This window comes from Vombatus ursinus, unplaced genomic scaffold (genome assembly GCF_900497805.2).
Source record: "Vombatus ursinus unplaced genomic scaffold, bare-nosed wombat genome assembly UNPS02014798.1, whole genome shotgun sequence".
Classification (NCBI taxonomy): Eukaryota; Metazoa; Chordata; class Mammalia; order Diprotodontia; family Vombatidae; genus Vombatus; species Vombatus ursinus.
In genome coordinates, this window is record NW_020954576.1 from 36998804 (window position 1) to 37070892 (window position 72089).

General features: G+C 36.9%; 1 pseudogene; it reads right to left on the reverse strand.

Annotated features, from left to right (window-relative positions):
* Positions 1–5466: 5466 nt before the first annotated feature.
* LOC114049982 lies at positions 5467–6219 on the reverse strand (annotated as a pseudogene).
* Positions 6220–72089: the final 65870 nt, after the last annotated feature.

Genomic DNA, 72089 nt, shown 5'->3' on the forward strand with positions numbered 1-72089 from the left:
GACCATTAACAAAGAGCCGGAAATTTCATAAATGCTTTCATAAACAGAATTGAATTTAAATGTTGCGGTTCAAGAAAGAGATTAATTCCCAAGCTTCCAGGCACTAATTAGAGCCAAAACAAAGAGGACAATAAAACCACCATCAAATAGAGCTAAAATATAAATATGATTTTTTAAACCAGTCCTGTTATTTCGTAAGTATAAGTAACTCCTGGTGGACATTATTATTTATACCCTCAATTTTCTTACCTACAAAATTAAAAAGTTTGAACTAGAATAGTTGTTAAGATTCATTTTAGATTTAAGTTTTCTTTTACTTATTATATACTTTATTACTTCAAGGATCTCTGATTTCAGTGATATATTCATTCCCTTCATTCACACATATTAGACTGCCCTTTCCTTTCCCCACTCATCCCCTGTCCCCTATGCACCTTAGTAGATAGTCTTCATAAGTTGCTGTGGGAAAAAATAAAATTTACTACCCACTGACCAATCTCCAGGTGAAAATATTTTTGCAGGGCTGGTGTTCAAATGAAAGACATATAGTTCGATATTGGACCTGAACTCAAAGTCCTTCCGATTGGTAAGACCTGTAAGAGCTATCCGTTGACATTGTTTTTGAAAACCCAGGTTCACCTCCGTAAGATAAAAAGGCACCAGAATAGGGGATCAAAATGTTTAAAACTAAATATTACAAGGAAAGGAACAAAACTAGTGAAAGGAGGGTGGGGAGCAGGAAAAAGATTAAAGGGAGATAGAGTTAGGGACTGGACCTTTAATTTTATTGGTAGTGAGCTCTCAGGTAAGGAAACTCTTTCTACCAGTATAGATTGGCACCTTCAATATAATTTATAGTCTTAGAGAGAGATTCCTAGAGCCCTGAGTAATTTGCCTAGAATCATACAGTCATTATATATCCAATGTGGAACTTGAACCCAGGTCTTCCTGACTTCAAGTTCAACTCTGCAACCATTCTACCATGCTTAAAGTAAGATTTTAAAAAAGCTAATTTGGCTAAAATAAAACTAAAGGAAAGGCATATGACCATCTCAAAATGACTAAAAAAATAACAGGGTCTGAAGTTAGCTAGATGGTCATTATAACCCATGAAAGTGGACTTTGCAAATGGTGACATATTTGCACATGTACAGACAGTCACCTCTAGCCTGAGGTTCAGGAGAGCTGTGTTCGAATCCTGGCTATGCCACTGATTAGCTTCATGGTCATAAATCTTCCAAAAGCATTTAACTACACTGTATGGTCAGTAGAATGAGGGGAAATTGGACTATATGTTTTATAGGCCTTTTTCCAAGTCTGTGATTCTATCATGCTATGACCACATTTGACCATGAGTTTGAGAAATATTCATCCAAATAATCCCAACTCAAGTGTTTGCAGTTCTTCAGGCCCTGTATTGTAATATATCTCACTGCTAATGTAATTTATGTACTAAGTCCACTTAGATACTATCTGAAGTGTCTCTCAGTTGCAATGGTTTTGCCCAAACTTACCCATGAAACATGTGTATATATGTATATATATATATAATTTTTTGTCATTTAACAAATTGAGTTTCTTTCCCAACCCTCCCTCTCCCATTTTTGCTTTTTTTTTTTCTCTTAGGACTGAAATAACAGAATGAGTGAAAAAAAACAAATAAAATTGCTTTGGAGAGTTCTGGTTTCTCAGCTAGGGGCTCCAAGCAAATGAGCTATTGACCTTTATTTTGTACCATTAGTAATCATTTTAAAACACTCTGATTCTTTCTATAATCAGGGCAGAATATGATAGTCAATGTTCCTGGAGTTTCAATATGAATGGATGGTCAGGTTTTACAGAGATTGGACCCTTCTAAAGACACAAAAGCTTAAAGACACATGAAAACATTAGGCATTTTAGGTACATATTTTCACTCTTGATAACTACCATTTCTTTCAAATTTACTTTATATCCACAGGTCCTAGTTTCTAGGGACCTTGGTGAGGAAGCAGCATGAGGCAATGGGAAATGTACTAGGTCCAGCTTCAGAGGACCTTGATTTATATCCAGTTTAGGTAGCTTACTGTCTGTGTGACCTTAAATGAGTCATGTAACTGCTTAACTTCTCAATTTCTTCCTATATAAAATGGGAGGGCTGGACTCTAGGACCTAAAGATCCCTTCAAACCTTAAATATGCACTCCTTTGCCTGTTGCATTTCATCTCAGCACCTAACACCATATTTTTCACAAAGTAATTACCCAAGAATATTTGTTGAGCTGAAATATTTTAAAACTGATTGACTTACAATGACTAAAAATACATTATTGCTAAATACTGCTCTAATTTTTGACATATGTACATGGTCTCCCTCCAAAACAGTGTCATTCCAATGAAGCGTCATGGTATGGAGATAATCCCGTTTTTGTTTTTTAACCAAGCCTGCTATTTTAATGGTGTAGGCAATCCCCTTTACCAATGTATATCAGCAATGGTACTGAAACCAACAATTTTAGTGGGTTAACTGGGGATCCCTGAGAGGGTAGGCTGGGTCACTTGTTTAGGGCCATGAGTTCTTAAAGCCAATGCCAGTGTAGTCCAAGTTATGATAGGTTTTGCTAAACTGGGAAGGCTTGGAGTACAATTTGAGTAACAAGTTACGTGTGTTCAAGGACTAGTCTAGCAAAGAGGATCTTTTTGAAAAGTTTAACTTTTGGATGATGAATTTTGGGCTATGGTGACCCAAAAAGCAAATAGAAATAACCAAATGGATCTCCACCCTTTGCATCCCATTTCAACTTTCACAATGCTGCTGGTGGAATGGAAGGCAATGAGGCAGAAGATGCTAAGAATCATATAGTTTTTATGCTATATAAAATGTTAATTTAATGATGGCACTAATAATATGAGAATTTTGGCGAATAACTGGAAAGTTACTCTAGGAATGAATGAACTGAACTATGTCAAAATTAACACTCACAATGAATTCACCTATAAAACAATAAATAAACTCTAGCTAAACTAAAAGACGGTTTGTAAGATCTCCTTGAAGCAAAAGAATGAATTGACAGGGGGGAGAGGTTCATTATGCACTACATGAAGTAAGTAAATATTCTATCTGGGGACACTAGGCCTAGTACCCAGAGAAAAGCTAACTACTTACTCCTCTCAGAGATTTAGGAGTAAACCTGAAGACCTGTGTTTTTGTCATTCACAAGTCACCAGTGGTGTGCTTCTCACTAACAATCAGTCAATTTGCTTTTTACCAAATTCATATATTAATGTGGGACAGCAACAACAGTCATTCACAAAAACATTTTCTCCAAAAGTGTGTGGCACATTGTCACACAAATACCCACAGAATCCATGTAAAGATTGGGCATAAACATAAAGTACAAAGGTAATAAGGCACATGTGTAAAGCATGCCCGTGGCAAAGGGATAGCCGACAATTCATGGTTACGGGAAGTCTTTTTCTCCCTTCCTAGAGTCCTCATTAAGGTTCCATTTGTAGGTCTCTATTGGAGGCTGAAAGTAGTGCCTTTTGAGACTTGATAGCTTGCACTTCTCTCCACCATGAGGCATCACACTCATAAAGTCATTGTTGTCCTCCTTAGACAATATTTCCGTTGTCACTGGCCACTGCCACTCTAGCGGTCCATACTATTGCTGTCAATTCAGCTCTTCACACTGATGGTACCTTTCAATCCCCTGAATTACAAGATATCCTAGACATTTTTATTTCTGAAATATTAATTTAGTAAGATTAGAAAAAATAAAACAAAGAGATAGAGACTGCCATGTGCTCAAAGCCACCATGCCTGGATGAAGACAGATTGCCAGGCCTTTTCCATACAATTTGAGACCAGTTTTAAGTAGTTCTGTCTCTTAGTAGCTGCAAAGGAAAAGAGAAAAGAGAGTGGGCCACTTTTGTATACCCATCCAGCTGTGACTCAACAACCCCTGAGTTATTAGTTCTTTCAGCTTTTTAGTCAATTAAAAGCATTTTTGTCATAACAGTACTAGTCTCAGTCAGACAAGGCTGAAAACAGACAGGTTCCACGTGGTGCCTTGGGCTGAAACCAGGCAGCGAATGTCTGTGAATACCTCCCCCTCCCCACTACTACTCCATAAATCTATTCACTCTTATTACATAAGAAACATAATTTTGGGGGACCATCTAGATCATCTTGTCTAGTTGTTCTCCTAAGATTTACAGGCAAAAACACCATAGGGAAGATAATTATAGCTTATGCACCAATATCTGTTATAAGGAATGAAGTAGAGAAATTCTGTTAAGAACTTGGAAAAAAATACGACAAAACAATGCAATTAATACCTTGGTAACTTATTACTGGTCCCCCCCCAAAAAAAGATGCAAAGGAAAGGATGACAAAAAGTATGTTGAAAAATGTGCTTCAGGCTTCAGAAATGAAAGTGGACAAAAAATTGTAGGTTAGGAAACTATAACAAGTGTGTGTATGAGGAACATTTCCCCAACCAGAAGGCACTAGATCTGGTGAGCGTGGAACAGCATTGCAAAAAAAATGATAGAGATTCTATTTTAATAGTCAGGTAATTACTTGTTAAGGATGTAAGGTTGAAGTCAGACTTGTTCAGTGCTACAAAGGACAGAGTATGGTTTTGTCTTTCTTTGTCCCCAGCATTTTGAGTAATACTTGGCATAGTATAAGCCTTTAATAAAAGTTTGCTTACTGACGGATTGACAGTTGATCAACTGGTTAGAACAAAGATCTTTAAATGATAAAAGATAAAGAAAATATTGTACATTATTATAACAGTTGCAGACTAATCTATTCAAGCAAAGTGTTTGACTCTGTGTGGTAGGTATCATTTTGATTGTCTCAAAAAGCTCAAATTCTGTACTAACTCTATTTACCTTCTATGTGGTAAACATAGAGTATATGTCTTAAATTCTGCTCTTCTGCTTAAGTTCCTATTTCTCAGAGTTTCAACTCCTAGCTTTCCCAGTAGAGACAGGAAAGGTCCATACTGTTTGCCCCAAACTCATGCTTCCTCCCTTTCTGCAGATGCCCTCGGCAAGGACTAGGAGGAAGGATTCCATTTTGAAATAGTGATTAAGTCCTATGCTCAGGGTCACAGACTTGGCTGTACTCCTCCATGCTGTGAGAACTAGCCTTACTGAAAAAAATTAAGCTGTGTCAGTAGTTTTCCGCATAACCCCTGAGGAGTTTGAAAACCTCCCCCCTGATGGGAAGACTGTGAGTCACTCAAGGCTTGCTGGTGCTTCAAGCTACTAGAGTGCATTTCCATTTAGTTATAGCTATGGGGCTCAGTTCAAATAATCAAAAATCTGGGCTCTGAGGAAAAAAATACCAGGACTTCTAGTGAATCAAAGTCACTGCCTTTGGGGGTTGCTAGCTCCTTGTTAAGTCCCACGTGTAATCATTTTCTTTTTAAACAGTAATCCAGATTTTCCTTTTATTTAGCTGGGGGGGGGGGGGGGGGGGGGGGGGGGGGGGGGGGTTGCGGAAGGGAAATTGAGGTTTCCATTGGGCTCCCGGTCTCAGATCAATGCTGGCAGAGGAAGAGGATTCCCGCTAGAAAGGTTCCCTTGCCTTTACTAGACTTGAAGCCCACCCAGAAAATGAGGAAAAGTGCAATGTAGTCCGGGGCAGTGCAGGCTGAGGTCTGTTTCAGTGCAGGGTGTCCCAGGTGCTTCCTAAGTCAGTCAGGTATCCAGGTAGATTCTACATGCATCTCCTAGTGCACAGTCCTCTCCTTCTGGAGATGGTAATTGTAGGGGAAGAAGCGGACCCGCAGGCTGATGTCCCGGGATGTCTTCAGAATCCCCACAGATTCAATATCTTGGAAATCCACTTTATTCACAGCTAGGACCTGGTCTCCTTCCTGTAGTCCAGCCCGATGGGCATCTGAATCAGGAATCACCTTGCAGATGAAGATGCCCAGCTGAGAGGCCTTCCCCCACGGATGTTACATCCCAACTGGGCTCCTGGGGGCTTCTTCAGTGTGATAGTCCGAGGCAGGTAGTCTGGGTGGTAGACCCTCTCACGAAGAGGAATCCAGGCAGGGGGATTCTCAGAGGACGGCAGGAAGAGCACCGGGTAATCATCATGAGGAATCTGGCCTTCCATTTCTGGAGAGGGGCTGGACTGGGGCTCCGGCGCCACCGCCAGCTTGGACTTTCGGGCGCCCTTGCCGGTGACTGAGAGCCGCAAAGCGAAAGCAAAGAGGACCCCGGCAGGCGGAGAGCTCGGGAGAGTTCAGCCCAGCCGCGGTGTCTCCCTGGGCGGGGCGGGGTGCCGAGACTTGTAATCATTTTCAGCGACTATTTATTGGAACCCAATAAAGCCGCAGTTAGCTTGTCCACCTGAGAAAAGTAAAGACATTGATTCTTACTATAATTTCTTGGAAAAAGATTAATCAACATAAAACAGTCACCAAGTAAGGAGCCCCCAAAAGCCTTAAAACCACTTCAAACAGCGAACACTACATCTCCTTGCCAAGTAGAGAGATGTAATAGCCAATAGCAGTACAAGTTAAGAGTACAATCTTTGGAGGGGCAGCTAGGTGGCGCAGTGAATAGAACTCTGGCCTTGGGGTCAGGAGGACCTGAGTTCAAATCCAGCCTCAGACATTTAACACTTACTAGCTGTGTGACCCTGGGCAAGTCACTTAACCCCGATCACCTCACCATAAAGCAAAAAAAAAAAAAGTACAATCTTATTTGTGAAACATCACAGAAGATGGCAAGATGTTATGAATTTTACTCTAACAAGACAGCATAGGCAGTGTTGATAAAAATGAGCTTTCAGAAAGCTTGATGCAAGACCCAGGTGAACCTAATCATACCAAGAGAATTTACATGAAATTGGAAGGAGGACATCAAATGAACAGGACAAAGGAATAAAGCTATTGGTTTTTCTTTAAGTGAACTGTTTTCACCACTATTGGCAGTAGTCACCATATGTGCAAATGACCCAAAGAGCAATGGAAACACATATGTGAAAACACAAATAGGTTATCATAGCATATTGCCAATGATGACTCAGGCATGAAAAGCAATGTAAATAATATATTATCAGGACACATATGTTTATAAATTCCTTTATTGGCCATGTAATAAGAGTAAAGGAAGTAGTGCATAGCTCAAATGCTACTGTGCAATAATCCAGTAAGGTCTCTTGAACATTGAGTAGATCCACTGTGGAGAATTTATGGTATGATGCATGCCTCAGCATAGGATGAGAGGGCAAGGATGGGTTAGAATCTATATCAATGGTGTAAGTATGCATGTCGTTGCAATTATGAATCCGTCATTTATTAAATGAATATGATTAGGCAAATCTTATTGTAGAGGTCTCTGGGCCTAATTGTTTTAAAAATAGTTTTAAATTATGTCATTTATTTTTTCTCCACAGTCATTTTCCACTAATTTGAAACCCCTCCCCCAATGAACTTTGTCTTCTAACAAAGAAAAGCAGTTAAGAAGAACTGACCCAAATCATGACCACAACTGACAGACATATTCCACAGTCATAGTCTACCACTTCTCTATTAAAAGGAAGAACTTGTGTTAAAACATCTATTCTAAAGGCAAACACACACAGACATGGCCCATATAAAGGCATATACGTGTGTGTATATGTATGCATCTATAAGAATCAAGAGACAACTGGTTTCATTTCATGAGGAGGTAACAACGGGGTTCAATGGATACAGCGGTGAGCCCAGAGTAAAGACCTCAGACACTTACTACCTGTGTGATCTTAATTAAGCAAGTTACTTAACCTCAGTTTCCTCAACTGTAAATGGGGATAAAAGCAGCACCTACCTCTCAGAATTGTTGTGAGGATCAAAGGAGATACTATTTGTAAAGCACTTAGCACAATGCCTGACACATAGTAGGTATTATAGAAATACTAACTTTTGCCAAAGAATAAATTTTACCACACCTTTGAATGAATTTATCAACTGATGGTCCTTTATTTAGTAGTATATCAACCAGAGGAAAAGAATAGCTCTTTAGAAGCTGATTTTCTTTTTCAAGAAGAAAGACACATTTGTTCTTTTTGTTGTTTGCCAACTGAGCCTTAAGCATATTTCAAATAACTCTTGATCCTTCATTAATCTTATAATCTCTCCAGGGCACAGGGTCTGCAAGGCTGAAAATGAGCTGATTAAAGGTTTCTGATCTCAGAACAAAAGGGGGAAAAGGCATGGGATGCAGGAAAACTGTGTTTGGAAGCTTCTGAAGAGGCCTGCTACACCAGGAGGTGAGATACATTCCAAATTTGATGGAGAAGGAATTATAGGATAAAGAACCAAATGTTTTAGAGGATCTTTGCAATTAATTTTCCAGGGAGGCAGCTTTAGAAAGCAGATTTGATATGGCATGTTGTGACAATAGTCTCTCTCCTCTCCTCTTTTCTTTTTTGTCCCCTTTTCCCTTTCCTTTTCCCTTTTCTTTCCCTTCCCTTTCCTTCTCTTCTCTTTCCTTTTCTTTCCCTTATCCTCTTTACCCCTCTTCCTTCCTTCCTTCCCCTCACTCTCTCCCTTTTTCCTTCCTTCATCCACAAAAAAAAGCTCCAAGAAACTCTTGTTTTGCTTGAGAATTTTACAAAAATCTATCTGCTTACAAACTCCTTAGATATTTTTAGGGAAACAGAAGGGAGATGTTTCAGGGATGGCTATCATTTATATAGAGCTTTAAGCACTTTCCATATATTACCTTATTTGATTTTCATCACAACCCTATGAGATTGGTGCTATTATTATCCACATTTTACAAATGAAGAAACTACACTTAAGAGAAAATAAATGTCTTGGCCAAGGTCACACAGCCAGCCAGTTTCTAATTCAGGTTTTCATGCCCCCACGTCTAGCACTCTTGCAGCTACTTGCTTGGCTGCTCCAGGCTGTTGTCTCACCTCCTTAAAAAATAGCAACACCACCCATTACTATTTTGATTGGTGACTTCCTCAACTGGCCCACTACCTTTACCTCCCTTCCCTTCCAGTTCTGAAACCACTACCAAATCAACTCTGCCATTGTTCCTGGAAGGAATATGTCAATCTGCTCCCCTATGACCACACTTATCATCCCAGTAACTCTTCTGACCAAAGTGCCCCTCCTTGGCCAGCACTCCTCTATGTGTGCTGTCTTCCTCAGAAGTTCCTGGGGTGAGGGGTGGGGACAAGGATTCTTTTTCCTCTCGTTTTTTTATCCCCAGTACTTAGCACAGTACCTGACAGAAAGTAAGTCTTAAAAAGTGCCTTTTCCTTCATTCATTCGCCTCCATGACTGATGAGAATCAGTTTTCAATGTATGAATTAATGTCTGTATTTCTTTGATACTACAGATAATTTCATCAGAGGCACAGAGAAGATAATTTAAAGCTCTCATCACAGAAGAGCAGCTGCTGGACTACAAGTTTCCTATAAATCAAATACCTGATTCCCTCTGGACAATATCAGGGATCCGCAAATTTAGGAGTGCCTGAGCTATTTTTATTATTATCCCTTTGCCCAAGTGTGATTGTAACGCCAAATACAATGTCCCAATACAGTATTGAGGGGGTATGGGCCCAAGCCAAGACCTTTGCTCCTCACCCCCAAAAGAATTTGGGTCCCATTTGTCTATGGGCCCCCCAAAACCCTTAAAATTTCCTTGAACTCACTTGGTCAAAGAAGTCACAAGCGGTTACCTGAGGCTATAATCCACTCAACTGGCCTTTCCTTATCCTGTCTAGGCCCAATCCCCCAACTCTTTGTTATCCTAATTAAGCCTAACCCTCCATTGTCTATCCCAGGATGACCCTATTTACCCTCCCAGACACTCCCATGGGGATTCACCCAGGACCCATCCCCCCAGTTACCCTAGCTTCAAGATCCTCTCTAAACTCCTCCCCCAGTCACCCCAGCTTCAAGATCCTCCTCCCACCCCCTCCTCAGGTCACTCCAAACTACTTAGCTGTATATAGGATCTATTCTGGCCACCATTTAGGGGCTGAGACTTCCTCATGCCCACTCATCCTTACGAGCTTCACAAATGTTCAGATACCTTAAGAGTCTGGCCCATATGGTTCATTTTTAATAAACCTTGTCTTTGGCTGAAATAAGACTTGGATCAAAATCTTTCGGGCAGGATCTGTGTGTCATGATTCCAGCATCCCTAAAATCTAAACCTCAATAGTATCACTGTATAACCTGTATAGCCATTGTGCCTAGCATTTTTGGAGTTCCTTTTCTAATGGCAGAGATATGTTGCTATGAATCACCCACACTCTCAGAACCACTGAATCTTAGAGTAGAAAGGGATCTCAGAAGCCATCTCCTTCAACCTCAGGTCTTCAGAAATCTTCTCTACTTCATAGCTGACAAGCGTTCATTCATCATCAGGCTAGAGCACTCCAGGGAGTGGGGAACATATCTCCTTGTTATCTGGTCACATAATTAGGGGCCCACTCTATAATCTTGGAATGGAAGAAGTTGGTGTTGATTGTTTGCTGGGTCAAGATATCTGCCCAGAAGAACGCCCTCTTGGTCTCTTTTTTGACTTTAATCAATGGGGTCATATGATATACACTTTTGTTCATAGTAGCATTGGACAAAGTGCTACAGGTTTTGTACGAAATCTGACAAGTTCCAAATGACATCCCACAATTAAAGGATAATAGTGATGATATAAATGCTAGCTGCTGGTGGTGGTGCTGCTGCTACTACCACAAGTAATAATAGCACCTATCTCCCAGGGTTATTAGGAGGTTAAAAAATTCAGAATGACTGGGTTACGCGCCCATCATTCAGTTTCAGAAGCCGAGACCTTTGCCCCTTTTCACTGAAAGGAATTTGGCTCCCATTTGCTGAAAACCCTTAAACTTTTAGATTCCTTATAAACTGCCTTAATTTCCCTTTGAAAGTAAACTTCCTCCTTCCAGTTCTCTTCATTATCTATTCTCATTGTCTATTCAATAGACCTTCCAAACGGAATTCTCACCTAGACCCTTTTTTTCACACACACCCCCCTCCTCTGGCCACCCAAAGTTATTTTAAGTGTATAAAAGACCCACTGTAACCCCCATTTAGATGCTGAGAATTTCTTATGCCCAAAAGGCTGAGACTCTCATGCCCCCTTGTCCCTACGGGTGTTATTAATGTTCGGGTTCCTTGGGAGTATAGCCTATATGTTTTATCTCTAATAAACTTTTTCTCTGGCTAGAAGAAGATTTGAGTTGAATTCTTTCAGGCAGAGCCTGGTTCCACGATCTTGGGGTGCCTCTGTGCATCTAGGAGTACCCCAAACCTCTAGACCTCTTCACTGAGCTCATACTTGGAAGGAAATAATCATAAACTTTCTAACCTCTATCCTCACTAAGTTATTTTAAAATTAATCTATAGCACCTACCTCCCAGGATTATTGTGGGGATAAAATGAGATGATATTTGTAAAGTAGCATTAGCATTGTATTTTAATAATAACTAGTATTTATATGGGGCAGCTAGGTACCGCAAAGGATAGAGTATCAAGCCTGGAGTTAGGAAGACTCATCTTCCTGAGTTCAAATCCAACCTCAGATACTTACTACCTGTATGACCTAGGCAAATCATTTAACCCTTTTTGCCCAGGTTCCTCATCTATAAAATGAGCTGGAGAAGTAAATGGCAAACTACTCTAGTATCTTTGCAAAAAAACAAAACAAAACAAAACAAAACCCAAATAGGATCATGAAGAGTCAGACATGACTAAAAATGACTGAACAATAATAACAAAGCATTTATGTAGTATTTTTAGGCCTGAAAAGTGTTTTACAAATATTATCTCATTTTATGCTCCCAACAGCCTTGGGAGGTCTCAGCAATGCAAGGATCTAAGACATCTCCAAAAGTCTGATGATGCAAAATGCTATCCACATCCAAAGAAAGAACTATGGAGTTTGAATGCAGATCCAAGCATACTATTTGTCATTTTTTTCTTCTGTTTTGTTTTGTTTTCTCTTTCTTGTGGTTCCTCCTATTGGTTCTAATTCTTCCTTACAACATGACTAATGTGAAAAGATGTTTAAAAGGAATGTATATGTAAAGCCTATATAAGAATGCATGCCATCTTGGAGAGGGAGGGGGAGAAAAATTTTAAACTCAAAAGCTTATGGAAGTGATTGTTGATAAATCAAAATAAATTAATTTAAAAAAAACCATGGGTGGTAGGAAAACTGAAAATGAAAAAGGCTAAATGACTTACCCAACCTCACTCATCTACTATGTAGATGAGGCAGAATTTAACCCAGGTTTGTCTACCTTGAAATCTAGCATTCTATCCACTGTGCCACTTGGTTAGTTTCCTCTTAATATGGAGGCTATGACAGCCAAGGAATACAAATTTCTCCAACTTGGAAAAGTGAACAGAGAGGCAGCAAAGAGTAAGGAAAAAAATATTGAACTAGAATGTAGAATACTTGGGGTTTACAGTCTAGTGGATAGAATATCGGAGTAAGTTTCAGGAAAACTCAGATTTGAATCTTGCTTTCAACCTTAATAGCTGTGTGATCCTAGATACATAATTTAACCATTCAGTCTCAGTTTTCTCATCTGTGAAATGGGTGGGAGAGATACACTTTATGACTTCTAAGGTCTCTTTTAGCTCAAAGTCTATTATCCCATATTTCTCTGATACCTACTTTCCTGCTGTATAACTGTGGTCAAGACAACTTTATTTCTCTAAGCCTCAGTGTCCTTATCAGTAAAATAGCACTTGCTGTAGTGCCTACTTCAAAGTGTATTGCCAGTTTTTAAATGAGATAGTATATATGAAGTGCTTTACAAATCTCAAAGCACTAAAAATGTAAGTTATTAGTATTATACTAGAAAAGACAAGACAAAGAATCTGCAAAAGCCATTGCTATTTTAAGGAATCCTCTCTTTCATATGTATATATGTATTTATGTGTGTGTGTGTGTGTGTGTGTATACACATACATACATACATATACACATATATACATATACATAGTATTTGTGATTTTATACATGTATTTTAGACAAAGTTATAAGAAATTATTGACTATGATTATTACTCAAAAACTCCAATGAATCTGTGATCTCATCCATTTTTATATTCCCTGTAATGCAGATTACAACCTATCCTGCCATGCCTGCCTATCCTGTTACACTCTTGTCTAGGTCTAGATGATTATTATTAGTAATAATAATGCATGATAATGTGGAAGTAGAATGATGTCCTCTTGGTGGTAGTGATATCAGACTTTTAAAACAGTGTGATTGATTCAGCTACACATCATCTGAACTACAGGGAGACTCATTCAAAATCAAGAGGATAATCAAATCTCTTCATTTCACTTCTGGGCCAAAGTTTCCTCATCTGTAAAATCAGAGTTCAGACTACATGATCTCAAAGGTCCTTTCTACAGGAAGATCCCATGACTGTCTATTGATATACCCTCATCAAATTAATTTAATGCCTTCAAAAAGAAATAGAAAGGAGATACACATAGATAGAAAAGAAATGAAATTGTAATAATTTCAATGTTCTTATATAAATATATGTCATTTCCCCCAGCAGAATGTAAGTACTTGAGGATGTTGCCTTCTTTGGACTGATAGCTTGGGAACAAGTCATAAAGATAGGGCTTCATAGAGATAGGGCCAGGAAGGAATTCAGAGTTCATCTAGTCCAATATGAAGTATCTCAGAGGTCATCTAGTCCAACTCCCTCATTTTACAGATCAGTAAACTGAGGTTCAGGAATGAAGAGAAGTGATTTAATTACTCTTCTGATTCTGAAAGAAATTTCAAATTTAGAGCTAACTTGGCCATGACTTCTGAAAGTATTGACAGGAATGTTGGACAGCAAGAAACAGATATATGTAGATTTGGACAAATATTCTCCAGTGGTCCCCAGAGACCCTTGGAGAGTTTTGTCCTGGCCTTAGGGTTGAAAAGACTTGTGGGAACAAGAAGTAGAAGAGAAAAGGATAAGACTGAGGAGAGGAGGGTCACCATAAAAAGAAAAGTCAGGTATTTAGGATTTACAAAAGCCCTGGCAATTAATTGTGTTCCAAGAATTGTAACCTTCTCCTGTCTAAGGTTCAGAGCTCTTTCAGTAGCAGGGGGAAAAATAGTATATCCAGAGCTCAAGATAGTCCAGAAATTGCTACTGTTGGTTTGATCTGAGTTTATCCTGTGTCTTTAGAAAAATGATGGTTGAAGAGTTTCTTAGGGCTTTCTAGTAGAAAACATGCGTGCCTTCACTTGCACCTGCCCTAAACTCTGTATCCTCACCAGTTCTCAGAGACTGGATGGAAGGGATACACTAATCTTAGCTCCTTTTCACTTCCATCTTTAGACTGTGGGAGGATTGGAAACTAAGAGAAAAATCCTGGAAGGAAGGAGATCAAAAGGATGAGAGTTTGCTTATCCTTATATAATCCTTATTTCATACCACCAGAGAAAGATTTATGACTGGGGTGGGGGGAGTTAAGGAGCTGGGCATTAAGAAAGATTATCATTTACTTCAGAAATAAAGGAGACAATCTTCAGCTCAAGTTAGTGCAATTGCTACACAAAAGGCCAGGGAGTGGAGTGGTAAAGAATGAGGTGATGGTAACCATTTCTTCCCTCTTCCCTGAAAGCTTCATTAGATTTAATAGGGAAAGTTACACCTCTGAAGGGGAATGGTTGTTAGGGAAGCCCCATCTCATGGGAAGAAAAAGGCAGCATGTTGTATAAACGATTTCAGAAGGTCCTTGGCTAATGGCATGACTGTCAACCTAACTGATAAACACTAACTGGTGGTTATTCCAACATAATACTTTTGATTCTAGTCATTTGACAAGTTAAGTAAGTGCCCAAGATAGAGATTGAGTGTTGTAGAATGGCTTTGATCTTGCCCTGTCAAGACCCATAAAATATTAATACATCTCTATTCCAGTTTTATTTCTTTCTGTTTGGTTTTGTTTGGTTGTGAGAAAGCTAGTTATTCTGTTATCAATCAACATTTTGGATAAATGTCCTTAAGGGTTCTAGAATTTGCTAGGTCAAAGTCTTGTTTGCTATTGCATCATCAGAATGGGGATCCTTATTTCACTGCAATGGCTCTTTTCCACTGTACTATGTGGGCAGTTGGTGGCACCGTGAATTTGGCCTCAGACACTTGCTAGCTGTATGACACAGGGCAAGTCACTTAACTTTGTTTGCCTCAGTTTCCTCATCAGAAAAAAAAAATATGAACTGGAGAGGAAAATGGCAAACCATTCCAGTATCTTTGCCAAGAAAACCCCAAATAGGGTCATGAAGAGTCATACATGATTGAAACAACTGAACAGTAACAAAATTATTTTTCTTTAGTGGGATTGTGAACTACTGATTCTAAGTAAAGTGAATCCCAACCATAGAAGATAGGTCAGGCACCTGGCCCATATAAAGTAGAAAAGATTCCTATTTAGGTACCTACTGGATTAGATAACTTTTGAGGTCCCTTCTAACTCTAAGATTCTATGGTTCTGAGGGTGTGAATGGCTCATGGTAAACTCATATCTACAACCAGAAAAATAGCTCAAAATGTAAACAATCCATTGAATCATTTGCATCCTGTATAGTTTCAACATACTCAGCCCACAATTTCTGCATACCTTTGATACTAATGTAAGTAGCATTTTTCACCATCAACTTTGTCACAGCTGATTCCTCACCCTGTATTAATTTTAGAACCCTAACGTATTATTCCCAGGATTTGTATAATGCTATGGAACAGTCCACTAGCAGGATGCAACAATCCCCAGAGTGCTGAAGGGGATTAAAATGTAATTGGGAAACATTTAACAAAATAAATAAAAATAGAATAGAATATAGGTAACGTTAATACGTAGTTCTCTACACCAATGTACAGCCCTCTGGGATCCTTATGTTTGGTTTAATGGCCACTGTGGCTCCAAAGAAGATGATATTGGTGGGAAATAAAATTTTCTTGCTCCTTTGGCATACCTGGAAAAGAAAATTCCATTGGTATAGCTAGAAAAATAAACTTCAATGAAACTATGTTTTCCCAACTCCAAAATCTCCTTGCTCCAGTGAGAGATCCTCTAATAGAAAAGAATAAAAAAAAAAACCCATAATAGTTGTTTGATGGTCCAAGGCACTTTGTTTTTCCTCTGAAGGAAAGTTCTGACCAGCTCTCAGAAGACATAAAATTATACAGAATGAAATCACTATGTTGAATGTCAGTCTCTGAAAGGAAATTCTAAAATGGTTCTTTTTCATGTAGAGAATAGCAATTTGGGACTTGAGACTGGGGGGTCATGTGAGGTAAGCAAGAGAATGGCTTTTACTTCTGTACCTTTGGGGATGTGGGGGCTATAAGGTGGTGGGGGTGGGTGTTGTATTACTGCCAACTTGATATTTTTTAAATAATGGAAACAAAAGAATTTTTAAAGTCTCTCTTTCCTCTGGCAGAACCCACAGAAGGGGTGTGTAGGTGGATGTTGATTTCCCTTTTTTACTTGGTGATAAATTCAGTTGGGTTTGAATTAGCCAAGACTACAGATCAATTCAGCATCAATCAGTCAAACTAGTAACATGGCATTGGGTTGACTCCCAAATCTTGCTTTCTTATGCTTTTACTTATTAGCTGGTTTTGTTGTTACTGAACCTATGATTCAGAATTTGTGATAAGATTCCTGGTTTGATTTCTCCATTTAGAGCATCCAGGCTAAAAAGATAAGGAAAAGGATAAGTTTTAAAAAGGAGTATGAAAATGAGCAAGAACACTAGACAGGAAGACAGAAGAGACCTGGGTTTGAATCCTATCTCTGACACTGTAACAGATGTGTTTTTTTCATCGTTCCTGAACCTTAGTTTCCTCATCTGTAAAATAGGGATAATAATAAAAAAATAGCGATAATAATACCTGTACAACTTAGTTCACAGAGCTGTTGTGAGGATAACATAACATAATAGTATATGGAAGGTACTACACAAATATCAGCTATTATTAAAGAGATATGGTGAATCACTAGAACCATTTGTGGCAAGGTATTTACAAAAATGTCACGGATATGGTAGGCAAGGGATTGGAAAAGGGCAAAGTTAGGCCAAAAATAACAGATAGCACAGGAATAAAGAAGGACCAAACTAAAAATGACAAACTTGTCCCTAATCAATAAATGGGCAAAGGGAATTAACAGGCAATTTTAAGAGATGAAATATAAGCTATCAATAGCCATAGGTCAAAAATGTTCCAAATCATTAATAATTAGAGCAAGGCAAATTAAGGAAATTCTGAGTTTTGACCTCATTCCCAACAGATTAGCAAAGTTGACACAAAAAAAGGGAAAATGACAAATGCTGGAGGGGCTGAGAGAAAACAGGTACGTTAATGCCCTGTTGGCAGAGCTATGTACTGGTTCAGTCATTCTGGATACCATTTTGGAATGCTTGCTGAGTTACTAAACTGTATATACACTTTGGCTGAGTAATAACATTACTAGGTCTATACTGCAAGGAGATCAATAAAAGAAAAAAGATCCATATGTACAAAAATATTTTTAACAGCTCTTTTTGTGGTGGCAAAGAACTGGAAACTAATGGGTGGTCCAGTAAGATGATGATGATTATGGTGATGATGATGATGATGATAATTAGCATGTATATAGTATATATGTATATATATATATACATTTATACACACATATATACACATATATACATACACACACACACACACACACACACACACATATATATATATAGATAGCATGTTAAGGATATAACAGATATAACATGTAAGCACTTTGCAAATTTTACCTTGTTTGATTCTCACAATAACCCTGGTAGGTAGGTACTATTATTGTACTCATTTTACAAATGTGGCAAACAGAGGTTAAACAACTTGCCCAGGGTCACACAGCTAGCAAGCATCTGTGACTGAATTGGAATTTAGGTCTCCCTGTCTCCTGGTCCAGTGTTCAATACACTGCATCACCTACCTGCCTCTGACATACTGTTGTCCAATAAGAAATGATAAAGGAGACAATTTCAGAGAAACCTGAGAAGAATTCTATGACTGATGTAGAAGAGTAAAGTGAGCAGAACCAAGAACACAATTTATGTAATAACAATAATATTGTAATGACAACTTTGAAAGACTTAAGGACTCTGATCAATGCAGTGACCAACCACAATTCCAAAAGACTCATGATGAAAAATATTAGAGGGGCAGAGCCCAGATGGCAGAGTAAAAGCAGTGACTTGCTTGAGCTCTCCCCCAAACACCTCCAAATACCTGTAAAAAATGGCTCTAAATAAACTCTAAAGCAGCAGAACCCACAAAAAGACAGAGTGAAACAAATTTCCAACCCAAGACAACCTGGATGATTGATCAGAAAGGTATATCGTGATGCGCTGGGAGAGGAGCACAGTTCAGCGTGGCTGTGCAAGCCTCAGTGCACCTGCCTCAGAGGACTGAATCATGGGCAGCTGTCATGGTTTTCAGACTTCTCAACCCATGAATGCCAAAGACAACTTAGAAGGTCAGTAGGAAGGGTCTGTGTCTGTGGTGAGCAAGGGAGGCACAGTCCCAGACCCAGTCCCCAAACTCGGTCCTGGGGTGGCAGGGCTTCAGGAGCTTCTGGCCCATAGACTGAGGGAGAATTGAGTGACTAATCAGAGGGGGATTGAAGGGATCTCTTTGCTGGTGCAGGATTCTCTTGCTTTGCCTGTACTTGGATCTGGGTCACAGTTCTGGGTGGTGGTCCTGAGGCAAGGAGGAGCACTGGCTTGGTGGAGCTTGTAGTGGTGGTGGAGAGGAAATCCTCCTCACAGTTCCAAGACAGAAAAGAGTGCTTGTGGTCACTCATAGACCAGAGCACAGGTCAGGAAAGGACACCTCACCCTTGATCATGGTACCTTGGAAGAACTGAAAATTTACAGGTCCCTAGAAATATCACTGAAAACAGTTTCACAAAATCCCCAAAACTTGGGACAGTACATTCTCCACACTGGAAGCAGACTCCTACCTTAACAAAGAGTTTATAACTCAAGTAATTGACTGGGATCATGAGTAAGCAGAGCAAAAAGAGTCAGACCATAGAATCTTACTTTGGTGACAAAGAAGATCAAAACATACAACCGGAAAAAGAAGCTTCTTCAAAGCTCCTATATCCAAAGCCTCCAAGAAAAATATGAATTGGTCCCAGGCCACTGAAGAGTTCAAAAAGGATTTTGAGAAGCAAGTAAGAGAAGTAGAGGAAAAACTGAGAGTGATGCAAGAAAAACATGAAAAACCAGTCAACAGCTTGCTAAAGGAGACCCAAAAAAATACTGAAGAAAATAACACCTTAAAAATAGCTTAACCCAAATGGCAAAAGAGGTCCAAAAAACCAATGAGGAGAAGAATGCCTTCAAAAGCGAAATTGGCCAAATGGAAAAGGAAGTCCAAAAGCTTACTGAAGAAAATAAGTCCTTAAAAATTAGAATGGAGCAATTGGACGCTAGTGACGTTGTGAGATATCAAAACACTGTAAAACAAGTTCAAAAGAATGAAAAAATAAAAACAATGTGAACTATCTCATTGGAAAAAAAAAAACTACTGACCTGGAAAATAGATCCAGGAGAGATAATTTAAAAATCATTGGACTATCTGAAAGCCATGATCAAAAAAAGAGCTTAGACATCATCTTTCAAGAAATGATCAAGGAAAACTGCCCTGATATTTTAGAACCAGAGGGCAAAATAGAAATTGAAAGAATGAAAAATACTACCCATACCCTGATAGAAAAATGATGTCTAAGTGTGAAGATTGAGACAAATATTTATTTGGACTTGGAAATTCAGGAATTTATTTTGCTTCAATATGTATATGTACATATATATATATATACACATACACACACATATAATGTACATATATATGCATGTATATACACACACATATACACACATATGCATATATATGTGTGTGTGTATAAATATATATATATATCTTGCAAGGGTTTTCTTTTTCTTTCCATTTCAATGTGCTAGGGAGAAGGGAGAAAAGTAGATTTTTATTAATTGAAAAAAATTGTTTTAAAAACAGCAAACCTGAGAATTTAAAACTCAAAAGCTTATGGAAGTGAATGTTGAAAACTAAAAATAAATTAATTAATTAATTAATTTAAAGAAAAACCCAGCAAACCTGGTCTATGGTGATGGAATCCAATAAATACCATAACAATTTGTAACGTTTCAAAATGGTAAATATGATTATAATATTTTTAGAAGAAGTATGCATGTTCTTTTTATCCTATTATGTAATCACAGAACATCAGAGTTACCATCTAAATGATAGTCATCTTGTTCAGTTCATACCCAAAATATGTTCATATATAACATTCCAAACAAATGGTCATCTAGCCTCCATTTGAACACTTAGTATATAGAAACAACATAATGTAGTTGAAAGAATGCTTTATATGAAGTCATTCATTCATTCATTCAATAAGGATTTATTAAGCATTTATTATATGCCAGGCCTTGTGTTAAGTACTAGAGACTACAAAGACAAAACAAAACAGTTTCTGCCCTCACGGACTTTATTTTCTATTGGATGGATGCAGCTTGCACACACAGAAGTAGATACAACATATACATACATAATAAATAAAAGGTAATTTTTTTTAGAGGAGGGACCCTTAAAACTTGAGAGTATCAGGATAGAATTCAGAGGAAGTGCCATATGACCTGAGCTTTGAAGGCACCTAGAGAACTCTCAGAGGCAGCAGTGACAGGGGAATTCATTCTGGGAATTAGGAGTAGTCTATATAAAAGCATAGGGATGGGAAATGGAATATCATGAAGACTAGGGTGGCTAGATTATAGAATGCATTCTACATTAGCTAGGCACCTACATGGCATAATGGATAGAGAGCTGGATTCAACCTAAGGAAGGCCTGGGTTCAAATCATGGTTAAGTAATTTGCTAGCTGGTAAGTTTAGGCAAATTGCTTAACTTCTCTCAACCTGGAGATAATAACAGCATCTATATTACAAAGTTGGTGTGAAGATCAAACAAGAATATATGTCAATTTTGCAAACTTTAAGTACTATGTAAATGTTAGTTAGCTATTAGTTACACAAAGGGAGTAATATGAAGTAAGCCTACTCAAACCCTTGTTCTATTATTTATTACCTGTGTGACTGAACAAATTGTTTTTTGATGAGTCTCAGTTTCTTCATTCATAAAAAGGGGATTTCCTTTCAGTTCAAAATCCCATGTTCCTAAATTACTTTGTACCCCTATGTTTGCTTAATAAACATTTATTGACCAACTTACTATTGGACCATGGATTGTTATGGCATAGAGAAGCATGACTCTGCTCAAGGCTGCTCTAATGTACCTCTATTATTTTTTTTTAAACTTAGTTGAAGTATTGTTCAAACGGAGGCAATTTCCATTGCTGGCCTCTTTATAGGAAAGATGGAAGGATGTCCTAGGAAAAATAACTACAAATAACACTAAGGAAATGTAGTTGTATATACTTCCATTTTATAAATATTGTTTCTACAGTGGGTCTTAGTTGGATACAATAATTTTCACTTTGGGGTGATCCATGAATCCAAAACTTCAGAACATGACCAAAGTCGTCCCTCCATGAAAGCAGGGCACCAAACAGTGTGACAGATATAACAGGGAGCTGATAGCAAACAGCAGTGCCAGACAGACACTCCTGGTAGGAAGTAATCAGGAATTAGGAAGGAGAGAAGGAAATATTCTTGGAGTTCTTGAAGCTGCAGGACAACCACAGCTGGTCAATTTAGTCTATTCAATGGAACAAGTAATTCATTCAAGGAAAAAAAAAAATCTGTTAAACCATTTATTTTATTTCACTGGGGATTAGCTGACCTCAAAGCCTCAAGGGTATATATTCTAAGGAGAGATTCTTAGCCTAGCATCTGTGAACTTGTTTTTTTTTTTTGAATATTTTTATAATTGTATTTAAACATAATTATTTTCCTTTGTGATCCTATGTATTTTATTTTATGCATTTAAAAGCATGATTTTGAAAAGGTTCATGACACTTCAAAGGTTAAGAAACCTTACTCTAATAAGTAATCAGAAGTAGCAACAGGCGATGCATATAGCAAGGACCACTGCAAACTTTAGGGTAGTTTCTATAAATGTGTATATGTAGTCAGCCACTAGTCAGGCTTTTCAGTTGAACCTGCTGTACTTGGAGGTGAATAATGAGAAATACTAGAGATCTGATTCAAGCTAGCATTTCAAGGTCTACTTCAGGGAAATTCAAACCCTTAGGAGTTCTGAGGCCTCCTGAAGACTCCCAGAGTCACCTGGATCAGCAGGATGAATTTAGTGTAAGTGCACTAAATCCCTAGGGCCATTGCTAATAGTCAGACTTGTCGCAATACAAAGGTATAGTTATGTCTCAGCTTTCCATAGTCTGGTCCTGTCTAAACTTTAGTAGATTAAAACTCATACCCAAATTAAATTAGATTAAAATAGCACTAAGACTTCTGAGATACCCTATAGAAGTTTTAAATTAAAACATCTCCTTGTTGAAATGTCTGGCTGGTCCAGATCAATTTAACCAGCAACCAATAATAGGAAACTATGTTTCTTTCCACCTATTGTGCCAAAACATTTCTTTAGCCTAAAGGACAGCACAAACTCAGAGTTTCCCGTAATCAACTAACAAGTATTTATTAGATGAAAACCCAAGGCATGCCAAGGCAATTTTCCATACACCAAACCCTGCACTTGGAAAGTTATAAATACTTTATGCTGTAAAGATGTCTAAAACTGACAAAAACATAGGAAACTAAGAACTATTTGGCCCTCAACCCTTTCTGGTAGCCACTATGACAAATGGGGAAGTCTGAAGCATTGTCCTTGCACTCAGGGAGTTTACAATTCAGTTGAGAAGAATAAGCTAATACAACTGAAACATCAATAAACTTTTAGGAGAAAATAGTTGGTTGCTAAATTTTGTGACACAAATTGGAGATATTTTAAAGAAATGAAAATTCTCATGAAAACTAAAGGTTACATATTACACATAGTAAGGGTAGAGGATAGAGCACTGGACCTGCATTCAGGAAAACCTGACTTCAAATTTGGCCTCAGATACTAGCTGTGTGATCCTGGGCAAGTCACTTAAGCTCTTTATGTGTCAGTTTCCTCTTTCATAAAGTGGAGATAATAACATCTACTTCCTAGGGTTGTTGTGAGGATAAAATATGGTAATAGTTTTAAAGCATTTTGTAAACCTTAAAGTTCTATGTAAATACTAGCAGTTACTATTACTGGTATTGTTATTATTAATTATTATTTTAAGTCTAACAGCCCTATTTCCTCTAGTCTTCTATTGACTGATTGCAGACCTGGTAGCATGAAGATAGCCATAACAAAGAGATAAATTGAATTCTACCTCTGAAACATAATGTTGCATGACCCTGGGCAAATACCTTAAACTTTTATTGCCTCCAGGAAATTCTCTAAGACAATAAGTTGCAGAATAGATGTTGATCTACATTGGCAGAAGGAGTTTTCTCACTGGAAACTTCATATTCCAATAAACTCACAGGTCTATATTTAAAAAAAAAATCCTCCAAAACCTAAAGTAGTTTTTGTACATGGATTGTTAGAGTTTACCTAGATTTCAACAAAGTATTTGATAAAATCTCTTGTGGGAGAAGATGGAGAAAGATCTAGGCTAGCAAAATTAAATGCATTTTTAATAGGTTGGCTGAGTCACATGACCAACAAGATACAGAACTAAATATTTTCTCCAGTTCTCCAGCTTCCCTGGGGTACACTGCCTGATCCCCAGGCTTGTGTTCTGGTATTCAGTTAGCAAATTTCTAATTCCATACTCTGACCTCATACCAATATCTCCTATCAACAAGATACAGACCTCAAATCAGTCCACTTACTTGTGGAGAAGTGGGGAATACAAGAAGGCAGGACTATGCTCTACCTGTAGTGGCTTCACTCAGCCAGAGAACTAGTGAATGGCAAGAACTCAGGGAAGGAGTCAGCATTCAGGGATGAAGTGAGTCTGAAGGAAAAAATGACTAGCATCTTACTGGGTCCAGTTCTATCATCTGAGAAGTTACTTGGAGTAGGGTCTGAGGTCAGTGAAAAATGGACTCCCTAATGTAGGAAAAGGCTAAGACAATTATAAATTCCAGTCCTCGGGGGTAAACCCACTATGAAAGGAGAAGGAGTCAGAAAGTTAATAACAATGGAATGGAAGGGGAAAAAAAGACTAAAACCACCAAAGATTGCAAGAGGAAGAAAATTTAGTTTAAAAACTTGAAACATTAGCAGGTATATCAATAGAGAATATAGAAACATAAGTGAAGATGACTGTTATCTAAAAGTAAGTAAATACTGTAAGACAAATGAAATTGAACCAGTATCTGAAGAAATGCAGAAGACTATGTATTCCCAAGAGACCGTGGAACTCCAAAAAGATGTTCCCAAAAGGTTCAAGAGACAAATCAGAATCTTGATAGTAATTAAAGGGGAAAAGGCAGAATTTTTTTTTTAATTTTTAGGCATTTGGGGTTGAGTGACTTGCCCAGGGTCACATAGCTAGTAAGTAGCAAGTGTTTAGTCTGAAGCCGGATTTGGACTCAGGTCCTCCTGACTTCAGGGCTGGTGCTCTATCTACTACACCACCTAGCTGCCCCAAAAAGGCAGAATTTTTAACTTAATTTAACAGAATAGGGGAAAAAAACCTCAGTCCATGATGGTGAGTTTCTTTAAAGAAGTGAAAAAGGGAACAGTTGTTTGGGAATATTAATACACTGGAGTGGAGAACAATCTGGAGAAAAAGAAACAAAGAAGAGTAACATTGAAAGAAAGCTTGATCTCTATATAATTAAAACACATTGCTTTTAAAGACAGGATGCATATACTACAATGCAAAGAATAATGCAAGAAAACTACTTAGAACTTTTGAATACAGAAAACAAGGCACACATTAAAGGATACACATATATCCTCTATAAAACAAACACACAAAATCCTAAGCTTCGAACTTCAAAATAGTTAAATTTATTAATTTCAAGGAAAAAATGACAAATTTTGCAGGCAACCAAGAGAAATATCTTCAAATATAAAGGAAAGGAAATTGAAATAATACAAGACTCTTTGGCACCCATCAGAAACCACAGAAGGAAATGAAATAATATATTCTGAAAAATAAAGGAACCCAAGATACAACCCAAAATGCATACCTGAGCCTAATCTCATGAAAAATACAGTTGTTCAATAAAAGAGATTCATTTGAAGTATTACTATTTAAAAGAAAACAAAACAAAATGTGAACAGAGTATTTAATTTTCAAATACCTCAAGTGACAGAAATAAAAGAAAGAGAAATAAACGACTACCAAGGAAAGCACAAGAAACAAAATACTCAATAAATTACCTAATCTCTAGAGATTATTTAAAGAATAAAACTAGAAAGAGAAATCCATCTATGGAATTTAAAAAAATAACATCAGAGATACCATTGATAGTTTTTTCTTTCCTAAAAGTACACAAAGAGATAAAGATGAAAGCAGAACTTAAGAAGCAGGGAAAATGATGGTGATAGACCATCCCTAAAACACTGGGGACTTTAAACTTCCCACTCCCCATACCCTACCCCAAGAAGTAGAAGATGAGTAAAGAATATGATGCACCCTAATCAATCCAAGATAAAAAACAAAGGAAAAATAATTCCTGTTGTCTTTCTGAAAGACAAGAGGCTACAGGAGAATGGGTGAAATGGAAAAGGGGTATTAAAAAAGCCAAACTGAAAGGGAGAGATTTCAACTGAGTATTTGGAGTGAGTCCTAATAACAAGTACTCCCATGAAGAGAGAGATATTCTGCAATGGAAGACGGAGATCTTACAATAAGTCTAACATGTAAAAATTTTGTGCTTAAGGAGACTACCCACTTTCTCTTGGAGAGTATTGTGCCTACACCAACAACACCCAGCATCAGAAGAAGGGGAATCAGAGCTGTTGTAGTCAACTGACATTCAAAATGGTGAAAAGGTGTGGACCTAGAGAGAAGAATGCATGGCAAGTTGGAAAGAAAATGATCATGAGTTGGGCAGAAGACAGAATTGGACCACACAATCTTAACTTAACACAAACTTAACTCTCATAATTTTAAATATGAATGGATAAAATAATACAATATACCAAAATAGAGTAACAGATTAAACAGGAAAACAAACCCCAGTAAACTGTTGTTTAAAAAAAAAACACATTTAAAAAGCAAAGACATATATAGAATAAAAACGAAAGGTTGGGAAAGAACTTTGTATCAGATGAATCAAAAAAGCAGGAAGTGCAATTGTGCTATAAGTAAAAGAAGTAAAGAAAAATTTGCAATATAGAGACAAACAAGGAAATTACATTATGTTAAAATGAACCATAGAGGAAAAAAAAACCAAGACAGTAACACAATAACTGTAAGAAACTTCAATATGTCTATCTTTTAGATTTGGACAATGTAGAAACTTGAGCAGAATCTAATAATAAGAAAATTTAATAGGGGAAAATATAATGTTCTGCACAAACAAAAAAAAAACACCTTCAACTTTATGTAAAGGGTGAGGGAGATAGGCTTACACAGAAATTACCTTCAAAAAAAATCTGAGAATTTTAATGTACTGAAAGCTCAACATGAGTCATCAATATGATGTGATAGCTAAAAAACTAACAAAAACTAACAAAAAGGAATAATGTCCAAGAAAAGGAAGAGATCCATCATATTCTTCTTCAGTGAGGACAAAACAAGGAATCATGAAAGAAACTAATATATCTGGATAGGCAACAACTAGAGTATTATGTTTGGTCCTGGGCTCTACATTTTAGGGAGAAAAAAGACTGCTCCACATCTTGAAAAGGGTGATCAGGATGGTGAGGCAACTAGAAAATATTCTTTATTCAGGTGAATAAAACTGGGAATTTTTAACCCCCTCAAAAGGAAAAGGCTTAGAAAAGATGTAGCTATCTTCAATAATTTGAAGAGCTGTCATTTGGAAGAAGATATAGAGAGGAAAACTAGACATAGTCTGGCATGTGACCTAGATTTTGGGAAAGCAGATTTCAAAAGGTTCAGAGGAAGGTTAGGTATGGCTAAAATTCTGTACAGTATGTCAGTCTAGGAAGGATCTGAAATGTTCAAAAATGAAATTCTGAAGATAAAAAGGAGATGACACTAATAAGGAAGAAAAATAGTTCTCTGAGGAGATTGATATGGATGCACAAGCATCTCACCAACCAACTTTGATTTTTAAAAGAAATGTACCAAAGACAGAAGCAAAGACATGTAAAAGAGGATGGATATGAGATTGATGTGGTAATATAAAAATAATGTCAGGATTACCAAGCTTAGAATGATTTTAGATTCATGATAAAGCCTTTTTGAAAAAGGTATCTTTGAGGAGATTTACTAGGGAAAAGACAAAGTTCAAAGAAGGAATGGGATTGCTTTTTAGGGGGGATGGGACAATGATATCTGACAACAATAAAAAAAAGCAGAACTGCTGAATTCTTGGTTTTTTTTTTATTTTCTCTGCCAAGAAGATTGAATTTTGAACAAGAAAGAACAAAAATGGCTTACAAAGAGTTAATGTTCCAGTTGAATATGGAGACAGTATTCCTTTGACGAAATAAAATCTCCTAGTCCAGATAAAAAAATAGGCTCATGTACTAAGATAATCAGTATATGTGATTGTTAAGCGCTGTCAGTAATATTTGGAAGATCATAGAGAATGAGATATCACAGCACTAGAAAAGATCAAATGCTATCTGGTGTCCAAAAAAGAGAAGAGAATAGATTTGGCAAGGTGCAGACCAATGAGCTTGACTTCAATTCCTAGGAAACTTTCAAAATGGATCATTGTCATCAACTCAACAAGCATTACTACCACGCACTGTATTAAGGGCCAAGAATACAAACACATACAAGCAGAGACAAAGATAGTGGCTGCCCTCAAAGAGCTTGCATTCTAATTGAGGAAGACAACATATTAAAGCAAGGGGTTGGGGGTGCAGAGAAAAGATGAAGGCATACAAAGTAAAGGCATTGTAGAAGAAGTCCCAGATGGTCAGGATTGCCTCCTAGAGAGGAATGAAGACAAGCCTGGCCAGGGTCTTTTTCTTAAAATAGGGGTTCTGGTAAAAACCACCCAATCAGAGGGAGAGATAACAGTGGTAGAGAATATTTCCAATATTCAACTCTAGAGATGGAATCTAGAGGTGGTGAAGTGCTTAGTAAACATTTAAAAAAAGAAATTGGTGATTACAAAGATTCAGTATGGCTTCATCAAGAACAATTCATGCCAGACCTGACCCACTTTGTTTCCTTTACCTTGACAAGGTCACTTAGCTAAAAGATTAAGGAATATTATAGATACAGTTTATCTTAGATTTTGTCAAATCATTTAATAAAGCATCTCATTATTCTTATGGAAATGATGTACAAATGTGGGTTACAAAATAATATAACTCAATGGATTCTGACTTATTGCAATGGTCAGATGTGCCAGTCGTGCCGAGCACTCTCCTCCTATAAGGAGCAGGCTGCCAAGGTCATACTTACCAGTCTTGGGAGTCCACCCGGATAAACACAGAGAGGAGCTGATCAGGAGGTGCAAACACTCGAACTTTATTCAGAGGCCATCACAGCAAGGCCAAGCAGGAAAGCAAGAGCAAGAGAGCAGGAGCAAGAGAGAGCGAGCTCCGACCCCTACCACCCCTATATACCTTCCTAGCCCCTCCTCCTCAGCCCGCCTACTAGTCATTGATTGTAGATCAGATACCGGAAGGGGATGTCTGGGGTTAGCGCTGCACCAAGGGCGAGGATGTGGCACAGGAGGCTAGGCCTGGATACCGGAAGGAGACATCTGGGGTTAGCGCTGCACCTAAGGAGAGGACTAGACAAAGGGAGCTCGTTCTCTGCCGTCCCACTCCCACGTGGCACAGCCCCCTGCCTCAGGAGCACATGCTCCGGCTACTTCCCTATATCTTGTTCCTACCCCAGTTCACCACAACTCCACATGGCACAGCCCCCTGCCTTGGGAGCGTGAGCTCTGGTTACTTCCTAATATCTTGTCCCTGCCCCAACTTGCCACAACCCCCACGTGGCACGTAGCCAACATCAGACAATCCCTCACAGTCAGACCCCCAAATTAGTCGTGAATGGTTCCAAGACAACTTGGGAGGAGGTTTCCAATAGAGTGTCTCCAGGGATCTATTCTTGACCTTGTACTCTTGAATCTTTTCGTTAATGATTTGAATTAAAACACAGATGGCAAGCTTATTAAATTCATCGATGGTACACAGATGGGAGGGATAACTAATACATTGGATGACAGTATCTAAAAAGTTTCTAATAGACTTCAATCTGTGAACTTGATGTAATAAACTTGAATTTAATTCAGTTTAATGTAAAGTCTTACATAAAATCAACCTCATCAAGACAGCATGGGGAGGCATGATTAGGTGATGTATCTGAAAAAGATCTAGGGGTTTTAGTGAATGAATGAATAAATACAAAGGGGGGATGGGCAAAAGCATTATTAAATAAATGCCTTCTATGTGCCAGTTATTATGCACTAAGAACTTTCCAAATATCTCATTTGATCCTCACAAAAACCTTGTGAGGTAGGTGCTATTATTATTTCCATTATACAGTTAAGGAAATTGAGGTAGATGGAGATTAAGTGACCTTCAAGGTCACACAGTTAGTAAGTGACTCAGGCTGGATTTGAACTCAAGTTTTTCTGACTCCAGGCCCAGAATTCTATCCACTGATCCACCTAGCTTACTATGTGTTAAGCACTGTGCTAATCCCAGGGACAAAAATAGAAGAGTGAAGACAGTTCCTACCTTCAAGAAGCTTATATTGTATTAAGAGACAACATATATTGGAAATTAGTGGTCAAGGAGTAATATTTTGGTTTGGAAAGCTACAGGAATAGTGGATTGAGCTATAAGAGAATAGATTAACCCTCTCTTTCTAGTACTATGTTAACTACACAGTTTGATGAGGCTTCCAGAAGAGATTGTGCTACCTTAGGCTTCCCTTGAGAGAGGCACAACTTTTAGAAATACAAAGATGATGGTCTATCCAAACTTTGCACTGATCAAACTGTATCTACAATCTTGTGTTTAGTATTGATCCCTGAAGCTTAGAAAACATATTGATAAACTGGAGAGTGTCCAAGGAGGCCAACTAAGAGAATGAAGACCTTGAATCTGTGCCAAATAAATATAAGTTAAAGATAAAAAAGGAATGCTTAACCTAGAAATGCTAAGTGCTTTAGCCTAGAAGACTTGTGAAAAAATAATAGATATGTTAAGGTCTTTGAAGTCATGTTGTGAAGATGATGGTTAGGCTTATTATATTCCCAAACTATGGAAATAGTAGCAATAGGGGGAATTTACAAAGAGTCAAATATTTATGTTAGGAGAAAAAAAGACCCAGCTTCCTAGCAATTACAGCAATTTAAAAAGGAGATTGGGATGCCTCCAGTATTAATAAGGATCCCCTCATTGAATGTCTTCAATTAGTATGGCCCCTGGTTGGGTATGTTATAGCAGTGATTTCTTTGTGAATTTGGGTTGGTCAAAGTGGCTACTAAACTCCCTTTGAATTCTGTGATTTTTTTTAATGCTTGACTCTAGATGACAGAGCTAGGAACAATGATTGGAAGGTGAAAAGAAGCAGATTTATATTTGGCCTAGGAAAAAGTTCCTAATAATTAAAGCTGTCAAAAAACTCAATCTGTCGCCTTACAAGATAGTAAGTTCTCCCTTATTGGACATTTTCAAGGAGAGAGTAGAAGACCACTCATTGGTGTGTTAGTGGCTAAGAAACAACAATGGCAAAACCCAATCAAAGTTTGGGGCAAGAAAACATCTGAGAGAAAGATTTCTCTAGGTCAAGGATGGAAGCAAAAGGATTTCTTAGTGAAATGTACACTTTCCTTAACAGTTTAGTGTTCTAAAGTTTTTGTATTAAGATACTTTTATGATACAAGGAGAGATGAAATGAGGAAGAAAAATATTCTTTATCTGAGTAACTGATGTGAGCTATGCCAGACACCTACAATGGAACCCACCATAAGAGAACTGGCATCAAACCTAAAATGTTATCCTTATCTCTACCTCCTGAATTTCCTGGCTTCATTTAAGTCTCAACTAAAATCCCATCTTCTGCAACAAGCCTTTCTAATTCCTCTTAATATTAATGCCTTCTCTCTGAAATTACTTCTGATTTATCTGTATATATCTTACTTGTGGTTGTGGTCTGTCCTTCATTTTCAAAGAGGATGGTGACATCAGGAAGGAGATGATGTGACTTGCGAGTGAATTGTATTTGAGTGAGGGAGGGCTGTGCAGCCTCATTTTCTCCTCCAGAGCCATGTAGGTCCAATGGCCAGATATCAATCAGGACAACTGGAGATGGTCTAGAGTTGTTCGCCTGTTGTCTCACCCATTAGAATGTGATCTCTTAGAGAGCAGGGGCTGTTTTTGCCTTTCTTTTCATTCCCAGTACTTGATACAGAGATTTATGTAATAACAAGCATTTAATAAATGCTTGCTGACTTGACTATGTGGAGTCAGAGCAGCACAAATAATTAAATAGATAATTCTATGTCAATCAGAAAATGTATTATAGAAGCATTTAAAAGATTTTTTTTTTAAAAAAAAGACAACTTAGAAAAAGAAAGATATAGAAAATTTCTGGTTCTTTTTATGGACACAAGAAGTCATACAAATCAAAATATAAGTTGGATCAAAAAAGAAGGAAAAAGCTTGTGTACCATTAATATTATGAACAATAGAAAATTATTTCAATGGAAGTTATTAAAAATAGAGCTTCTCTGTAAAACCAAAAAGTAGTGGAGTTGTATAAGATCTATAATTATTAGGTCAAGTATTTCAGAATGGCTCATGAATTATTAGGAAGGAATTCTATCAGACATAAGCAAGGTCCAACCTTTCTTGATCAAAGGTATTATATATGTAGTACCAAATGACGAGACCAGTGGCCACTCATAATATAGATCAGTTATGTTTATGTACCTTAAACAAAGCATTTGTAGCTTGTATCATGAAAAAAAATCTATAAACACTTAAAAGAAAGCAATTATATTGATTGAAGGTAAAATGGGCATGGCAAAAGTCCAAAAGGTAGAAAAAACAATGCACAATCAATTCTGTAATTATTGAACAAGTCCCTTGAAAACACCATAGAATATATTACTACATATGTTGATTAATGCCATCTTTGATTCAGTTGTGCACTCATGATCAGTTAATGTACTGCAAATATATGTCTAATAGACACAAGTATAATGAGTTTTTGATGATTATATAGAAAACTCCTCTCTTAAAACATGCCACCAACACAGTGATTGTAAGAACAATTTATAGAAAATGCAGCATTTCTCATGGAGATAGTTTAAGCCCATTAGATTCTGTGTAGCTTCTCCTAAGTAGTAAGTATGGCTTCCAAATTAAAGAAGTTGAACCAAAACACAATATTAACCACTTTATATACATGGATGATAAGCAATGAAAAATAAATAACTTCTTCATCTTCTTGACTATTTCTCTAATGATATCAAAATGTCTTTTTGATTCATTAAATAAAAAATTCTTATCATACACTCAGGAAGAACAGAACAGAAACTGAATGCTTCAAGCTTAAATGTGGAAGTCACAACGAACCCTTGTATGTTAGTGATACCTACAAACACTTTATTTTCCTTTAGGCAAGACACAGCAAACATAAAGATATCAAGGGTGAGGCTGTGATTGAATATAATAAAAGATTTACTAGCATTCTGAAATTAAACCTGAAGGATAAGAACATTAAGGCAATTAAGACCTCTGTAACATCAGAGTTAATATACATGTTTAGAACTGCAAAATGGGCTGTAACAAATTTGGGAAGCTTTTTAATAAAATTGTATAGCATGTTAATAAAACACAGGGTCAATCACCCTAAGACAGCTATAGAATTGTTAATACTTTCAAGACAAAAAGAAGATAAAAGATTTATAGTTAGGAAAGAAGGAAAAAGAAGAAAAAATAAAAGAAGGTAAAAAAAGAAAGAAGTAAAAAAAGAAGAAAGGAAAGGAAATTAGAAGCATTTATCAACACCTACTATTGTGCCAGGCATTGTGTTAAGACTTTACAATATTACCTTATTTGATTCTCACAACAACATCATGAAATAAGTGTTATTATGATCCCCATTTTTCAGTTGAGGAAACTGAGGCAGCCAGAGGTTAAGTGATTTGCCTAGGGTTATACAGCTAGCAAGTATCTGAGGCTGTATTTGAACTCAGGTCTTTCAGATAAACAGTCTAAGAGCATATGAGAAATAAGTAAAACACAAAACAAAACAAAAAACCCTCTAAAACAAAACAAAAAAAACCTTTTGGAACAAACAGGCCATTACTTCCACAAGGCAAGCATCAAAGTTACTAATAAGTACACACCACTGACATTGTCAAATGCGTGCAAAAGCGGCTTATCCCCAGTGGGCACACAGGAAGGAAGAAAGCAAGTAAGTATTTATTTACTAAATCACTACTCATTTTAAATTTAATTTAAATGATTAGTCATTTTTTTTTAAAAAATATTTATTACACAACTAATGGACTGTGCTAAGCCCTTTTTCACAAATATCTCATTTGATTCTTACAACATCCTTGAGAGGTAGGTGCTATAATTATCTCTTTTTTTCTTTACGATTTAAGAAACTGAGACAGAGGTTAAGTAACTTGTCCAGGGACACACAACTAATAAGTATCCTCTGAATTCAGATCTCCTTGACTCCAGGCTCCTTACTCTATCCACTATGCCAGAGTTGCAAATATTAAGATCCAAGAGAGGGATATTCACATATCATCTACCATATATCAATTATATTTCACTGAAGAAACATTAAACATATGCCTGAGGATTTGGTTGTGGAAACAGAGGGGTTTATGATGGCATGTTAGATCCAGGTCCTATATATTAAAAACTAAAAAGAATTTTCCTTAAGGAGTTTGGACTTAGTGATCAATGTTCACATGCAAGGAAATGGTGAAAACTATGTAAGACATCATTATAGACTGTAAAAATGAGCACCTACTGATTGTCTAGAGCAGGGGTGGGGAACCTGAGGCCTCAAGGCCACATGTGGCCTTCTAGGGCCTTGGGTACAGCCTTTTGACTGAGTTCAAGTTTTACAGAACAAATCCTTTTATCAAGGAAGTTTGTTCTGTGAAGTTTGGATTCAGTCAAAGGGCAGCACTTGAAGACCTAGAGGGCCACATGTGGCCTCAAGGCAGGTTCCCCACCTCTGATCTAGATAGACCTGTTGGTTATAATTATATATCAGAATCTTGCTATCTTTCATGGACTGACAAGTGAAAAATCCCAATACTATAATCTCAAAATACTCTAGAGAACTCAGACAATAAACAGTACTAGAACCAGGTCATTTTAATGGACTGAATTGTCATCCTCAATTTTCCAGATGTAATATTGATTTATAAAAACTTAAGAAAAGCTTTTCAAATAAATGTACCAATACCACTTACTCATAGTCTCCAAACTACATGGCATTCTATTTATAATTTACAAAGCTTTCAAGGAACAGAGACCTGGGTGAAATCAAAATGGTGTGGGAACATGAGAAGGTGTATGTCATCTATTGTCCTGTCTGCCATTTCACTTGCACTGAGGATGCTTTCAGTGAGTCTGCAGAGAAGGAATAATACTTTTATTCAACTATAAAAAATTGTTATTTTATCTACCTGTCCAATAGTCCATTGAACATCAAATTAAAAAGGAATAGGAGAATAGTGACTTGTCTCAGGACTGTTTCTATCTTTATTTGATGAAATAAATAGAATGAGATAATGATGATGGTGGTGATGATGATGATGATAAAATAAAAATTCAAAAACTTTAATTGATATTAACAGGTGGCCTTTATATAGTGCTTTAAGGCTTGCAAAACATTTTATGTTCGCTATCTCATTCAATCTTAACAACAAGTCTATAAAGCAGGTGCTATTATAATTTCCATTTTACAGTGAGGAAATGGAGGCTTGATGAAGCTAAGTGACTTGCCCAGAGAATTATATCACATTAATCTGACTCAACTTGGATAAGAGTGGAATTTTACTTGAAAACCCCCAGGAAAGAAGGATGTCTTGCAAAAACCGGTTATTTTCTGCCAAATACTCCATCACAGAATATCTAAATGAAGGAAGAACAACAACAACAACAAACTTGGCCAGGTAATGAGGTCTTGGTACTCAGTTCTCAAGATGTAGCTGATACTAGTCACACAGATAGGGTGGAGGGGAAGAGGATGTAAGTCCTAGTTTTCTTCCAAAATTTAGACATTCTCAAAAAATCTGGTGCAAGGAGACATAAGCTGACACCAACTCAGAGGGAAAGTGAAGGAAAAGTTCTCAAGTAAATTTAGCAACATGAAAAAAATTACATAACGATTGCACTATTTTTCCAATGTCAATTATATGAGTCTGGTTCCAGTGGATTTGGAGTGTCTCTGATGTCACTTCCACAGGCAAGTCTGTGGTCCCTTTAGAGTCCAGTTACTGTCAGTTCATTTGGAGGTGAATGTGAGGAAGAAGTAGATTACTTTCCAGAGCAATGAGAGCAGGAACTGAAATTCCAGATGTTTCTGGAAGGCTCAATAATGATTACAAGCATCACCCTTCCAAGAGTACCACTAAGTTTCTGGTTTTGTGCTTTGCTTTGAAGGAAGGAGTACAGATGGTCATCTATATATCTTCAGTCATATGTCTGGGGTCAGAAGGAAAACCCTTTCATTGGAGCACTGTCAAATTGTCTTTACACTGTGAGAACTTGCATTTAGGATTTGACCACAAATACATTTAGGATTGAACACAAATATCAAGAAATGATCATCAATACAGATTTCCAAAAGTACGCATTGGACTAGAACCAGTGGTGTCAAACTCAAATAGGAATGCATCCTTGTGGACAGCATATTGACTTAGAAAACCACAAATTAACAATATCTATGTTGCATCGTATTTTTATTTTGTTAAACATATCCCAATTAGATTTTAATCTGATTCCTGAGTTTTGCAGGTCATATGCTTCATCACAAAAACAAATGGTTACTCAACTCACATTGTCTATATAGAGTTATTATTTATTCAGTTGTTGTAATTCTAATACTTTAAAATTCACTACAACATAAAATCCTATTTTTTTTTAGAATAGTTGCAGCCTCTTTTGGTTCCAACCACCTTTTAAATATTCCATTACTTCCCAATCAGCCTTTCCTTCAGCCAGTTGGTTTCCTCATGGTCTCTGAAAGGTTATGGATAGGGACTAAACCTGTCATTTCACTGATACAGGGAACTCTTGGGTGAGTAAACTCTCCTTAAGAATGCCAGTTGGCACCTTGCAACTTAACATCTTAGAAATTTTCCTAGAGCACTTAGAAGTTAAGTGATTTGCTGTAATTACATAGCCAGTAGGTATCAAAGGGAAGACTTGACCCCAGGTCTTTTGGTTTTGAGGCTGGCTCTCTAGTCATTACATCATACTCTAATATCATTTGAAAAAAAAATTCTCCTTATTCCTCTCTCTTCTGAATTCTTCTCTCTGCTAACCACATCCTACCTAAACTTCAAGAGTCTAGATCATCCTCTGTCTCCTGTTGATTGCTCAGGTCAATAGTGACCTCTCTCTTCTCTGAACACCTATAGTCTTTATTTTATATTCTATTCTTTTGGTACACCTTGGTTGCTGCTTTGTATTGGTTAATTTTATGGGCTCATTCAATCTAGAGCTATTAGGGACCTCAAAGTTTACTCAGTCTAGCTCTTTCATTTTAAAGATGAGTGAGGGAATTGAGAATCTAAGTTAGGATTTGAACCTAGGCTAGGTCCTCTGATTTTAGAATCGATGCTCTTTGCATTCCACTACACTGCAACCTTCCACTTGTTTCCCAATGAAAATATAAATTCCTCATAATAATAACTAGTACAGGATAACTGGAAATTTTCCTTACTCAATGAGTCAACATGGTGTATATGTGTGGAGGGAGAGGGGGAATGATACTTCTTCTATATGGAAGTCCTCTACTTCATGGTTCTATGCAAGTCCTATTCTCTTCCCCCAGGTTGCTACATCTAGATGTTTTGCTACTGTCATACCCTTTTCAGGGGATTGTCTTACCCCTCCACCTGGTTGATACGACTGCTCCCACCTGGGATGTACCTCTGTCTTGCTACCTGGCTTGGGAATCCATGCTATACAGTACCAGTGGTGCAATGCATAACAATGTCTCTAGCAAGGCCTTAGGCTGTCCAACAGTTTTTGTCTCCTGCTTGTCACCATTGAATTAAATTTGTTCCAGGTACTAGAATTCCTAGTTTTGGCTCTGGGCAGGTTCCTGTACTTTATTTCTTTGTACATTTGCCTGTAGGAAGATTTTACAAGTGTAGCGGAATTGAACGCAAATGAAAGTTTTAATCAATTCAATTTACTACAGCCCAGTCATTGAACACAATACATTGAAAGAATATTAAATATCATTTAGTCAAACATTACTTTACAGATAAAGAAATTGTGAAATTACAGAATGTTATATCTGGAAGATTATCTAATCCACCTCCTTGTATTTGAGATGGGGAAAATGAGGCCCAGAGATCTTAATTTGTTTGCAGGTCAAGCTACTAACTAGGGAGAAAGCCATTGTCTAGCCCATTCTCTTCAATACACAATGAAGTCTACTTTACCAGATTAGGGACTGATAGCAGATTCCCTACTATATGCAGAAAAATGTGGACTGACTCTAGTATGATGGATGGAGCTAAATCTCTCAATAAAATTTGAGTCTTTTGCACCAATGTAGATTCAATCTCCAGCTCTTTTCTCTTCTTAAAATTTTCCACAGATAAAGAACCATACTTACTACCCAACTCTGTGTAGCTCCTAGTGAGGTACTGCCCATAGGCTCTTAGTATTATTTAGTGGTAATGATGAAAGAATATAACTATAATAGTAGGGTGTGTTATAAACTTTTATTTTTCTGCTCAAAGAAATTAATTTTTAGGAAATTCTATGCATCTGCACAAAAACAAATGCCAGCTCTTTTTTTGTTATTGTTATGGTTAAAAATCACTTCGTGTTTCTTAGGCATTTCCATAAATACACACTGTTTTCTAGTGCTTCCCAGATAACCAATGTGGTTTCTGCACTATCAACCATGCAGACACATATGTGTCCTGTACCGTGGACTTGATTTTGCCAAGAAGTGTTCTTGATGAATGTGTGGAATGCTCTTTTTCCAGTGTAAAACATCTGCTTTTGTCACAAATTTTCAGGCCAGCCCCATGCTCAGCACAAAGATGGAATGTATTGGGTTTGTTTGGGTGAAAGTCACTCACGCAACCAATTTTTCTCAAATGCCAGGGCTTTTGCAATATGCATCAAAGTCCATTTGAGGTGTGCCAGGACAACAAGAGCAATGCATTTTTCTGTCCTTATTCTTTACTCTCCTTTTCCAACTATTGATATTCTTTGGCCTTGCCACCTCACTGCATCAACTCCCACCACATTTATGAACAGTTGAGATGCAAAGAAGAATGGGACAATGGATAAGCAAGGTTACATGTGCCACCAGATGTGCAGGGACCAACTACCCATGCACAGGCCAACAAAGCACCTACAGGTTTTGTTGTTGTTGTCAGAAACAACTGAAGAAACTTTTGTGACCTAACTTCAAATATGGAAATGGGGCACACATTTCCCCAGATAGTCTTGAGTTTGTACTAATGAGTTACTCCATTTAGTAACTCACAGTGGAAGACTGCTAATGTGGAACTTCAGCAACATAATTGTACCTGTTAGTGCTATGATAATATAGCCTTTAATTAGAGATAAGGACATGTGAGTTCATTTGTAGAGGGAACTCTAACAAAAAGGTTAGCACCTTTTCTGTGATTTCAATCTAAAAGTTGCTTAGAATAAAGATGTCAAATATGTGGTCTGCAACACTCTTATCCAGAAAATACATATCAGAGGTGGGTCTCGAACACAGATCTTCTTGTCTCTTTATCCCTATATATCATGCTGCCTCTTGACTTTCAGTTATATGTTCTATTCCTTTAAAATGTCTTCTAACCTAATTCCCCAGAAATAAGTTTCACTGCATGAATGGCCAAATCAAACTCTTTCATCTCACCAGATGGCAATTCTTGCTTCAGCTGTATGATAGAAATCCAATCACAGTATCTCAGCTATCCAACCAGTCCAATTTGTAACTGATAAAGAAGCCTTGCTGGTTCATCCACAGTAAATGATTATCTAGCTCCTGCTTGCAAACCTCTAGTGAAAGGGAATGATGGGAAATCCACTCTCATTACTAGGATGCTTTTATCAGCCTCGGGGGTTCTGAACCTGAGGTGCACGTACTTAAAAAAAATATTTTGACAATTGCATTTCAATATAATTGGCTTCCTTTGTAATTCTATGTGTTTTATTTTATGAATTCAAAATATTATTCTGAAGAGTGCATAGGTTTTATCAGATGGTCAAAGGGCACAAAAAAGCTTAAGAATATAGTACAAATTAAATTTGCTTCTTTATAACTTCTATCCATTACTCCTAGTTCTGTTCTACACCAAACAGTAATGTCTCATCACATGACAGCCCTCCAAAGTTTGAAGACATTTGTTATATCCCCTTGCTCCCACCACCATCACCTTTTCCTTAGCCTTCCTCTTTTCTTTTCTTTTTTGGCATACATTTTTCGAGTTTATTGGTGATAGTAAACATAAAAACTGTGGAGGTGAGGATGGGTGGTGCAAGATTGGAGACAAACAATTGTAGTCTCAATTTTCAAAACAGGAAGAAGTAGGTTTTTCAAACTATAAAGCACTTATCTTTTCTCTCATTCCTGGCAACTTATAGAATACATAATTAAAGAGATTATTTACAAGAATTTATAAAGGGAATGAGTGAATCTTCAAAACTGATACAGATTTATTAAGAGCAGATTATTCCAGCAGAGAGTTATTACCATTTTCAGCAGTTACTAGACTGGTAGAACAGAAGAATGTAGATGATAATATAGTTAGTTGGATTTGGAACTATTTCAAAGACCTGAGAAAGTGTTCCGATTAGGGGATTGACACTGGTCTGCAAGGAGGTACAGTCGAATTCCCCAATGTTCTTTTCTTGTTCTATTGAATATTTTTATCAAAGGCTTGGTTGAAGATATATATGGTTCTTGACAAGGCTTTCCTCTTTTCAAGGCGAGATATTTTCAATTCTTTAAACTGATCATCATACAACATGATCCCAATGCTATACATCATCTTGCTTTCCCTTCTCTAGATGTTTTCCTGCTTTTCAATCTTTCCTAAAATACTGAATACTAAACTTCATATATGGTCTGAGAAGTAGAGAGTATGGCCTAATCTTGGACCTATACTTCTTTTTTTTTTAGGTCAGTCAACAACAAATATTTATTAAGCATTTACTACGTGCCAGACACTGTGTTAAGCATGGGGTATTTTAAAAGAAAGGCAAAAACAATCCCTTTAGCTGTGAGCTCGTATTCTTTTTTCTCTTTTTTTCTTTATTTCTTTTTTTATTCTTTATTCTTCTTTGTTTTTAGTTTTCAACATTCATGGACCTATACTTCTAAGTGAAACCCAAATAATAGCTTTTGGGGGCATCTGTTATCTTGTGGAGCTCACAGTCTATTAAGAACCCCCAAGATCTTTTTTTTTTCAGATGCACTATTTATTATCTTACCTTTCTTCCCTCATCTTATGCTTGTATAGTTGATCATTTTTGAACACACATACAAGGCTTTATATGTTCCCCTTTTAAATTTAATATTATTAGATTGAGTCCAATGTTCTAGACTGTCAAGATCTTTTTGGATCCTAACATCTAGAGAATTAACTCTTCTAACTTTGTATCACCTGCAAATTTAACAAGCATGACATCTGTGCCTTTTTCTAAGTCTAATAAACAAATTAGGAAGTAGTACCAATCCCTAGGATACTCCAGTAGGGACCTCTTTGCAAGTTGCTATTGAACCATTAATGGGATTGTCTATTCAACATGTCCCAAAGACACCTAAAGGTACTAACATTGAGTCTAAATATCTCTTTCTTGTTTGAAAAAAAATACCATGACTGACTGCCAAATGCTTTGCTCAAATCTAGGTAAAATAGATATAGACTATTTCTTGACTTACCAATCTAGTTTCAGAAAAAATGGGGAAAGGGTGGAAATGAGACTGGTTTGGCATAGCTTGTTCTTCATGAAGCCAAAACAAAACTCATTATCTTTCCCCCCAAAACCTCCCCTTTTCTTAGGTTCCCTATAACTTTTGAGGATACCACTAATTTCCCTGTCACTCAGGCTCCCAACCTCATCATCATTCTCAACTCTTCTCTTATACTTAACTAACATAACCAACTCATAGCCAAACCTTATTGTTTCTATCTCTGTAACATCTTTCCAATACAGCCCCTTCTCTCTGCTCACAAAGTCATTGCCCTGGTATAAGTCCTTAATGCCTCCTCACACATGGACTACTACAAGACCCTTATGGTTTCCTTGCCTCAAATCTCTCCCTACTCCAGTCTATCATTCTCATCTCAGCTGCCAAAATGATCTTCATTAAACACACCTCTTACTGTATGCCTCCTACTCTATTCAATAAACTCCAATAAATTCAATATTACACTAAGATCAAATATAAAATGACCTAGCTTTTAAAGGCCTTTATAACGTGGCCCTTTCCTACCTTTTCGGTGTCCTTATACTAATTTCCCCTCCATGTATTTTCTTTCATTTCTTTTTTCTTTTTTCAGAATATTAAGTCTCATAGCTCTATTGAACACTAGCTATTTAAACTGATACCATTGACTTTCTTGGTCTGTACTGATATAAGTATATGTCTTATTTACCCAGACTATATTATAAACTTTGTGAAGGAAGGGTTCATTAAGCCTTATTTATATAATATCTAATCATGTAATTCATAAAGTGGGCACTTATAATACTTGTTAAGTACATGAGTGATAAATGTTGATTAACTTGTATCTATATCTGTCCCATGGATGTATTTTCTTTCATCCAGGAATGCTGGCCTTCAGTTTGTTACTGTCAAATAACATTCCAACACCATACTACAAACCTTTTTATTGAGTGTTCCCCATGCCTGGACACTATACTTCTAAATGAAATCCAAATAATAGCTTTTTGGGGTGCCTATGTTACCTTGGTGAGCTGGCTAAGAGCCCCCAAGGTCTTTTTTTCAGATGAACTATTTATTATATTGCCTTTTCTCCCTCATCTTATACTTGTAGAGATGATTTTTTTGAACACACATAAAAGGTTTTATATGTATTCCTTTTAAATTTCATATTATTAGATTGAGCCTGCAATTTGAGCCTCCCTTCTCATCTCCACCTCCTGGTTTCTTTTAAAACTCAGCTCAAATTCTACCTATTGCAAGAGACTTTTCTGTAACTCTCTCCTTCCCCCACCTTATGGACCTCCCAGATTAACTTACATTTACACTGCTTATATCTTGTATGTATGAAAGGTGAAGCCCAGATGGCTGAGAGAAGCCAGGAGGTTTCCTGAGTTCTCCCCAATTTCCCTTGAAAACAATGTTAAATCAAGCTTCTAAACAGATTCTGGAATGGCATAACCCACAAAGGGATGGAGTGAAACACTTTTCCAGCTTTAGATAACTTAGAAGGACTTCAGGAAAGGTCTATCTCACTTGGGTAAAAGGAGAATGCAGCCCAGTGTAGATGGTGTCCAGGCAAGTCAGTCAGAGGCTCTTAGACACAGCACAGATCAGCAACAGAGGACCTTTGGTTCTGGCTCAGCAGGCCAGCAGTGAGGCCTCTAGCCCCAGCACAGAAGGCAAATTACAAGCCCCAAACCTCTGTATAACAGGTGCCCCTAAGCTGGGCCACCCTCAGTATAGTGAGCAAGTTACAAGCACCTGAGGCCCCAACATGGAAAGCCAGTGATCAGGCCCCTGCTCTCCATCATAAGAAGCTTTGGATAGTGCCCCTTGTGCCCCAGGAGCAGAAATCAACTTTAAAAGTCATGAAATAGGCTGAAAAATGAGTAAGAAACAGAAAATAGTCCCGACCATAGAAAGTTACTATGGCAACAAGGAAGATCAAAACACAAACTCAAAAGAGGACATCATCAAAATGCCTACATGTGAAGTCTCAAAGGGGAACATAAATTGGTCTCAAGTCCAAAAAGTCCTCTTGGAAGAGTTCAAAAAGAATCTTAAAATCAAGTAAGAAAGGTAGAAGAAAAAATGGAGAAAAAATGAGAGTTATGTAGGAAAACTATAAAAAAAGAGTCCAGAGCTTGGAAAAGGAGCACAAAAATTGACTGAAGAAAACAGCTCCTTAGGGCAGCTATGTGGCACAGTGGATAGAGCACTGGCCCTTGAGTCAGGAGAACCTGAGTTCAAATCTGGCCTCAGACACAGGATACTCACTAGCTGTGTGAACCTGGGCAAGTCACTTAACCCCAATTGCCTCAAAAAAAAAAAAAGAAAAGAAAAGAACTCCTTGAAAAATAGAATCACCTAATTGGAAAAAAATACACTGAAGAAAACAACTCTTTTAAAAGTAGAATTGGACAAATGGAAAGGGAGGCACAAAAGCTAACTGAAAAAAAAATAATTAAATTACAATTAAAAGAATGAAAAAAATAGGAAAAAAATGTAAAGTATTTCACTGGAAAAACAACTGACCTGGAAAATAGATCTAGGAGAGATAATTTATGAATTATTGGACTACTTGAAGGCCATGATTTTAAAAGAAAAGAGCCTGGACAGCATCTTTCAAGAAATTATCAAGGAAAACTGTCCTGATATCCTAGAACCACAGAGTAGTCGTTGAAAGAATACACTGATCCCCTCAGGAAAGAGATCTCAAAATGAAAACTCCAAAGAATATTGTAGCCAAATTCCAGAATTATCAGGTCAAGAAGAAAATATTGCAAGCAGCCAAGGAGAAATAAATCAAATACAAGGTGCCACAGTCAGGATTATGTAACACTTAGCAGCTTCTACATTGAAGAACTGGAGGGCTTGGAATACGATATTCTGGAAGGCAAAGGAGCTGGGATTACAACAAGAATCAACTACCCAGCAAAGTTGAGCATAATCTTTCGGGGGAAAGATGGACATTCAATAAAATGGGGGCCTTTCAAACTTTCCTGATGAAAAGACCAGACCTGACCAGAAAACTTGATCTTCAAATACAAGTCTCAAGAGAAGCATAAAAAGGCAAACAGGAAAGAAAAAAACATGTTGTTCAATAAGATTTAAACTGTTTTCCCTACATGGGAAGATGATACTTGTAAATCTTGAGAACTGTATCCCTATTATGGCAGTTAGAAGGAGTATACATAGACAGAGGGTATGTGTATAAGTTGACCTTGGTAAGATGATATAAAAAATAAAGGGTGAAAAAAAGGAATGTACCGAGAGAAGAGGAAAGGGAGAGGCAGAGTAGGCTAAATTACATCACATGAAGAGATACAAAAGACTTATGAGTAGAGGGAAAGAAGGGAGGGGGTGAGCATTGTTTGAACCTTACTCTCATCATTTGGCTCTAAGAAGGAATAGCAGACACACTCAGTTGGGTATAGAAACTTATCTTACCCTATAAGGAAGTAGTGGGGGGAAGGGGAAAGGAAAGGAAGGCTGATAGAAGGGAGGGCAGATTGAGGGAAGTAGCGGTCAGAAGCAAAACTCTGGTGAGGAGGGACAGAGTGAAAGGAGAGAAGAAACTATAACAGGGGGAAAATAGGATGGAGGGAGATACATAGTTAGTAATCATAACTGTGTATGTGAATGGGATGAACTCTCCCATAAAATGGAAGCAGATAGTAGAGTGGATTAAAAACCATAATCCTACAGTATGTTGTTTACAAGAAACACATTTGAAGAAGAGAGATACATCCAGAGTAAAGATTAAAAGCTGGAGCAGAATATATTATGCTTCAGCTGAAATAAAAAAACAAAAATCAGGAGTAACAATCCGGATCTCAGACAAAGCAAAAGTCAAAATAGACTTAATTAAAAGATATGAGGAAGGAAAATACATCTTACTGAAAGGTATCACAGATAATGAAGTAATTTCAATACTAAACATATATGCACCAAGTGGTATAGCATCCAAATTCTTAGAGAAGCTAAGTGAGTTACAGGAAAAATTAGACAGCAAAAAAATACTAGTGGGGGACCTCAATCTCCCCCTCTCAGAACTAGATAAATCTAACCACAAAATAAACAAGAAAGAAGTTAAGGAGGTGAATAGAATTTTAGAAAAGTCAGATATGATAAAACTCTGGAGAAAACTGAATGGGGATAGAAAAGAATATATATTTTTTCTCAGCAGTTCATGGCACCTACACAAAAAATTGACCATTGATTAGGGCATAAAAACATCACAATCCAGAACAGAAAGGCAGAAATATTAAATGCATAATTTTCAGATCATAATGTAATAAAAATTATGTGGAATGAAGAGTCAAGGAAAGACAGGTTAAAAACTAATTGGAAACTAAATAATCTAATCCTAAAGAATGAGTGGGTCAAACAACAAATCAAAGGAACAATCAATAGCTTCATAAAAGAGAATGACAACAATGAGACAGCATACCAAAACTTATGGGATGCAGCAAAAGTAGTTCTTAGGGGAAGTTTTATATCTCTAAATGCTAGAAATAGGAGATAAATAAATTGGGCATTCAACTAAAAAAGCTAGAAAAAGAACAAATTAAACCCCAGTCTAATACCAAATTAGAAATTCTGAAAATCAAAGGAGAGATTAATAAAATTGAAAGTATATCTTGTATGTACTTAATTGTTTTCATGTTGTCTTCTTCATTAGTATGTTGAGTTCCTTGAGGATTGTATTGTTCCTTTCTTTGTTTCCCCGCACCTTGCACAGGGCCTGGTACATATTAAATGCTTAATAAGTGCTAATCAATGATGATGAGCATAACCTAGTTGTCCTTTTTTGTGATTTTATATGTGATATTGGGTGAGTGATATATGTATGCTCTATAGAATTGTAATTATAGAGTTGAAAAATACCCCAGAGATTTCGATTGATACAAGAACCTTGTTCGTACATCAGCAACAAGAGGTCATCTTCTTGACAATTTAACAGTTGACAATTTAATCAATTCCATTTCTAAACAGTTTCAATTATTAGGAAGATTTTCCCTATAGTGAATCAAAATGTCTTCCTTTTATTTTCACCAATTGGTCTGAAACCTGTGTTCTAGAGACAGGGAAGACAAATCTTGCTTTTCTTTCACATTATAACCTTGCAAACACTTGAAAGCAAATTTCAAGAGTTTCCTTCCCTTTCCCTATCCCCTCAAGTTTCCTCTTCTATAAGTTAAACATCTCCAGTTCCTTCTATTCATTGATTCTACAATATTATCCTTTATAGTTTCTTAACCATCCCTGTCATTCTCTAAATATTCTATTTCTTAAAAAAAAACTCTAAATAAGCTAGAGTTTATCAATGTGGTACCCAGAATTGAACATGATGCTTCAGATTTCATCTGACTAGTGTATATTCTCCTTGATCTGGAATCTCTATGATTTTTCATTCCTAAATTGGAACTTCCTGTTAGAGAGGGTCATCATCTTTGACTTCAACTATCCCCTCCAGTTCTATAATGTATAACTATGGCTCCTTTGTATAACTTATTTTCTCCTTATGGAGAAAAAAAAGCACCTCTGACCCTCCCCTCCCAGATTCTTTTGTGAAACTAGGGCATGTTCTGGAGTCTTTTTGTTTATTAACCAAGTATTTATTGAGTTCTTTGTTCAAACAGAGAACCATACATACAGAGCTAACAACTGATATACGATACCAATTTTAATACTTAGGGATACACTTCAAAGTGATCGATACTCAAAATTTGAGTTGCAGAGACTTTCCACTTGTGTTATTTTAAAATGTCTAATATTTGTATTATGACAATAGACTTTGCAGGGAATATAGTACTCATGTGGTTCTTTTGGTCAACGGTGACAGCAAAATTGGCTCTAGAGCAGACTGTAACCACATTTGAGGATTCTGGGCTCTTGTGCCATCTGAGGATGCCAGAATCTAGTTGGAGGTTCTCCCTTCCCCATTCTTAATATACATTTCCATATGCTCGATGACTATTTCCAGCATTGCTTTTCTACAAAATTCCTATATATGGCTTCATTCTGAATCACAACATTTGTGTGTATCACTGATCTAAGACATATTCTGGGATGAAGATGGATGAGAGGAAAAATTCTGAAATGTTTTCATGTCTTACAGAGAATTCTGTCACGGAAGAAAGTGAAGACTCCTTTTTTCCTGTATACAGAATAGGAAATAGACAACTATTCAAAGATCATATCTATTTCCATGTGGATGACTGAAGATTAAAGGATTCTTTCTCCCATATCTTAACAACTTGGCAATGTTCTTCAGCAGGTTAATGCAAACCTATTCTCCAACTCATAGAAAGAAAGATAATTCTTATTAACTTTTAATGCTTATTACCAATACTAATCCTTTTGCCATTTCATAGTTACATCATAGGTCATTATTTTTGTCACTCTTTGCAGAAAAGGAAAGAAACATAGGTCAAGAAGAAAAAAGTAGCAGTTTATTTTTCTTGTATTAAATAGTGTGTCAAATTACACTGCAAACTTCAGATTATTATTATTACCTTTCAGATGTTTATCTTGCTGACCTAATTCAACCATAGGGTGTCTCTAAGAGACTAGAGGACCATCTAGGTCCTTGGGGAAACACAGCTGTCACCTAAGGGTGAAGGAGAGTTGCTCTTGATTGTTTATGGGTTCCTCAAGGTGTATTATGATTTTTTACATTCTTTCTGTGAGGTAAAATAAAGGATGTCTTGTATCTGATATATGGCATTAACTTAATGGCATTGATAATAGCTGAGGACTCCTTTATCCACATCTGCTGAGACTTAGAAGTAACTTTGGTGGAGGTGTGAGCCAAAAAATGTTTTGTGGGAAGCCCTTGAGTTTGAACTTGGTCTATGTAAAGCAAGAGTATAGGGGTACTGGGCCACAGTGGCATATTGGATTTTGAATAGGTTATAATAGTAATGGCACAGAAGCCAGCCATTAGCATACTTTTCCACTCACCAAGGATATGTTGGTCTTCCTTAATCAATTAGTCAACAGGCATTTACTAAGAACCTGCTATCAGGCCCTGTGCTAAGTGTAAGAATACAAAGAGATGCAAAAACATAGTCCATGCCCCCTAGGAGCTCACATTCTAATGGGGGAAATTATATGTAAATAACTATATATACATATGTATATATGTATAGTTATACACATATATGTAATATATATACTTACAGTATATGTACATGTTACACATATACTGTAAATGTGTATATATGTGTATATATACTCTTTATATACTATGTATAGAGTATACACACACACACACACACACACACATATATATATACATATATATGATGTATACAGGAGATATCAGGGAAACCACTAGAAGTAGTGGGAGAGGTGAAAGGAAATGGAAAGCCCTCTTATAGAGGGTATTATTCTAACTGAGTCTTTAAGGAATCCAGGAGGTAGAAATAAGGAAGGAGAACATCCTAGGTGTAGTAGACAGCAAGTGAAATGAAGTGGAATTAATTGGGAAATGGAATGTGCTATGAGAGGGACAGTAAATAGGCTAATGTTGTTGGATTTTAGAATATATCTAGGGGAAGAAAGTATATGAAGACTAGAAATACAGGAAGTGGCCAGGTTGAAGTAGGCTTTAAAATCCAAATAGAGGACTTTACACATAGTTATTTTCATGTTATCTCTCCCATTAGACTGCAAATTCTCTAGGTGCAAGAATTATTTTTTTCTCTTTATTTTGTAACTCTATTCCTTAGTACAGTACCTAATACATCGCAGATTTTTAACAAGTACTTGTTGACTTGACTTAACACTGTACTTGTTATGGAGATAATAGAAAGCCACTGGAGATTTTTAAGTAGTAAAGGTAGGAAATGATATTGTCAGACCTGTGCTTTAGAAGAATCATTTTTTTAAAATTATTTTATTTATTTCATTAAATATTTCCCAATTACATATAAAAATTAACTCATTTTTTAAAATTTTGAATTCAAATTCTTTCCCTTCCTGCTGCCTTTCCCCACTCTCTGAGCAGACAAACAATGTGATATCAATAATATATGTGAAGTCATGCAAAAACATATTTCCATATTAGCCATATTATGCAAGAAAACACAAACAAACAATAAAAATAAATAAAGTGGGGAGAAAGTATGCTTCACCCTGTATTTAGAGTTCATCAGTTCTCCCTCTGGAGGTGGATAGCATCTTTCATCCTGGGTCCTTTGGAATTGTCTTGGATCACTGCTCTGATCAGAGTTTCTAAGTCTTTCACAGTTGATCATCCTTACAAATATTGCTGTTACTGGGTACAATGTTAGGAGAATCATTTTGAAAGATGAATGGAAGATGAGCTGGAATGAGGAGAGAATTGAGGCAGACCAACCAGAAGAAAACAATTGCATTAGTCCATACCTGACGAAATGAGGAAATTAGTCCATACCTGTAATAGTATGGTGGTTATGTGAGTAGAAAGAATTAGATGATTATGAAAGATCTTTTGAAGGGAGAAATGAAAAGATTTGATAGCAGATTCAATATGTACGGTAAGTGGGAGAAAGAAGTTGGTACCAAGAGTAAGAGGGCATAGGTGGCTAGGAAATGGAGCTGTCCTTGACATAATAGGGAAGTTAAGAAAAGGGAAGAGTTTGAAGGGAAAGATGAGTTCTCTTTTGCAAGTATTGAGTTTGAGATGCCTATAGTGCATTTAGGGTGAGATATCCATGAGGCAGTTGAAGATATGAGATCTACGGAGAGAAGTTAGGGCTAGATAAATAGATCTGAGAACACATGTAAGTGATAACTGAACTCATAGAAGTTGTTGAGATTATCAAATGCGATAGTATAGAGGGAGTAGAGAAGAGCACCTGGGACAGGGACTTAGGAAATACACAAGGCTAGTGGTTGTGACCTGGAGGAAGATCCAACAAAAAAGACTAAAAGGGCAGTCAGATATGTAGGAAGAAAACCATTATAGATCAATGTCATGAAAACATAGAGAGAGAGAATCCAGATGTAAAGGGGTGATTGACAGTGTCCAAGGGTGCAGAAAGATCAAAGGAGGATGAAGATTGAGAAAAGGCCATTAAAATGGTCAATGGACATGACTGGAATGACTCAACAACAACAAAAGGAGATCATTTGGTAACTTTGAAGAGAGCAGATTAAAATGAATAATGAGGTAGGAGGCCAGAGGAGAGAAAGTAGAGGAACAGATTAAGACAGCTTTCTCAAGAAGTTTAGCCAAGAAGGTGAGGAAGATGTAGAATGCATAGGAGGATGTAGTATATAGGATGATAACTAGCAGGGAGAATGGATCAAATAAAATGTATTTTTTTAAGGATTCAGGGAGATATGGTCATGTTTGTAGGTAGCAGGGATGGAGTCAGCAAATGAGAGCTGAAGATTAGAGAGTGGGGATAATAGAGATGGCAATCTATTGGAGAATATAGTAAGGGATGATATTAAGGCTACTTAAAGGACACTGCCCTCTTTGATTTTGTTAATGTGCTGATCCGTTTCTCCCCTCACATTGTTTCCCATAATAAGCCCCTAGTTAAGAACCCTTGATGATGTGGTTTTAATGTCAGTTACTGATTCATTGAGGAGACTGTGTCTCTCAATAGAATCAAATGGGGGAATGAGAGAAATGACTATTTCCTGAGGTAAATTATTATTTCCTATATTGATAATCAATTATTGAATTAGGAGTAAGGTTTATTTCCCATTTCTACTTCCTCGTTCAGAAATCAGCCCCAGCAGGTTATTCAGACAGCCTTTGAAGTACAGAGCTAATAATGAAAGGGACAACTCAGTTCTGTTCAAAAGGTAAAGAAATTTTAGTATAGGTGAATTGATGGATTCCAGCCCATTATGTTTTACTCAGACCAGTCTGAGAAAATATTTATACTCCTTTTTGTCTAGATTACCCTAGATGGGTGATTTTGGTATAGATAAGTGTCTTTGACCAAAGTTGAGTGATCAGCATCATGTTCTCTAATCCTCCATTTAGAATAAGCCCATCTCTCATTATAATGTCTGTTCTCTCATTACTTGTTAACCAATCAGTTGATTTCTACCCTCAGGTATATCCCTTTTTCCAAAGGCTTTATAAATATTGAAAGTTTCACAGGTTAGCTCTCTTTGGTCAAAAGGACAAATGAGCCTTTTTTGCAAATGAGTTGCTAGCTGTGGTTGATAAAATTGATTATAATTTGCCCAGAAACTCTGTCTCTCAAAAATATTTACTAGTGACACTACATATAGAGAGGTCTGCTTGGGTGAGGAAAAGCACTATCACTGAAATGTGATAAAAGGATTGCCTTCCACAAGGGCCCATTTGAGATTATGTAATTTGAGATTACATAAATTTGTACTGAACCCAGTCAGCACAGTTTTATGACTTTTCCCAGCTCTGTTCAGCAGCATGTGAACAGGAGCAAAGGTGACAGATGGTGGGAGTCATCCAAGACTGGATTTAGCAAGGGATTTTTTGACCATAGGACAAGAGGACAAAGGATTCAAGTGTAAGGATAATGCAGAGTTGAACTGCTTCACCAAGGCATAGAGATAAAGAAGGTAGGAGAGTGCAGACAGAAATTCTGAACCACCAAGAGAAGGGCTTATTTTCCATTCAACCCATTACCGTAAGAAACATCCTTCTATCAGGAATTACCTTTGGATTTTTGAGTGCTGAAGCACTATCTGGATTGTAGAAGTGTTGCAGCCTATATTTCTCACCCAAGTGACAAGTAGATAAGAGGCTATTTCCAACCCTGGAAAGCTTTTGAAACTGAGTTGTTTTTCTATATACTCAAAAATAAGCAGACTGGAAAGAACCTTCCTTGCACATTTCAAAATCACTATGAAATATTCCTACAGAGAATCTTGAGTTGATTTCTACTCTCAAATTATTTCCACATTGCAAGATAACTGAGACCCTCACTCCCTGATATGTTAACTCCAGGCCTATTTGCACACTCTTGATTTCCCCCCACCCGGCATGATTATTGGGAGCTTATAGCTACACTAACAATGTTTAGCATCCGCCAGAGCTTGTCATCATTGTTCCAACATGGTAACATCACTCAGTGGGCATCATCACAGGGTGACACTATCTCTCCTGAAAACTACAGGCTTTCTCTACCTGGCCCTAGCACCCATTCTCCTCATTCACTCACATTATGGCTCACTAACCCTGAATTAAGAATTGGTGCCAAGGTGTGCATTTATCTACCCATTATGTTTCATATATATTTCTAACATTCTGCTTCTGATAATCTGCTCCAGGTTTCTGTACCAAGACACTGATTCTCTCGTATTCAGTCCTAATAATCTTTTTGCCTATGATTTTATTTTTATTTTTTCTGACATCAACATCAAATAAGATGAGTATTTCCTTATTTCTCCTCTCCTCCCCACCCCACACTCAATTCCTCATCTCAAATTGAAGGAAAGGGAAATAAATCCATTGAAGCAGATATGCATAGGCAAGCAAAACAAATCTCCACATTTGGCCATCTTTAAAAATGAATGTTTCATCCCTCACTTCACTCAAACAGCAATTCATACCAATCTTCTCAGGTTTGAAACCATGCCTTTCATCATTTCTTATAGAAAAATAAAGTTCCATTACATTTCTATGCCGTATTTTGTTCAGTTATTTGTCAACTGATGGGCTCCCCTTTAGTTTCAAGATCTTTGCCACTATACCAAGAGCTGTGGCATAATACTCTTCTCCAGAAGATCAGCTCTAGATATCTGTGTTCAAATAATTATCCTTCCTTGACCTCTCTCCCTAATATTCTATAATTATTCTGTGCAAACTATAGTAGACTTTCTCTCATTGCTACTCTACATAACTTCTCAATGAGATGACACATCACCAAATTAAAACACACATACCCATCCAAGAGTCATATCTAATGCCACCATAGCTCTGAATGACAGAACAACAGGATCACAGTCTTTCTTGGATGGAAGAGACTTCTAAGATAACCCAATCCTTACCTGGAAAAGAAACACACCAGAAAACTGGTCTTTCAGCTTTTACTAGAAGACCTTCAGTGAAAGGGACCAGTATGTCTCAGGAAATCCATTTCACTTTTGGACTGCTCTAATTATTGGGAAGCTTTTTTTTTTTATTACATTGAAACTAAATTTGCCTCTGGGGCAGTGGGTAGAGTACATCTGGAAGACTCATCTACTTGAGTTCAAATCTGGCCTCAGATAATTACTAACTGTGTTACTGAGCAAGTCACTCAGTTTCATCATCTGTAAAATTAGCTGGAGAAGGAAATGGTAAACTACTAAAGTATCTTTGCCAAGAAAATCCCAAATAGGATCACAAAGAGTCAGACACTTCTTGTTACTTCTTGATTTGCCATCTGAGGGCCAAGCAGAATTAATCCCGCAGTACTCTTCAAATCTCTCTCTGTGTATCTCTCTGTCTCTATCTCTCTCTGTCTATCTCTCTGTCTCTCTATCTGTCTCTCTCTCTGCCTCTTTGTCTCTGCCTCTCTTTTTCTCCCTCTTTCTCTTCCTTCTCACTTCTTCCTCATTCCCCATTCCCAGGCTACTTTCCAGTTTTCCTTTCATGTGTTGTCTTTCCCTATTAAAATGTAAGCTCCTTGAAAGTAGGGCTGTCTTGTTTACTTATATTTGTGTCACCAGCACTTAGCACAGGCCCTAACTCTCAATAAACTCTCAAAAATGCTGTATCTATCTATCTATCTATCTATCTGTCTGTCTATCTGTCTAATGGCAGTAATGAAATTCACCTACCCACTCTATTTTCTCTTCACTTTGGTAAATATCCCTAATTACATCAACTAATCCTCATACAGCATTAACTTGGAACTCTTCACAATCCTTATTGCCTCTCCCTTGGAGCATTCTCTCTCTGATCAAAGTCCTGACTAAATTTGTGATGCCCAGAAATGAATACAATACTCAGAATATGATTTGACAGGGGCAGAATACAGAAAGACATCATCACCTTAGGACTCCTCACTACGCCTCTCTTAATGCAGCCTAGTATTACATCACTTTTCTATCATGCCATTGTATCATACCTTTTATTCATATTGAATTTTAAGCCCACTTAACCCTCAGATATTTTTCAAATGGATTGCAGTCTAGCAGGTGTGTCTAAGCCTCTAATTTTTTTTTATTTTTTAAACAGTCACCAAATGATAGAATCATAGATTCTTAAAATTGGAAGAGATAAATCACAGAATTGAAAGGGACCTCAGGCCATCTAGTCCAATTCCATACCTGAATAAGAATCCTCTGCAATCAATACCAGATAATTGTTTATCCAACATTTGAAGAAGAACCCGAAGAAGACCATTCTACTTTTGGAAAGCTCTAATTGTTATAAAGTATTTCCTTACATTCTTTTAAGAACTTCTTGCCAATGCTTTAAATACCTCAGTGGTCATTTTGACCTTTCTTTTTCTAACAAAAATCTCTTCTACAATATAAATGACAAGTCATTACCCAAGACTTGCTTGAAAATCTCTAGTGAAAGGAAATACACTTACCGCCTGTGGCAGCCCAATGATCCTCAATATCAAGGGAAGGTCTTGTAGCTTTTTATAGCCTAAGTAATAATTGCTATTGTGGAGAATGTTGATGCTTGAATATTCTACCTTCCCTCAACCATTGTCTGCTTTCCCCTGGAATCTCAACCCTCACATAAAGCAGCAATGGACTACGGGGCAGCCATCGCAATAATTATAATAGTTGACGTTTATATATTGTTCTTGAAAGCTTATAAAGCAGGCTACAAACATGATATCATTTGATTCTCAAAACACTTCCATGAAATAATTAGATTTATGATCCCACTTTCTCCCACAAGGAAATCAAGTCTTATAGAGCTGAAGTGACTGGGTCATATAGCTAGTAAGTAGCAGAGTAAGAACTTGAACCCTGATTCATTGCTTTTTCCACTACTCTACTTTGTCTCTCAGGAGGGAGTGTCCATTTTAGAGCTTGTCCCTTTTGCATATCTAATAATTCTATTACTACTAAAGGGCAGGAAAATTCCAATTGTGCTCCCAGTTTAATGAATACAGCCTGCCATAAACTCATTTTGTTTTTCCCAGAGCTGGATTTGATTTTCATCTGTGTTGGTGCTTCAAATAAATATCCGTCAGGACCAGATATGGGAAGATTTTACATGGGTTACTTTTTATTAAGTTATTGAATGTAATGAGAAGTGAAAAAGTTTATTGTTTAAAACTCATCTGTGACTCCCCTCTCTAAGTTCCTTCCCCCACCACACACATATCCCTTGGTGTGAATAAATTTCATGACCTTCACTAAATGTCCAGGCCCCTAAAATTGAAGAAGCATCCATCCATATCATATCAGGTTAGGTTTTATAAATGGCTAGGTTAATTACTGCTTTTTTGATACATTATTTCATTTGATACTTCTATCAATTCTTTCATGTAGATATTGCAAGTGAGTTTTTTTTACATTTTGTGAAAGAGGAAATCAAGGCTGAGCAAAATTAGGTAAAGTGTCCAACATCACACAGGTAGTGAGTTATGGAACCAGGATTCAAATCCAATTCTTCTCATTCTGAATCCAAGGCTCTTTCCATCCTATCAGGCTGCCTCTCAAGTTATATATTTCTCTATTCTGCCCCTGTTTACAAATTGTTTCTCAGCACATTTATAACCATTAAGTTCTACTTTCTTCCAGTAACATCCTACTCTGATGACTCATTGTGGCATCGAGGCAACCTTGGTAGTTTGAAGGCTCTGCTAGTAGAATATAAACTCTCATAGGATGTACCTGTCTACAAAGGACTAACCTTAAAAAGTCTGCAGAGCCTCTTCACCACATTGGCTTTAGGGTGCTAAAATTTTTCTCAACAACTTTTGAAATCCTTCTAATAAGCCACAGAAGAGTTGTTATCTGTATTGGCACAGTATCCATCCACACTGTTGAAATTAAGGGTCAGTAAAGTAGAAAAGAGTTCCATTGTAGAAAGTAAGACTTCTGCCTCTGTACTTCCCCAAACTACCTTCCTCTCACGACTTTTTCTAGTAGAAAAGTCCTTGGGTAGAGGAAAGGATGATACTATGCCATTTTTCTAAGTGAAATTAACACAAGCTCTTTCATTCATTCAGCCAATATTGAATTATTACTCTGTTCTAGGTGATATAATGGGCATGAAGAAGAACAAAGTAAGTTCCCTGCCTTCAAGCAGCTTAAAGTTTAGAATAAGAGGGTGAGTGCTCATTAGGTATGTGAACTCAGTATCTTCTAGAATGTACCTGGAAAAACAAGTATTGGAATGTGATTACATCTAGAAGATAATGAATAAATGAGAATCAGTGATAAAGACCACCTGAGATGACCTTTTTCTGCAGGCACCAACTTAAAAATTCAATCTATAATATTACTAATATTTCTTCAAATAGTTTGCATCCCATACATTTGCTTGGTAATTATAACTTCAGCTTGTGCATGGGAATTCTGTTGGGACTTCAAGGAAGCCAAATAATGAAAATTTCATTTGGAAGTTTAATTATTTAAACTTTCTAATACTTAGTTTTATTAATTTTGAATGATGCAATTTTCATTTCAATTTTAACACAATGGGGCAACCTGTCATTGTACATTGCATGTTCAACAATTTCTAAATGACACTTTCTCAGACAAATGGATCAGTAGAAAAGGTCCTCTTCCCTGGTCATTTCAGTCATGTCATCTGTCTGTCTCCGTTAGGCTTTTTCTTGTGGGGTCACATCAAAACCATCATGCATGCTTCAAAGCCTCATTCTTTGAATGGCCTTAAGACTAGGATTACAAATGCAATCCATTCAATTACTGAGAAGTAGCTAACAAAAGTTTGTACAAAGTTTAAAAAGTGATTTTCAAAAAAAGTAAAATAAAAAAGAAATTTATATGATAACTTTATTATATATTTAAAAGAAGTAGCAAGTTGTACATAATAGATTTACAGACTCATGTGCAATCATCATTTTTATTATACTGTGTTATGGAAATGCTTATTTTATTCTATAAATTACAAATAAATAAATGTGAAAAAAAGAAAAGTGATTATAATGATGCATAGCATAAGACACAGGTTATGCTGAATTTTAATAAGAAACTCTATTTTAAATTTTATTTAAATAATTTTAAAATGATAACAATATTTTTTATAAATTTGTAGTATTTATATTCCTGAAGTTAATAAAGCCACACTAAGACTTTTGCATAACCATAGTGTCTAGAATGAGGAGTTGTGCTGTACTCTATTCTGGTCAGAGCATACTACAAGTACTGTATACAGTTCTAAGTATCCCATTTTAGAAAAGATATTCACAATATGTAGAACGTATAAATTAGGGTGGTTCAGGGGGTGACAGAGAGTATAGAGTGCTGGATTTGGAGTCAGGAGGACTCATCTTCCTGTGTTCAAATCTGGTGTCAAACATGAACAATCTGTATAACCCTGGGCAAGTCGCTTAACCCTGTTTGCCTCAGTTCCTCGTTGTAAAATGAGCTGGAGAAGGAAATGGCAAACCACTCCAGTATCTTTGCCAAGAAAACCCCAAAAATGGGGTCACGAAGAATTGGACCTAATTGAAAAATGACTTAACAACAGGAAGATGAGGGAACTGTAAGTCCCCATGAAATAAAGATGGGTTGAAGAAAATATGGGTGTTTAATTTTGAGAAGGAAAAGTGGGATGGGGCATGATAACAATTCCCTAAATGCTTAAGGAAAGCTATGTGAAAGAGGAATATAGCAAAATTAAGAGAAATGATGGAAAGTACAGAGAGATAGACTTTGTTTAAGTGTAAGGAAATACTTCATGATAGTGAGTGGCCTTAAAGTGAAATGCCCTGCCCCAGGAAGTAGTGAGTTTCCTGCTTTGAAATGAGATGAGTACATCTTCGGGAAGTTTTAGAGGGGATTTTTGTCAGGGGTATCTTTTAGACTCAATGAGCTTTGAGGTCTTGTCCAGTGATGAGATTCTGTGTCCTGGTACTTTGTACCCTACTACTGCTTCTCCCCGCATACTTTTCAGCTCCCCTTTGTCTTCCTCCATTAGAGGGTAAATTCCTTGAGGGCAGGGACTCTTCTTTTTGCTTGTATTTGTATCCCCAGTATTTAGCACAGTGCCTGGCATATAGGAAGTGCTTTATCAATGTTTCTTTCCTTCCTCCATCTAAAAACAGGAATGAATTAATGTTACAAGCCAAAGGAAAGAAGTTCCATATTTGTGGGACACATTTCAGCCCTGGGCAGGACAGGTTTGATATCTCTCCTCATTCAGACATTTACTAAATGTCATTCTCACTCAAAATCAGGAAGGAAAGAAAGAGACTAACTTTTAGGGTCCTTTGAATACTCCCCAGTTTGGGCTCAGCAACCAACCAAAAGTCCATTTCTTCACCACATGGTTAGCACCCCAGGGTCAGTTACAGATGGTCTATGCATACCTCAGACTCCATGTAGGGATTACATCAGCTGTCCTAGCTTCATTTGCTCATAAGGACTGGCCTTGGTCAGTCTCCTGTTAACACTTGTAATTATTACTTGCCTTGTAATAAAAATCAGTTTCTTGGTACCTGCTTTCTGAGTTGCCCTGTTAGAATCAATGTTCAATTGTCTCAGACATTTGAGGCAGTCACCTGCCTGGAGGCAGGGGACTATCCCAGTTGGCCTTGAGTTGTCCCTTGCCAACCCTAAAAGTTTCTGCTTGTGTGAGATGGAACTCTGGTTGACCTATGTTGAAGGTGTAGGGGGCCAGCACCCTTGCTTTTTAACCATTGAACCCCTCAATCCTGGGTAATTTTCTGCATTCCATAAAACATATGTCTCCAATCACAGCTGTAGATGAGAGATCTTTGATATTAGTAGATGGCAAGATCAGGAATATGGTTCTCCTGTGGGTACGAGTTACTTCTTGGGAATTAGGGTGCGACTTGGAGTTCTTTATTTTCCACAGATATATACATCCTGCCCACTCAAACACACACACACACACACACACACACACACACACACACACGCAGGAGTTATTAAGGTTTGCAGTGGAAAACTTCACCACATGGAACGCAAATGTGACGTCAAGACTGACTATATGCAGTGCACACTGAAACATTTGGTTACGATTAGTCCTGACTACATAAAAATATATTCAAAGAACTTTGGTGCGTGCTGAGCAGAGAGTTGATAGTTTTTTAAAGTTCTGTTCTATTATTACTTTTCTGCTGCTTTCATATTGAACAATTAAATACTCTTATTTGTTCAATGGAGTGGGATTTCCATTTGAAATTAACATTTGTCAACAGATACATTTATAAACAGCTGTGGTTTACTTAGAGTATGTACGGTATCATTATCCAGACCATCTGGTCATTCTGCTGATGGTGTTTCCTCTTTGGTCTCTTGCTCTGACAAAATAATTTATCATCTATAATCTGTTAACTCTCTGTAGAGGAGAACATGCTGTCTCTCACACCTCATAGAATCAAAATAAATGAATTTGACAAATAAAAAAGGTCGCACGGGGTGAATGGGCCATTTCAAAGGGAAATGTCTGGCCTGGTTACTATTTTCCCCCTCCCCCACTTTTTTTTTTTTATTAAACATAGTCAGATTACAGAGAAAAGTCAGTTCAAAAATAAGCAATGCAAACATCTGTCATAACATCTGAAAAGAAAGCAATACTCAAATAGAAATATTTTCCAAAATTTATTTGCTTGATTCATTTGTATATTTTATTTTAGAAATTTTTCCACATCTCAGAATTGCTTATGAAATAAGAACTGTTTTTCATAATTTTTTGTGAGTATCAATAGCTTTCTTAACAGTAATTCTTCTATTAATGGTCATCATCACCCTATTCCCATTATCAGGGGACCTTCGTAAGAATTTGATAAGAATATATTCTATGTGTAATATAGGCAACTAGATGTAAAGCCTAAAGAAAAGTAATCAGGGAAGGCAAACCAACAGATGAAAACAAAGTGTCATGTTTAAAATATTGAAAGTCAAAGGAAATTTGAAAAAAAATCAGTTTTATAAGTGCAAAATGCTACCTATGCTGTCAGATGTGATCCTTTTGTTGTCAGATTTTGCTTAACACTTTCATCATCAAAAAGTTAGATTCAATGAAGTGTGTAGGTAGGAAAGTATAAAGGGAAAAAATTGCAGGAATCACATATTCAAAGTTGTATTGGATTTCTCTTACTAAGGCTCATAAACATAATTGACTAAAAGATAAAGAGAATAAATATGCGTGTGTGTGTGTGTGTGTGTGTGTGTGTGTGTGTGTGTGTGTGTGTATCTTTAAAAGCAAAAGATAATCATACTGTAAAATATAACCTTGGGAAAACTGGTACTTTTTTCATATTGCTTGTCTGGAAGGGACAGGAAGAAATCATTTCCATCCAGGGTAAGAAGTTATTTTGTTCATGATACTGAAAACAGCATCAAAGTTTAGACATTTAGGGTGGGGGAATAAAATAAGAATATTTGGTTTCAACTGAATCTTCTGAAAAATAAGTAATTCAATTTCAGAAAGATTCAAGATTAATTTAGCAGCAGTAAGCAATAAAATACAGATTTGATATTAAAAGGGACAGGAATTTATTACCTTTGTATTACCTTCAATATTAATTAGTATATTGAACATTCATATTTTGAAAGATCTGTATTTTTCACTTATTAGGGGCTTAAATAAATACTTGCTGAATGAATGAAGAAGAACGAAAGTGAAAATAAACATAGAAACAATTGCTGGGAACTTCTTTTAAGTGTACTGTTGTTATTGTTACAATAACACAATAACAACATTAACAAACTTTTTTCCCTATTACAAATCAGTTGAAATATTACTTTAAAAATTTTTGCTTAATAAACACGTATTTGAATGAATGAACATATTATTAATTTATGCTGAGAACTGAGGATAGAAAAAGCAAGATAGTCCATGCCCTCAAGGAACTTACATTCTTATATTTAAAGTTGTATTCCACACGGATAGTGGTGGCTACTGTTCTGGTATGGAAAATCATGGATCACAGGAATGGTGTCTATAATAAGAGGGTAATTGATTGATACATGTATGGGTGTGTCAGTGGAAAGTGGCTATCTGGTGAATTTTCACCATTCAGGAAAGACCCTTCAACATCAACTATTCCCATCTTTTGTCATTTTTGCCAACTTGTTGAGCATGAGGTGAAACTTCAGAGTTTTATATGTGCATAGATCTTGTTATTGATCATTTTGAGCACATTTCTTATGATTTTAATAGTTTGCAGTTAGTCTTTTGAGCAGTATTTGTTCATATCCTTTGACAACATTCACTGGGGAATGGATTTTGGTCTTACTTATTTTTGCTAAATATTTATATATTTTGAAAATCTTGCCTTTATCAGAAATAACTGAAAGAAAAAATTTCCCCCACAACCAACTTATTCTCTTTGTTATTTTATTTGCTTTGTCATACAATTTACTTCCTACAGAATGTCTAGGGCAAAGACTTAGACTTTTCAAAAAATAGTTATAAGAGCTGAGTTCAGTTACAAGAGCAGTATAGTAAATAGAGGATTGGGCTAAAGAGCTAAGAGTTTGTGTTCTATTCTCATTTCTGCCACTTTGTACCAGGATGGCTTAGGCAAATCTCAATCTTTTCAATTTTTAGTGTCAAATATCTCTTCTAGTTCTGAAATTCTGTAACTTATACCACTAGAAAAGAAGCTTTATTGGGAAGGAACAAAAGTCACCTCCACCCCCATTGTTAGAACTTATCCCTCTTAGATTTCCATCCATCTCCTCTGAATGTATCTTGTATATACATAGTTGTCATGTTATTTCCCAAATTAGTATGTTAGTGCTTTGATAGCAGGACAGTTCTCAGAATTTAGCACAGAGCTTGGCACATAATAAGTGCTTTACAAGTTCTTGTTAACTGACATTGTTGTTCAGTCATTTTTCAGTCTTGTTCAACTCTTCATGATCCTACTTGGGGTTTTCTTGGCAAAGATATTGGAGTGGTCTGTGATTTCCTTTTCCTGCTCATTTACAAATGAGGAAACTGAGGCAAACAGGGTTCTATGACTTGCCAAAGGTCACATAGCTGATAAGAAGAAAGTTGGAAATAGTCTAGCATGAATCTCAGATTTTTAAAGAATGGATTTCAGAAGGTTTAGAAAAAAGATAGATGGAATCTATACCTACATACAGGACAGGAAATAGAGAATGAATCTAAAGCAAGTCAGGTAATAGAGAATGAATGCAAAATTATGGCACAGTCCTATAAGAATATTGGCAGGAGTAGAGGTTTAGAATGAATTTAGATGGAAAAAATGATTTATTGCAAATTGGAGAAAAGAGGAGGATCAAACAAGGGAGGGGACCACTACTCAGGGTGACTGGGATGAAAAATGAAGACATTAAAGGGGAGCTGTTCAGTGTTTATTTTGATTCAGTTTTCTCTGTCAAGGAGAATTATCTTTAACTAGCACGGATGGAACAATAATGGCTAATACAGAGTTGCTACCTACTGTAAATGAGGAGATTGTAAGAGTGTATATAGCTCCTCTCAATGAGTTCAAGTCAACAGGCTGAGATGAACCACATTTCAGGGTATTAAAAGAACTAGTAAATAAATCACTGATGCTGATTACTGGAAGACTATGAAGAATAGGTGAGGTACCGCAGAACTGGAGAAGGGTGAATGTCTTTTTTTAAGGAAAACATCTGCAAACTATAAGCCAGGGGGCTTGACTTAAATTTCTAGCAAAATTCTATAGTGTTTCATTAAAAGGATGGAAAATAAACACCTATAAAGGAAAGCAGTGATCAAGTGATCCCAAGAGGTTAGTATTAGCTCCATCAAGAACAGAACATACTAAGGTAACCTCTTTTGTTTTATTGACTGGGAACACTGCATACATAGTTTACCTAGATTTTAACAAAGCTTTGTTATTCTTGGTAGAGAGGAACAGATATGGGATGGGCAAGAGGACAATTAGAGGAAGTCAGGATGGGTTGAACATTCATGCCCCAAAAAATAATCAGTAATGAATTCATGGCAGCTTGGAATTTCTCCAGTGGAGTGACCTAGGTATCTCTGCTTGGCTCTTCCCTATTTAATGTTTTAATAAATGAATTACATAAATCTACATATGACATATTCATCAAATTCACAAATGACAAAGATAAGAAGAGTGGCTAACACAGTAGATAGTAAAATCAATAATCAAAAAGATTTTGCCAGTCTAAAACCTTGGGCCAAATCAAACAAGATAAATTTTAATGGAATAAATATAAACTCTTCAACTTAGATTTAAGAAATAAACCTCATAAATATGATTTCAGAAGTATAATGTAAGGACTTCAGTTGTCTCCTTGCCCCAATTAATAAAGAAATCCCAGATAAACTCAAATATCCCTCAGTTACTCAGTCAAAGTAAGGCCTGCAGTAATTCCCACTATTGGGGTCTTGAATATCAACTAGCTACTCATTGCCTAGGAATCCCCTCCCCACCTTCAAACATGAGTCAGCACCAACCCTCAGGTCTAGTCTCTCTACCTCTTCCCCTAATGCCTCTTCCTGCTTAACCCAGATGCCAACCTTATCAATATCCACCATATTTTACATGTTTCGGATCACCTGGGGCTCCACAGTGGCCTACTTTCATCCACTTTGATTGTCACCTTCTTAATTATGAACACTTCCCCTTCATAAAACTGGCTTGCTTTACTTTCTCTCTGCTGACCCTGCCTCACTCTTGCTACCTACTTCATTAAACTATACCTTGGGATCCTGAATTTCACTGAACCTTTTTTAAAACACATTTCTAGATAGCAGGGTGACCTAAATTGATCTGTGGGGTTTAGTATACTTCAAGATCAATATGAGAAATATTATGACACAGAAATAAAAATGTCTAATGTGATCTTGGGCTACATTAAGAGTAGTGCAGTATCTTGGGCAAGGGATCTGTCCTCTGCCTCAATCAGAATGAATCCAGAGTTTGTATTCAGTCCCGGGAATCACATTTGAGGAAGAACTTTGATAAGCTGGAGAGCACTCGGAGGAAAGCAAACAAAACTGTGAAGGGCCTCAAGTTCATGCCATATGAGAATAGATTAAAGGAACTGAGTATGCTTGGCCTGAGAACAGAAGTCTTCAATGAGCCATGATAACTGTTTTGAAATATTTGAAGGGCTGCCACTTGGAAGAAGATTTAGACTTGGGCTCTTTATGCCATGCTGCTTCTTAATACAACACATAAATGCTAATAATTACTTTTAATCCTTAGCATAGTGATAAAAACACAGCAAATAATAAGGACTTGTTGACATATTAATGGTTTGGGACAGGGAATAACCCCTTATCCTTCAATTACGTGTAAAACGGTGGGGGGAAATTTTCTGATCTGAATTATCTAGAGAAATTAGAGAATAATGTGGTTGTTTTTTGGTGTATAAATATAATCTTCATTGGGATCCCCATGATCAATACTCTGAATAATCTTATTGATATCTTCAATCTGGGTACTTCCTCCAGTCATCCAAATTGCAAAGCATCTACGCCCACTCATCCTGGACAATTTTTGTCCACGTCTTCCTGTAAATCCTTTCCAAGGGATCTACCCAAAATATTGATGGCCCTCCTCAAAGTCTCTTGACATTGCATGGATTCCAATGGAGGATAAGGATGATCTATTAGTTATCCCTTTCTCTCACAAACATTATATATGCATAACACGTGTGTATATGTATACATTTGTATGTATGTATGTATAACAAACACAAAAATAAAGAAAACATTTCCTTATATTTTGTCAAACAGGAGAGTTGTGCAAGAAACTGTGAATATCCATCAAGTAGAGTTTTCTTATCTTTTAAAATATATGGTAAATTTGGTATGTTACTTTCAAAGTGTGTTTGCTTGTCTGCAATTTCTTATGATCTTTCTAATGCTTTTCTTTTTTGGGGTGGGGGGGGACCCTATCCTGAATACCTTGCTTTCTCCCATCTCCCTCCTATCAAAAAATATGCACAAGTCAACCAAAACAGATTCCCCTGTTGTCCAGGTTCAAAAATGAATATTTCATTTTGTGTCTCTGTTAGTTGATGGGTAGCTTGCTTTTGCTTTGGTCCTCTGAAATTGTAGTAGGTTATTTTATAGATCAAAATTCTTAACCCTTTCAATAGTTTTCTTTATAATGATAATGTAGCACTTGCTCTCCTGGTTCTACTCACTTTAGTCTGCATCAAATCATACAAATCTTCTAGGTTTCTCTGAAACCAACCTTCTTTTGGTGTAATAATCCATTATATTCCTTTACTAAAATTTGCTTGGCTGTTCCTTAGTTCGCAGGAACACTCTTAGTTTGCAGTCCTTTGCCACCACAAAAAGAGCTACTATAAATATTTTTGCACATCTGTCTTTTTCTTCTCTTTGATCTCTTTTTTGGTATAGGCCTAATAGTTGCATTGTTGAGCTGGCATTTTTAGTGGTAACTTTTAGCTCAAGAGAATTGTTCTTTCATTTCTTTGCATCAAAAGGTAATATCAGGTCCCCACAGCTTCTGTGAGGAAAGAATCATGTTTCAAATTTCAGCCATCACCATCTTTCCTCATCAGCGGTGTCCTCTTCTTTGGTTTAAAAAAAATCAGAAGAGCATATAAGTAACTAATAGTAAAAGCATACTTTTAAATTGATAGCTATCTCCCAGGTTGGCACTTGAATTACCCAGAAAGAAGAGTATTTATCCCTCCCACAAGTATAATTTGGCCCAAAATACCAACTGAGAAAAAAAAAGTAATGACAGATGAGAATCCCCATGGGAGTTTTCTCACACCTCCAGAGCCTCAATTATCTCATGCAAGAAAGCCAAAAGTCTTGAATAAAGAGGATTGTCAACAACTGTTATCTGACAGATCAATCTGTAGAAAAATTTGAAACACTTCTGTCTGGAAGGGCTGGACTAGATGACCTCCGAGATCCTTTCTCCCTTGAAGTTCTATGAGGCTATGAATGAAAATGCATTCTCTCCATGTCAACAGCTCAGTGGAAGTAGGACATTGATGAGATAAGTTGTCTGGTAATACACCAACTCAGAGGCCTTCAAACTCCCTGAGAACATGTACTCTGCTGCTGAGTAGACTTCACTACCCAACCTGCCAGGACAGTGTGATTCATTCTGCTATTTGGGGGGAAAGGCAAACTAATTATAAACCATATGTGGTACCAAGGATAAAACTTGATCTCTACCGTGCCAAAACATCTGGTCAATTTAGAATCTCATCTGGATGTTTGATCTGCCCCAAAGAAACAACAGATTTGCTTGAGACTGTTGTCCACCATTGATCTGACCTTTATTGGGTTAGCACATCCCTTTTGTTTAGATAATCTCTTTTGGGCCAGTAACTTGGCTCTTTGTTAGTACCATCTTGAGCTGTAGTTATTTCTATACACATCTTATCTCTGCTGGTAACTGGTGAGCTTCTTTAAGGTTTAGGGCCATGGCTTGTGGTATTTGTATTTTGTATGTAGACTCTCAAAATGGATTTATGGAATGAATGAGTTCCTGATGGCATTCTTAAAGATTAAAGTAAATTAAAGTAAGTTTTGTTTTGACAATCCAAGTCCTTATTTGAGGTAGCCTGAGATAACTCAGGAGTAATAGTATAGTGGAAATATTTTGAAAACTAAAGTCCAAAGCTCTGGCTATTCAAATCCTGATTCTGCCATTTCTTACCTATGTAACCTTTGGCCAAGTCACTTAACCTCTCTAGGCTTCAGTTTCTTTGTCTATAAGATAAGATTGGACTAGATAACACCTAACATCCCTTCAAGTTTGAAATCTACAATCCTATAATCAAACTAGGTTTGGGGTGATCTTATATTCTGGCATATAAGGAGAGGAATTATACCTGTGATTTCATTGGTATAGAGAAATTCCAGATGAGGAAACTCTATGAATTCAGATTGACATCTTTTCTGTAATTTAAAATTTTATAAAGCTTCCTAAATTACTGAGAGATTAAGTGACTAGCTCAGGGTCACCCACCCAGTATGTATCTGAGGCAGGACCTGAACCCATCTCTCAACCATCTTTCTACTACACCATGATGGTAGAATTATTAAGAAATATCAAACAGAAACTTTTGAGTGAATCAACCAGTCATTGCCTCCTTAATTGAAAGTCTATATTCATTTTGTTGCCTGGGTATTTTTTTTAAACTAATTCAACTGGATGTTTGGATAGCATGTAGACACAGCCCAAATATTATTTTCTAATTTCATTTAATTGCAGATAAAAATTCACATTGGAAATTACCAGGATGTTTCCAACTGATTTTTAATATGGTCTCCATACACATCATCACCAAAAAATATGTTAGAAAAACACCCTACCCTCTCCCTTCTTCTGCAAGAAAAACATTGACATTAACAACAATGCCTGCAATCATGATTAATTAATTTGGACACGCCAATCTCAAAGTCTATAATTTCAGCTGCCACACAAATGCTTCAGAAACACAGCTGTATCTTAATAGAGCATGATAAGGAGTGAGTTTGTGTGAAACAATCACAGGATCTGAGGATGATGTCCTTTGGCAGAGGTGCCAAATAGATCTATCCTCTGAGTCAGTCAGGAATTCAGGTTTCTGATCATAACCCCCACAAACAACTGCCACAAATGCTTCAGCAATCAGCAGCCAAAGTAACAGCATTTCTACATTTTCCAAAGCAGAGTCTGTGGATAACGCATCAACAAATCATCCAATGTGCTGCACATCTGGAGGACACAGTCACAGGGTTAATTTTGGTCAGAGGAAGAATTGTACCCCTGGTTTTAATTTGGGTGGAATTTTAGTCAGGGAAAGGAATACAATGTGGGCATTCCTAATATCCCTTGGATGTGTGTACTTAACCCTGCATGCCACCAAGACCCTAGCAGGTTCTGGTCAGTGAACTTTTAGTTGAAATGAAATCTAGGATATTCTGAAGACTCTATGATGGACAGGTTTTTCTTCTTCAGCCAGCTGTGATATTTACATTCACTTGACATCACAACCATGTCATGGGTTGTGATGAAAATGCTTTGTGAGCCTTCAAGAGTTATATAGGTATGTTATAATTATGGCCTTGGCATGTTATTTTTCCTTGCTTAGGGGCTTCAGATGTCCTCTGGAACATCCACCGTCACTGGGATGTTATGGAGGTAGAAATGACAAAACTTGACAACTGTCCAAATAGGGTTTATTGGCCTCTACTTGAATACCTCTAATGACAGGGATTCACTACTTCATGAGGTAACTCCTTCCAGTTCAGGACAACTCTAATGATTAGAGAGTTTTTCTTGATATTAAGCTTAATTTTGCTCCCATGTGACTTCTGCTGTTTATTTTAGTTCCCTTCTCTGGTGCAAAGGAGAAACAATTCCGTTTCACGTACCTAACAGTCCTTAACAGTAAACCCTCAAGTAAATCCACAAGGGTGAAAAGGTGTTGTAATAAGGAATAGTTTGCTTCGACTAGAGCCTAGAGTACATTAAGGAAGTATTGAGAGATAAAAGCTGGAAAGGTAATTAGAGGTCCAAAGAGGTCACATTATTTGCCTAAGTGAGTGTCAGAGCCAGAGTTAGATCCCATGTTTTCTGACTTCCAATCCAGTGTTCTTTCCCCAATATTATACTATGTAGCTCCCAATTTCTCTGAGCTAGGTGGCACAGTGGATAGACTACTGGACTTAGAGTCAGGAAAACCTGAATTGGAATCCAGTCTAGGGCAGTATGACTTTGAGAAAGTCATTTAACAACTGTCTTTTTCCTCATCTGTAAAATAAGGATTAAAAGCAGCATCTTTCTCCTAGCATTGTTGTAAGAATAAAACGAGATAATATTTGTAAAGCACCATGTAAATGCTACCGATTTATTATTATTGTTGTTACAGGAAAACTTCAAACTGTTTGGAAATGGTTCACTGTATCTCAAAATGACACCAATACAAATATTCTAACTCTTAGGATGAATCAAGTTTATTTATTCTTTGCTACTAAACTACAAAGGCAATGTTTGGGGAAAAACATGAGATTTGGACTTTGAGAAACTGAATTTAAATCCAAATTTTGCTACTTACTTTCTATATAACCTTGAATACTTGCTTCTCTTCTTGGTCTCAGTTTTCTGCTCTGTAAACTGGGTAGGAATAGCTCAATTCCTCTCATGGACACATGCTTTTTTTTAAAAAAGTATAACACATTTTAGTATAACAAACACTTCCTAACAAACTCTGTTATAAAGTACATTTCTGAAAAGTAGTTCAATTTATTATTTATCGATAGAAAGAAGGAATATGTCCTGTGATTCTGACAGGATGGTACCAATGTAATTGACCAGACTTTTGCTTTCTGTCCAAGTTGATTTTAATAATACAATTGTAGTTATTGTGTACATTGTTCTTTTGCCTCTGCTTTCTTTATTCTGTATCATTTTATACAAGTTTCCCCATGTTTACATGAATTTGTCATTTTGTCACTTCTGATAGTGCACTAATATTCTATCACATCTACATATAACATGAGTTTGGCTCTGACCCCACTGTCTGAGGGCCAGGTCTATTACACTTTACCTGCATCCCCTAGGGTTCTCTGGTACCTTGAAGTACCAAAGTGAGTTGGAAAGTCTCTCTTCTCTACCATAGCCTTGAGCTCCTCGTGATTGTTTCCCCCCACCATTTCTAGGATTCCAGAGACTAACACCCCAGTTCCATTACATCATATAATATTAGATTAGTTTTTACAATGGGATATAATTAACTAAGACATTTTCAGGTTGTTGGGCACATATTTTATTCCCTGCTTTTTTGTTTTTATTTAAAAAAAAAAGTACTGCTATGACTACTTTAGCACCCATGAGTGTTTTCCTCCTGTCAATAGGTTATTATGCTAGTAGTGGAATCTCTAAGTTAAAAGATATAAGTAGCTTACTAATTTTTCTTGCATAACTCCAAAATATTTTCCAGAATGGCTGAACTAATAGCTCAACTAGTAGTGAATCAATGTGCCTATTTTCTCATAGTTCCTCCAACATTTAATGATTATGGTAGTCCGTGATTCTCAGCTACATAATATCACCAGAAGGATATTGGTAAAAAGAAAAAAAAAAGATGGGTTTTGTTTCAGGGAAAAATTGCGGGCTATTAAAAAAGCCCTTACAATATTCCAAATATTACGAACTTTCTCTCATTTCTATAGTTTATCATTGAGTTCATTGTCCCTCTACTTTATCTGTCTAAGATACATGTGTGAATGGATCAGCTTTATGAATGAATCAGCTCTATCAGCATATTTTAGTCTTAACAATAGACAATCTTCATTCACTTGGTCTTTTCTGTGTGGATCATTAAGCCAAGATCTTTGAAGTGATTCCTGATATTATTTAGGACACTCTGAAATACATTCTAAAATCTGATGTTTGTTGGATCTAACCAGACAAGAAAAAAACAGGTGGATGAAGAATGCCTGTTGAACAGAGTATGAGACTGAGTCAGATGAATAATCCACTGAACCAGTTTATCAGTATGTGTATGTGTATGTATATGCATATATGAGGGACAGCTAGGAGGTGTCTGGAGTCAGGAGAACTCATCTTCCTGAATTCAAATCTGGCCTCAGACACACTTACTAGCTGTCTGACCCCAGCCAAGTCACTTAACCCGATTTGCCTGTTTTCCCATCTTTCAAATGAGTTAGACAGGGAAATGGCAAACCACTCTAGTATCTCTGTCAAGAAAACCTCAAACGGGGTCATGAAGAGTCAGACACAACTGAAAAATGACTGAACAACAACATAAACACATGTACTCACACAACAGGTATGCTAGATGGACAGTGAGGTAGACTTGAAATTGAAAAGTAAGAAAGCAAGCTGAATCACATTTGGGAAATTATGCCACTTTTTCAATGATCTTAAGCTTCTCCTTGACTAATCAAATGAAAACAAGGAGACAGGCAACAGACATTTATCAAATATCTATAATGTACCAGACTCTATGCTAAGGAATGGGCATTCAAATATAGGCAAAATAAAGACAGTCCTTCCTCTCAAGGAACTTACATTCTACAACACACAAAAGAAAGCTGAAACAATATTCTTTTGATGACAATGTTTTGTTAGTCATGGTGAAATATTTCTTATACAGGATGGGGGGGGAGTTGCCAGGGTCCATATAGACTGGAATTTTTAGTTTTTACTCATCTCCCAAGGCAAGGAATTATCACATTCCAAAAAGCAACAGAGAGATTAATAATAATAAAGTCGCATCATTACCGATGCTAGCTTATATACTAGAAATGACATAAAGATACTATAAAGGAAAAACAGGGTTTAAAATGTGAGCTATTCATGTAGTGAAAGTGGAAGATAATATATGGATAGTGTTTTGGTTGGAATCATACCCATTCAAAATAGTGAAAGACCTAAAAGAAGGCTTTTAGTGTGTTCAGTACCAACAAGAATCATATACAATGATAAGCCACATGTGTACCAGTGGGAAGAGTGACCATATCAGTGAAACAATGGCTCTATCAAGATACATTTCATCTCATTATATTCAGTTAATTGTCATAGCCCATCAAGATCTTTTGTGATCCTGACTGTTATTCCACATAACAATCCATCCTAACTCTGTGTCACTTGCAAATTTAATTATAACATTATTCCTTTATCTAAAACATCCCCCCCAAAAAAGCCAAATAGGTTAGGGCACAGAACCCTGATGCTCCCCTAGAGACC